The following is a 56,707-nucleotide window of genomic DNA, read 5'->3' as shown; positions in this document are numbered from 1 at the left end:
GAGCAGCAGGACAGCATGGAGCTCTGGCTGGGGGTGCACAATAAGCCAGCTGAAAGCATGTGGGTGAGGATCAGCCAGGTGACTTACACGGGCGACACTGCTGAGGCGTCTGCTACAGACTGTGTGATCAGGAAGAAGGACAACTGGAAGAAGCCTCAGGGTTGTAGGCCCTGGTCCTCATGGAGGACTTAAACCGCTGATACGTGCTGGAGGGACAACGCTAAAAGGCACAAGCAGTCCAGGAGGCCTCCGGAGTGCTGATAACTTCCTGACACAGATATGGAAGAGCTGATGAGGGGGGACTGGAGCATCCATCACACAAGGAGAAGCTGAGAGAGATGGGGCTGTTCAGCCTTGAGAAGAGAAGGCTCAGGGGGATCTTATCAGTACAGGTTGTGGAGTCTCCATCCTTGGAGATACTCAAAACGTGACACCACCCCCCCAAGCAACCTGCTCTAGTCGCCCCTGCTTTGAGCAGTGGAGTTGGACTAGATGATCTCCAGACGTCCTTGCCAACATCTGCAATTCTGTGAATTTTAAAAGAATTTTGAAAACACAGAAATGGCTATGTCCTTTTTCATGTCCTCACAGATGAACCTACCACTCTACCAGCACAGTACCAAACAACAAACATACCTGAGCATTGAGAGATGAAGTAATAATAAACAACACACGAGTATAACGCAAAACATTTGTGAAGATTTTAATTGGGATATTTACTGGAAAACTCAGATGAGGACAATGTGGAGCATTAACTCCTCAGTAATTAATTCCACATTTTGCAAAGACAAAAGCTTCAGGAAAGATAAGGAAAACATTAGGAAAACCATATAAAAGTCACAACCAGAACCCGTAACACAACTAACCTAACACAAATCACAGGAGTCGACGTGAAGCATGTATAGTCTTTACAGTTAACCTGCGCAAGGATAGACACTCTGAAGACAGACTTTTAAATTGAATTGATTTTGGCACCAGTGAAAAAGGATGGCTTTTTTTCCCCTCTCAAGCAGATCTACTGTAATGTCAAACAAATATGTAAGATTTTAAAACTCTAGGTTTTTTCCATAGGGCCTCCTGAACTGTGTGTTTAAATTTGCCAGACTAGCAGGTAGACACTGAAGAGTGTCTTCTCCCCCTTTTACTTCCACACTTGGAAGAGACTACCTTTTACTTTTCTCACCAGAAGAAATGAAAGGAATTCTTAGAAGATACTAAGACAACAAAAAAAGATGTACATGTAATCCAAGCCTTCAGATCTGCTGAAAAGATCTATTCACGGTACAGCTTTCCTACCACCCAAATTGGATGCAAATCTCAAAACTCCACACCCATCTGGAAAGCCCTGCTCCTGTACAGCTGTACTTTAAGGACAGTTACCTTCTATTACCATATTGAAGACAGGAATTTATTTTTGTTGACTTGCTGTAGCAGAGTTTTATTATAAGCCTAGGGTGTCCTCAATATGCACCCAGTCGTTATAAATGTAGATAATTTGGACAGGGGTATTCAGCTCTTCCTAATACCACTCCATTTTGACACATGGCAAGATCCAATTATTATTGGGTCTATATTAAGTTGGCTACATAATAAGGAAATGCATACAAATGTGCGTTTTTCTGAAGCCCAACATTGCATTCTCTTCTCCAGGAGACAAACCAAACAGCTTCTGCCCTCAGCAGTTAACAAAAAATTAGTCAGTTCTGTGAAATAAATTAACAATCAAGACTGGTTTTACATCTCTAGATTTGTAACTCTGAATTATGTAAACATCTGAAGCCACTACTTAATACAGCTTAAGAATCCAAAGCATTTCTTATAAAACTATATAAAATGAAAAATAAATATCTGTTGCTTGGAGTTCATTTAAAATACTGAACTTAAATATCATTCATTCCTCTTCCAGAGTTCAAAGCACAAACATAGATTTACTGTAAAATAACATATGTGCTTTACCTAGGGGCAGGTATCTTCAAGGAAAAAAAAAGTATTTCACTTATGCATACAAGATAGATTTATGATTTCAGGCATGATTTTAATGTTAAAATTCTTGTATGCGTAACTATCACAGAACAACTTTAAGACATCCCTTGATACGTATTAACATAAATATCACCACCTAGTCCAGTAAAATTGTACCAAACTGGCCTTAGTTTTAAATCTGTTCACTGCTAACAGTCAAGAGCTGGGACTCGATGGTCAACTGACCTTCAGAACATACAGATCAACAAAAAAATACGTTTATTATTGGTTTTATTATTCTCAGGCAGCAAATTCTCCAAAGTCCTTCAATAAACAAACCCATGTGTTATGTTGCTGGTTCTATCTTGTCAATCTCTTCCTTCTTTGGACCCTCCTCTCGGTTTTTGCCCTGTTGCATGGTGTACACCGATGGGCCCATCCTTAAGATCTTCCCACTGCCCAAGCACTCGTCACCCTTGTAGAACACGGCAAACTAGGAGATAAACACAGGGAGAGTCTTTTCAGCAGCTGCAAACAGCACGGCGAGAAACTGCAGCCTTTGCTCAAGACCTACTGGACGATGAGTGTATTCATTTATATTTGTTCTAACCAAATCTCAAAAAACCCCCAAAACAAAAACAAAAAGGAAAAAAACCTCTTAGGATCTGTTGGCTCACATGAGTGTAAATATAAGCATGTTAGGGGAAATTCCACTGTGAACTTCATCTTCTCAGCTCAGATTACTTCTCTTAAGTGCATCTCTTTGTTACAAACAGCTCAGACAATTTGCCTTCTCATGTGTCCCATGGGCCCCCAAGTTTTGGAGAGGGAGAGGAAGGGTAGAATGTATGCTGGGAGAGGGCATATAGAAAATGTACAAGAACCACTGGTTTTCAATGTGATTGAGTACTTTTGCATTAGCAGTGTTAAAAGGCATCCTTACACAGTCCCCTTTTCTCAGTACTGTTCCAGGACAATGAAATTCACTGGACACAGATCCTCACTGAACAAATTTGAACATTAAAACCATATCAAGCAGCCCATTACCAAACTAATGCCTTGTTAAATCTACTTCTTGAAGACAACAACAGATTCCATTTCTGCATATGCAACTGATTACCAGAGATATTTTCATGTATTTCTAAAACTTGTAAGCCAGTTTCTCAGGCTATATGGATAAGAATAGACCATTTAGAACTAGAAACAATCTCCTTCAAAATAGTTGATGAATAGTTAAAATAGAGCTAACTGCTCTCACATGCAAATAAATTAATTATTTTGCTCCAGCTAATAAGAACACTACCTTGTTTTACTAGCCAGATAAGCCAAAACACAAAAAAAAAGGAAAGAAAAGCACTTCTAGTAACTTACCTGCCCAGGTGTGATAGCTCTTGCTGGCTTCACTAGCGTCACCCACACACTCCCATCTTGGTTTAGAGTCAGCACACAAGGGACTAGAGCAGAAAATGACCAAACACCTGCTAGTTAATCCTTAAGTTCACATTAAAAAAGAAAAACCTTCATAATTAGGTTAAACACATGTAAGTCAAGATACTACTACACAGAATTGTTTTATAAAGACACTACAGAAACAGAAAGGCAAGCCAAAACATTTCAACTATTTCTGCAAAACTACACTGAACACACCACCACAGTTTCACAAACTGAGTAAAACAAAAAAAAAACCACAAGGTTTGATTACCCAATGCCATCTGGTGCCGAAACCTGAAATGACATTCCATCATTTTATCTCTAATGAGCTCTACAGGAGGCTCCTCTGCTATCCAGTGCACTCGGTTTGTCCGCAATAGATCTCTGTACAGAGCAGGGTGATCCGTTGATGGTGCCTTAAAATACAACGTTTATTTAATGCTAATGTTTTTGCCAGAGAGCATATAACTTGTGAAGTAAAGCATGAAATAGAAGAAGCATCAAGCCATATGAAAATGAAGGCAAAATGCCTAAGAAAACAAGCATTCTTTAGCACTTAATCAGCTTCCAGGTGAAAGCCTTTAATGAAAAAAATAGGCTAAAGCAAGCCTGAATTATTTGTCAGTGTTCTAAATCTCAATTACATCACTTCTTGTATTCTTTTTTTCTCCAATCATATTTCTGCCTTCTTCAGGGTGAGTTCAGATATCTACTGCCCTTCTTATCCTACTACAAGGTGCTACCTCCCTCTTCACCAATGTCTCAACACCTCCCCAACAAACGCGTTGCACACACACAACCTTACTGTAGGGCATTAAAAAAATAATTCTTAGTTGTCCTGCCTGTTTCCTCTCAACTGTCTTTTGATTATGATTTCCCCCCCCCCCCCAGGCACATCAACAAGTAGCAGAACACCGCACTATATTCACATCAGTATCAAATAAGAATAACAACTGCATGAACAGCCAGAAACATTAACAATGCTAGCAAGCTGCAGAGCTCCCAGTCATCTCACTTGACTAGTCATTAAGACACCAATGATTTCACAGTATTACATATATTCTGCCTCAGTTTTCAAAATGATAAAACTGTATTACTGGCTACTACTCCGTTTACTAGAAAAAGGAAGTAGCAACACAGTAAAACAAAGTAACACACATTTTGTATACTGTGCCATAATAACTACAGTAAAAACCTCATGTTTTAGAGTAGAAAATGAGAGCTCAGTAGATTGGCTGACTCTTTTCAGTATTTGCCCATTGTTTGGAAAAGTTCTATGCCAAAATCTAAAACAATTTTTTACTCAAGAAAAGCCAGTTTGGACAAGATGTTTCAAATCTGCTGATGCTGCACTAGTTGGTTCTTGTTTCCCTCAAGAGGAAAGCCAAAAATTCTGCCTAGGTTAGAAACACATTCCGTACAGCGGGAGTCACAAAATGCCTGTGTTAGTCATTTGCAATACCAGTGTTAATTAACTCACCACAAAGACATCTCCGGTGCTGACATCTTTGTCTACAACGAACCAAGCATCCTTCAGGCCTGCTAGTCTAGCCCTCTGGCCTATTGTGTAGAGGAACCAACCTAAAGAAACATGAAAATGTAATGCTGCTAGCAACCTTTAATCTTTTACTTTCAGAAAAATACATTAAAATCACTTCCCTAAAACTCTACCACTAAACAAAGAATAACAAATCAACTAAACAAAGAATAACAAATCAACTAAACAAAGAATAACAATCCAAGTTGCCTTAGAGAAGCCTGCCAATTACAAACTAAATTAACATCTACTTGAAAGTTTTCACCTGTACCTGAAGCACATGTTTAAAACTAATCCATTTCAATTGTGGTATTCTTAGGGTTTATAAAAGACAAACATTTCTTTATTTTAGCTTCGATTTGTGGTTTTGCTACCACTCAGTCTTACCAGCTTCCCTTACTTTTATGTAGCAGTAGAACATCCTACTTCCATACATTATTTGCAAGAGGAACTAAGTTCTGGCAGCTAGAACTGAAGAAAGAGCAAAGGAAGGACACACAGAAGGAAAGGAAAAGGTAAGCTGCCCATGTTTGGTAATGTCCTACTGTGCATCACTGAGGTGCATGGTGTATTTTTTCTGCAAAGTTTAGATACTAAAGAATCTGGAACTGAAGCACAATAATTGTGAAAAAACTACACAAACAATCGTCTCAGTATTAAATTAACAATCACTTAGTACCAATAATAATTATCATTTCCTTTCTTGCAATATGGAACAAATAAGCAAGAATCAGTTGTAGTTCAAGGCTCTACTATCGTATAAAGCAAGTTTTCCATGATTATTAGAGTCATCAAACTGGGAAAAACCTGTAGACGAGTTTGGAATTCCACAAAATTTGTCCCTCCAAATATAAGCAGTATTGTTCCATTTATCTAAAAGCAGTTAAGGTGGGTTAGCCAATTACCTTTGTGTGTTCCCATCACCTTCTTATCTTCAACGGAGACAAAGTTACCTGGTTGAGGTTCTAAATACTACCAAATAGGAAGAGATTGTTTAAGTCAGAAGATGGCCCAAAAAAACTCCCAGTATATTTCAGGTTCTGTCACTACATTCTCGTGAAGTTGGAAAATAGCTTTTCAACAGGCAAACTCTGCCCAAGCAGTTTACTGCCTCTTCCCTGATGCTGCTTTAGAGAGAAAAGTAGGAAGAGCAGTCCCTATTACCAGTAATTCTGGGCTTCACTCCCCCATCCTCACTTATGCCAGGGGACAGCAGGATTCAGCCAGTTGCCTCTCACATCCCAAGCACTTGTCAGAGCCTGGCAGGTATAGGAGTGTGAGTTCACACATTCCTTTTGCTACAGAACATGACTGCTTGCTGGTAGAGGGACAAGCTACTTCCTACAGGCGGTTGGCATTAGCTTCTGGGTAGGCTTGGGACTGCAAGGGGAAATGGGACAATTGCAACTTACAGAGATTTTTCCATAGAGTGTTACAAATTACTACTGAAAATCAAAACAGAACATAAAGATTGTCATAGATTTAATGTTGCTCACCTCAAGAAGGAAATTTTCGAAGTTTCTTTCACCAATGAAACAGACTCCCATACTCTGAAAAGAAAACATGGTACTGAATCCATAAAAGCAGAGAAACACATTTGAAATAATCACAGAGTCACAGAATGGTTTGGGTTGGAAGGGACCTTAAAGATCATCTAGTTCCAACCCCCCTGCCATGTGCAGGGACACCTTCCACTAGACCAGGTTGCTCAAAGCCCCATCCAGCCTGGCCTTGTCACTTCCAGGGATGGGGCATCTACAGCTTCTCTGGGCAACCTGTTCCAGCGCCTCACCACCCTCACAGTGAAGAACTTCTTCCTAACATCTAACCTAAATCCACCCTCTTTCAGTTTAAAGCCATTACCCTTTCTCCTATCACTACATGCCCTTGTAAAAAGTCCCTCTCCAGCTTTCTTGTAAGCCCTCTTTAGGTACTGGAAGGCTGCTATAAGTTCTTCCCGGAGCCTTCTCTTCTCCAGGCTGAACAACCCCAACTCTCTCAGCCTGTCCTCATAGGAGAGGTGCTCCAGCCCTCTGATCATCTTCGTGGCCCTCCTCTGGACTCGTTCCAAGAGGTCCATGTCCTTCTTACATTGGGAGTCCCAGAGCTGAATGCAGTACTCTACGTCTATTAATAATCTATTAATAATCTGTCCAGGATGGATTTTTCTTCCCTATGTATCCCAAACTATGCTAGGCGTCTCATAAAATAAGCAAAATCACAACACCTGCTCCAACATATGTAAGCTAATTCTATACAGCATCAGCGAAAGCCATAAGTACAAAAGAGAAATAATAGGAAATAGAACACACATTCAATAAACACATTAATCTTGGTGACTACATTGTACGTATATTAAAAACAGAAGTCTCTTTCAGATTAAAGTACAAAACTAACACAAATTATACACTAATGGTATGTCTCTTGAAAACAAACCCTCCATAAACAAATAGGATTTCCTTTTCCTTTCAGTTACTGCCTACATTCTTCAAACAATCATTTAAACAACCATTTATGGTGGATGAATATAAACATTAAAAGTGATCAAGATAGCATCAGCAATACAATTGCTGCCTGCATCTTTTTTTTTAGGATCAACCCATGAAGTGTTATTTCTCAGCCAGGAAAACAGAACTTTTTATTTTAAAAAGTAACTGTGGAAAAACAGTATGATCCAATTTCTATAAAGACATATTGAAAAACAATTATAGTGAGGAAGCCTTTATAACCTACGGAAAATAAAGCCCAAAGGCTTCTCACCTGCTGTAGTAAAGAATGCTTTCCTTAAGGCTCACAGTATCCTACCACACTGACCTTCACCTTAGTTCTTCTGAGATACAACGGTAGACAAATTATCTGCAAGCTAAAATACACAACTAACCACAAGCTCATAAAGTACTTTTAAGCAAGTAGACAACTATAAAACTGCTTCCCAACCTATTCTATTACAGTGCTCGGAAACAGCTGAGCTGTCAGAGATTAAAGTTCAAAAAGTTCAGGAAAGTCCATTTTAGAGAGAAATACAAATCCGAAGAGCTTAAGTGTTACCATGCCTCTTTTTTCTTTAGCACATGATGAAGGCCATGTTCCGCTGCTATCTTCTTTACAAAGTTTTTTGTTAAATCCCCTAATGGGAAAATGGTTTTCCTCAAAGCATCCTGCGAGATCTGACTGAGAAAGAAGGTCTGGTCCTTAAAGAGGTCAGCCCCTTGAAGGAGTTTCACAGCTGCAAAGTGCAGAAGACATAAAGCATTTCAGCATAACCCCCTCTAATAGTTCAACTTCCTTTAGTATTTTGTATGAAAAGCAACATTTAGTTTTATTATATCCAAACACATGTTAAACCCAGCATTTTTCAGGTTTTTCCAAATCTAATTGAAAATGTTTGGGTATCTTCTCACCACTAAAAAGATCTAAAAGGATTCTGATTTTCTACAACACAGAATCTTACAAAGTCTTACATTGCCTCATCTATTACAATACTGCAAGTCGCCGGCAAGAACATCAACAACATGAAATATAAAAACAGCTTTCACATTTCACGTGAAAGAGAGAATGAACAGTCAAATATCTTAGAGTATACTTTTCTTAAAAAAAAACATTCGGTTTTACCATGAAATGACACTACTATAAATCAATGATTTGATCAATCAGTAGAGTTATTCCCAATACTCAGGAGAGAAGAGTTTGAATTTATTCTTTAAAATAGATTAAGTCTCCCGATTGCCCAGATGAAATAAAAATGGTATAGTTTTTCAGTCATGTTCTGTCCACTCTCTTTAAGAGCTAATAGCTCTGATGTGGTACAAACTCTGCTGATCTGTTTCTTGACTAAAAGGAACACTAACTACAGGCCAGTAGTTCAGTCAAAACTAATAATACAAAATCCCAATAATGGGGCAGGAAGCCTGCTTAAAACATCATAAAATACTACAACTTTCTAGAAATTATATTAAAATAAAGTAACAAATAAACCCCTTTGAGTCCAGAACAAACAAATGAAAACCAGGAAGCTGTAACACAAAAACATCACCTTGGAAGCTTTGCATAGTGGTAGTTTGCAAGTCCCCTTTCCCTACGGATATACTGCATTTCTCATTATATGTCAGAGCTTCATCTGAGTTACTTTACTGCATTACAGCCCACTACAGAGCTACTTGGGAAATTTCTATACTGCCATCCAAGCTGTGATAGTGCCATGCAGAGACATACCCAAAACAGTGTTACTGATTTGTTATTGATTTGTTATTAGTTAGAATTAATCATATTCAATTTTAATAGGAATGTAGAATTATAAGAAATATTTTAGCAAAAACTATACATATCTATTGCATTTACACATTTAACTAACAGTTTGATTAAGAAGTAGAAAATTGTGAAGCATAGGTATGGGAGTGTTAAGTCTGAAGTATAGTAATAGGAACTTGGGAACTTTAGAAGGTGTGCTGTGTGTAGCCATAGGAATTCAAGTATTGTCTAAAATCATTTAACCACAGAAACTTTGACAAAGATTTGTTGATTTGTAGTGTTTTGTTTTAAGAAACTAAGGAAACCGTTATGGACACCAGTTTGCTGCTTGGAAACCCCTTACCCTTCCCACCTCGAGGATTCCAATCAGTAGAGTTAAGTGAGATTAACCAATGATTGTTCTAACATAAGAATATTAATAAGATGGTGTGACTGAAGGACCAATTATTAGAAAGGTTATATTTAAGAATAGACATAGTATGCATTTTTATGTAAACTAAAGATGATGGTGAGAACCGTACTGCACAGAATCACCTGGGAGGTCAAGAAGCGGACAAGTGAGGAAGACTATGAAAGACCACCAGAGGACTCTAGAGGACCACCAGAGACCTTCAATGCGCTTGCGTAAAGGATATTTACATATGCTAATAACTTCCTAGAAATCTAATGAATATGCATAACCTTTCTCAGAAATCTAATTAATATGGATGAATAACTTTAATATAAGGTGTATGATTTTGGTGTTCAGGTGTGCATGGTTCGTGAGAGGACTCACCCACGCACCCGGCCGTCAATAAAGAAGTGTCTGCTTATCTACACTAAATTGGTGTTGATAAGTTCTTTATTCCGAGTTTTTCGGCAACAACAGCATTAATCAAGCTGGCTCTGGTACTGATAACAAGAGAACCATTCTGGTGCAGAGATCAACCGCTGGCACACTAAGTGAAGAGCAAAACCAGCACTACTGCTACTCATACCTTTGCTGACCTGAGAATTGCAGCCTTAAAAAACTTTTCAATGGCAGTGTACACACAACCTTGACCTGCCTGGGAAAACCAGGCTTCTATAGGAGAACAGAGAAATAAGGCAGAATAGTTGAATTACTGAATGAAAACCTGATTTTTTTCAGTAAAATAATATACAGTCCACCTACTGTATTAAAGTTACTAATTTTAACATTTCAAAGCCTTAATTCTAAAATTCCACTTAAGCATATCCCCATGATGAGGTCTACCAATACAATAGCCAAAGAATACATTCCGTAAAATAGAAGAAACATATAAAGAAATTTTGACGTAAATCATGGAAATACTAGATAAAGATTTCTTGAAATACTTCTGCAGGGTTGTCGTGGTTTCAGCCCGGCCGGTAACAAAGGACCACGCAGCCGCTCGCTCACTCCTCCGCCCCCCTCCGGTGGGATGGGGAGGAGACGGAGGAGAGAAAAAGAAAAAAAAGAAACTGGAACCTCGAGGGTTGAGATAAAGGCAGTTTACTGGGACAAACACAAAGAGATTACAACAACAACAACGGCACTAATGAAAAAAAAGTATACAAAAAGAGTGATGCACAGTGCAACTGCTCACCACCCGGGACCCGACGCTCCGCCACTTCCCCCACCGAAAAAAAAAGAGGCCACCCCCCGGCCCGCTCCCCATTTATATACTGGGCAGGATGGCACATGGTATGGAATAGCTCCTTGGCTAGTTCAGGTCAGCTGCCCCGGCTATGCCCCCACCTCCCAGGTTCCTGTAAAAATTAACTCTATCCCAGCTGAACCCAGGACAAGGGTATAGAAGATAGCCCTGTCTCTTTAATCCACTTTATGGCTCCTCCAGAATATTGATTACTCCTGAAATGCTTATTCTTACCACTGGACCTGGATTAGAACTTTTAAAATAGAAAATGCAATACCTGACTAGTCAGGGTAATTTTCAGTAATGTAAATCCCCTGTTTTGCCCAATCAATCTTCTACATGGGCTGGAGTTTAAATGGTAGTCATTGCATGTAAGACGACAAACTTCTCTGATTCTGCAACACCAAATATAATTTAAATTTCTCTTTCACATCCAGGGTGAAATATGCAGTGAAGAAACCACTTACTATTTCTAACTTCAAAACGGTTTCTGAAAAGCCTTTGTGGTCTTTTGATATGCTTCTGTTGAAACACTTCCTCATCCTCTAGTGAGGTCCTAGCATAATGCCCAGTAGCAATTGCATCTGCTCCTATCAAGAAAAAAAAAACAACAAAACACAAAGGCACATACATGAAATTCAGTTTAAAACAGCAATATAAACATCTAGGAAAAAATCAGGAAGCGATGAAGGAAGAAAACCTATGGAAGTCTTATACTGATGATAGTCATACTGCTGCTACATAAATAATGTATACTTTTCATTGGCATGCCAGAACTTGTGCTTTTGTCCTTTAAGGACGACATACAAATGCAAAACCTAATACTCAGGTCAATATATGTCCCTGAATTAAATGTGCTCCTACATAGCAGCAACCTAATCTAGTGGAAGATAACCCTGCCCATAGCAGGGGGGTTAGAACAAGATGACCTTTAAAGGTCCCTTCCAAACCAAACCATTCTATGATTCTATACGTAAAAGCAAACTTAAAAATAAATACTTTGCAAATACTGCAATACTGCCACAGAGATATGTGCATTAGGCATGCATACAAATTCATGTTTTTCCCCACCTTTTCAAGAGTTTGTATCCTTTAAGTACTTCCACAGCACACATGCTGCACTGACACACTTGAAAATGCCTTACCAAGGTTATCCATAGCATAATGAAGAAAGTAGTTGAATTTGATGTGTTTGTTACACACAATATCAGGATTAGGAGTCCTTCCCAATTCATACTCTTTTAAGAGGTCACTGTAAAATAAAGATTCAAATGTATATATAGACAATATTAACACTACATAATACTATCCAAGACTGGTCGATCTGTTTAAACATGAGAACTTGAGACTCAGTCATACTAGGCATTTTATGTAAGAAATAAAATACCCATTAGATTTTAACCTGTAAAAAACAAAGCTTGGAAGATTTTCTCCAAAGTGCACTGAGGACATGGTCAAATGATCACTCACAACCTTGTAACCTTATTTTATTAAATTAATATTCCCTCAGGGGAGACATGACTACCCACTGAGTACCCCCTACTCATCTCTTATGAAATACTTACTTTCAGAACTAAAGAACACTGGTTCATTTTTCAAAGTGACAGTGCAGTGGAGCACACACCAGGAGTTAACTGTGTCTCAGCTGAAAGGACAATAACTTAATCTACAATAACACCACCACAAGCAGTCATGGGGCTTAATTTTATAGAGACGTTTTCCTGTCTTTTTCTTTCTCCTTCAAGAAATCCAAGCAGTTTCTCAAAGTCATGCTGTACTTTTACACTGTTGCATAATTAAAGCATTTAGCATTTAAAACACTGAAATAATAACTAATGAAATTAAACTAGCATACAGTGATGCACTGATATATCAAAAGGCCTGATCCCTGCCTTACTTTGCTTATCCTCAATAGTCACTCAAGTCAAGAGGAACTGAGGACATGGACTGGAAAAGGATCCTGAACTGTACTTAAAAGAACACCAGCAACCCCAGTACCAGGTTTTACTCTTCACCATCTGAAACAGAATCAATTGCTTCTTCCTTACCATGTTATACTTTACCTTCATAAATAGAAAATAAAGCAACACGTCTTTTATTTTGTCCAACTACTTTTTAACAGTTCTGAATTTAACAATTTATACTAATAATTAAATCACCTGGGTCCACCCAGAGCTGCTTCCCTCTCACTGGCTCAGCACTATACTCTGATGATAACACACTACTCCTTTGAAAATACTGCAAAAGCACACTGGAAGTTTTATAAAAAAATCAGTGTAACGCCAGGCTTACATCAGTTCGCTAAAGCACAGAACTGCAGAAAAGGCAATGAAGGATGCCTACTGAATCTCTCTGATATAAAAATGCAAAACGGACTTTGCACAGAAGATTATGGGTAAGACAAGACCTGGGATAGTCCTCTTGATAAAAGGTGGGTTTTGATGAATGACCCTTTAAAGAGAGACTCCAGAGGAAGAGTAAATTCAAGCTCAGTGATGACAGTAAAGAAAAAAAGATTCTGAAACAAGCAAATATACTTGCAACAGATTGTCTGGGAACACTGTACTAATAAACGAGGAGAAGCAGAAGAAAATCTGATCTTCTACAATCTTTGATTCACTGTCATCTACAGACTCCTTCCACCTCCAAGAGTTTTGGTAACATTTATTCATTCTCTCACACTTTCCCAGAACAGGGCTGTTTTCTCCACTGACTGTACAAAAGTTTTCTGCTCAACCTGATGTCATTTCAATGTGATGTAGAAGTACCACAACTAGGTTATTCCTCAGTTTCTTCTAAGACAAGGTAACAACAGCACTACTTAGAGGGAGAAGATGGAGATCAGGGAACGACTTTTACGTACTTATGCTGAGTAAGCAACAGAGAAATTATGTTGTTATACCAATACTACCCCTCTCCTCCTGCCTCCCAAGAAAAGCTCTCAGCTTTTCTGTGCAGAACTTTCTTCCCTTTAAGTGGAACAAAGTCACAGAAAATCTGGACACCCTCTTTAGAGAACAGTTTCAAATTTGTTAGAAGATTAAAGAAGCAAGGCTAGTTCATGATCACTTTGTGGTAAACTGGATTCAGTACATATTAATTTAATGTAAAATGCACTGCCTAAATTACACAAACTGACAGTAATAGCACCCCACTAAGTATTTTTTCTCACGCTGCAATAAGGTTGGGACAGTATGTGGGAAGCAGAAGAAACAACCTGCAACAAAGCAACTGCTACACACTTAGAATCTAGGGAGAAAGCACCTATTAATTTCAAAAATAACAAACATATTAAAACCAACACATGCATTCTGATCTTAACTATCAATGAGAGAAAAAAATAATTCTTCCCATATTTAAGAGGCTTCAGCACTTTCTCTTTGTACTGACAATACTGCAGTAAATCACCATTGCCCATTATCTGTCCGTCCTCGCTTTTCACAGCAACGTAGTACTATACTAATATACTGAAAGGCCATCTATTTTAAACATGTTTCTACCTGAATACTTCATTCCAGTATTCTTTCACGTAGGAAACCTGGTGAAAAGGAATATCGAGCTTCTGACAAACCCGGTAAGCATCTTCGCAATCTCTGTCAATGGAGCAAGCTCCTTGTTCATCCAGAGGGTCCCAGTTCTTCATAAAGACACCCGTCACTTGGTAGCCTACAAATGAAGGTAAGAATGACTTATAAAGTCAAACTCCTACAGCCTCGACCCAAAACCGGTGTTTTTCAAGACCTGTGTGTGTAACCGCTTCTTTCAGAAGACGTGAGCAGTCCTGTGCTAAGCAAGCATCCTGTGAACAGGATATATACATATAGTACAGTTCTCGCATGACTTTTTTTTTTTTTTTTTTTGCTTCAGCCAACATAAACCCAACCTCTTCCAGCAACCTAACACAACGGTATTTCATAACCCCCGAGTTCCTCCCACCCCGTCCCCGCCTGCCGCCCGCCGAGGTGCCCGGCTCTCCGCAGGGCCGGCCCGGGCTCTGCCCGAGGCCGGGGCGGCTCCACCGGCCGCAGGAGGCGGCAGAGCGCGGGGAGGCGCCGGCCGAACTGGGCCGAGCCGGGCCGGGCGAGAGGGCCGGCATGAGGGGAGGCGTGAGGGGAGAGAAGGACAGCCCCCGGCCCCGCCGCCCTCACCCCCCACCTCGGCGGCGCAGCAGCAGGGCGGCCACGGCGCTGTCCACCCCGCCGGAGACGGCGCAGGCCACCCGGCGCCCCACCGCCAGCATGGCCCCCGCCCCGCCGCTTCCGCCTGCCCGCCCCCCTCTTTTCCGGCGGCCGCGGCCCGGCGCCCAACGGCGCTCGGGGGAAACGCGGCTGCCCTCGGGGGTTCCGGCGCCCAGCCGGAGCCGGGTGGGGGACAGCCCCCTTCGGTTAAGTCGGCGGGAGCGCCTGCGTTTGCCGCCTGCTCGCTCTTAACGGCACGTACCAGCGAGCGCTGCCGGTGTTTGCCACCCTCCGCTGCCTGACTCGGTGCCGTGGGGCCGGCCTGCACCTCTCCCCGCAGGGAAGCGGGGCTCAGGCCCCGGGCCGCAGGCAGCGGGGGTACACTGTTAATGGCGTTGTTAAACCGGCCGGAAGGGTGGAGAAAACGAGAAGAGCTTTCTGGCCCGCAAGCCTCCTGCCGTCAGGCCAACCAGAACCCTCAACCACGTACCCTAAGCAAGAGCCCTCCGACTGCCCAAATCGGAGCAACAGGACTCGGCCCCCCAAATCGGACAAAAGAAGCCCCAGAAGAAAACGTTACAGTCTCCATTTAATCACTTCACGTTCATTATCACTTAATGAACCAAAGGTTACTCCACCTGGCTCCAGCTGCTACTACAGAGCAGTGCAGCCTCCCCGAGTGCTGTGCCCCAGGCAGCCATCCTGCACTAACCCCACTCCAAGCACCTCAGGATATTTGAGCAACTGACTTGTTACCTTGAAGGCTGGAATTCGGCTCTTAGTTGAAGACACATCGAGCTGTCAACTGGCATTTGAACTTCAATGACTAGTTAGGCTAGTCAATACAGGTGGTGAATCCCAGAAGCTGGCCATGTGCCTGCTTTAGGACCACACAGTTGGGTGTTTCAACTGACAGATGACTCCCACATGTTTGTAAGTTGTCATGGTTATGCTCAAAACCAAGATTTAGATCTGCTGCCTGCAAAGGCATACATTCACAAAATGTAGTTCTCAAGGGGCACAGAACGCTTGGCTCTCCTGCAAGTCCTTGAACTATAGGGCATAAACCTATTTACCTCTTTTTTAAAAAAAGAAATCACAAATACATCACTTAAGAAAAAAGCTCATAATTTTTTTTTAAATCTCCCTCTGTTTCAACTTAGAAGTACGCAACCAAACTCATTTCTTCCCCTGTTCAAAGTCTAGTTCAGGACCTGCTTTTAAATGCACAGCACCGGCTCAAAGTTTCAGTAAATGCTTTTGCTTTTCACAGAAGGAAAGCAGGGACAAGCAAAGAAAGTATACAAATTCCACATTCTTATGGTTCATATTTGGCAGGAGCAGGTAGCATGGTTGTTGCCTCTCCTCCGACTCAGAAGAGTCTTCAGAAGCTGGCCAAAGGCCTTCATTCAGAACAGAGTCTGACACTGCAGTAACCACAGAAAAGGCAGCTGTGCCGAGAAGTAGGGAAGCGCCTTCAGAAAAAGGCAAGGCAACAGCCTTGTTCAGCAGCAAAGTGTTTGACAAACATCTGAACACTTCCTCCTACTTAAACACTTAGTGTCTCCAACTTCCCCCACTTTTTGAATTAATACAAACAGCTGAAAATCCATTTCCCTCTCTTGATAGACTTTCATAAATACATTAAGCTAGTACATACGTGGCAGAAGTCTCTAGTCTCGAAGAAAGGCTTGTTGCTTCAGCATTTATGGGCTACTCCTGTGTGCATTTTCATTTCTATTCACCTCCCTGTATTTAAAATCTCCATGTATCATCGAAGTGTGGCAAATTCAGGTGAGAAATCATTTTTCTGTTCTTTGAGAGCAAGAAAGTTTAAGTCTAATCTTCAAATGTCAAGACTAAACCAACTGGCAGTAACAAGCTGTTGGTTTCACCTTTGAATCACACAAGTTCAGCTGTTGCTGTATTCCACTAGCATTCAACAGTACGTTTATTTCCAAACTTGCTACGCTTTTATATGAAAAACCACCCTGAAGCCCACTAGCTTTACCTACATCTTAACATTTGTTAGTGAAACACTAAATAGTCTAACCAAAGCCTGTAATAAAAGGTTACTATTTTGTACAACAGTTTGGTAAACAACTCATTTATTTTAAATTAAATCTTTGTTGCACATAGGGGATAAGGAATCAAAGAACAATTGGAAGAAATAAAAAGAGACAAGCTTCCAATACAGAGAATATCCCCTTTTGCCTTAGAGCAACACAGTTTAAATACACACATTGCAGCACCACCAGGAACAGAACCATTAATCAGACTTGGTTTGACTATATCAATACTGTTAGAATTGTATTGTGTTAATGCAGTTCATCAGATAATCTATAGCCATCTTCAGAAAAAAAACAACTGTACAAGAGTAACATCTAAACACTCTAAAGATCACAGATGCCAAGAATTCTTCATTTCAACTCAAGTTCAGAATTTGAGTAGAGGGGAATCCAGGTTTTCTTTGTTTACATCAGGACTCAGAGTGATAAGAGGCGAACTCAAATCAATTAGCTGAAAGAAAAACAATAAAATTTAGCTATTGTAGTCAGCTGTTGTATGTGACTACTAGCAGCAATAATCTCTATTAACATAGTCTTCTCAAGTACTTTTTTTTTAAGATTCCTATTAGTATCCAGAAGACATACAAAAGCACCACACAAGCTTTTACATTCAGGTTTTTAAACATCTAGGTCATTCTTAGACAAGCACAGGCTTCTTACAAGGTGGTTATTGCCCATACTCATCTTAAAAGCCTAAAATGCTTTTGTTTCACTACTATGCATATTCAAGTGACAGTCATCCACACAGAGCACTTCTGAACTCCTCTGAACATGCCCCAGAAGTCAAAATTCTGTGATCCTCTTTTGAGATACTTTGAAGGACCTGATATTAAATTGATCCCAACTACACCTAACATCAAAGGCTACATCCTCATAGCTACCACCATTCATCTGACAATATCTTAAAGGCATCTTTGAGCCACTATGCTTGTCAAATCTAGAATAGATTCCAACACACATCTTTCAACTAAGGAGGGGATTAGGAGAGGAGTTACAGGAGGAGACAGCCTTGCTTTTTTTCTGAAAATGAGCTGCTGCTGCCAAGAACAGAAAATTTGCAAAAGAAAAACAAGAGTCAGCATGCCTACTCGACTTAAGACATCATTTGCTTTGTGCTTCAGAACAGTTCATTCTTTAACTGCTTCAAGTTCTTTCTCCATACTCTTCCTTTTCATATTTGCAGATTGCTCACTGAGCTCTAGTCTAGAGGAATTGGTTGACTTTGAACATCATGTTCTCTTTACTTAAGAGCACCTTAGTATGTAGTATCATATTGAACATATTGAGCCAATATTAAATTCTTACAGTATTATGGACCTCCTCTACTGGCATGTATATGCAGCCAGTTGACATTTTTCTGGTAGCATTACTTGCACCAGAAGATTTGAATATAACTTACCTTTACCTGCCCTGAGAACGTAGGCTTTAGAGGAGTAACCTTATTCACTTCTGGAGTATTGGAAAGGTCAATCAGAGGTCTACTTTCACATTCCAAAAAGTGTGAGAGACATTTGTCTACACCAATATCTACCAGTAAGGCCTTAAAAAAAAAAAAGATAGTTCAGGTTTTCCCCTGTTCTCCATGCTTCCTTCATAAACATTTAGGCAGTCAAATTAGCTTATACAGCTGTAATAATCACAGGACAGGCTTAATTTACAGCTTGGGTATTTTTCATATGGGATTGTTTGCACAGTCTAAAAACCCCAGCTCTTGCTCTGCCAATGGCTAGCATCACAAATAGTGAAAATGCAGTGAGACAAAGCAAAAGAGCTCCTTGGGGCATAAAACAATTTTTCACTTAAAAGCAGAGTTAAGTCAAATTTAAAACAGATCTCTTAATATTTAAATGACTTAACTACAATTATTATGCAATGTTATTTAGCCATAGAAACTATTCTGTAGAACTTCAAACTTCAGTTATGCTTTTGTCCAGTTTAACTAATCTATACAAGTGCTAAGCAATTCTCTAAAAGATACTTTAAGCTAACAAGAAAAATACTTATGCAATAACATCAAGCAATTAATCTACAGATTATTCTACACCTGAATATTTGTAAATCAATAGCCACTTTGACAGGTTAATATTTCAGAACTGCCAGCTCAGTCCTTTCTGTTTAATGCCAGTGGAGTGTCAGCTTTCAACATGAAGCCAGTAGATTCTTGGGAGAGGGGAATAGTGTACACTGGACTAAGTACATAACACTAAGTTTACTGCTACATGGGCTTTGGGGTTTAACCCTTACTCACTGTGTGCAGATTTGCACCACTGTTAGGTGACTGAATTTAGCTACAGCAGTGCTTTTTTTTTTCTTCCAAAAGGGCTTTATGGCTGCAATAGGAACTGCCCTGTGACACTGCTCTTCTAATCAAATACACAAGGATTTCCCACCACTTATCCAGAAGTGGAAATTTAGTATGAAATCTGCAAGTATTTGACAGTTCAGCTTTGATGGGAACAAAGTTAGTGGAAACACTAATGTTCAGTGCTAACAACAGACACTAGAGGGTGCACATGCTTAGAGTAAATCCTTTTTATCTTCCTGGGTACTGAAGTGGTTTTCCTACTTATCCCTCATCTCAAAACAATTTATTTTCAAGCAGTTTACTTAGTCATTCTGTAGAAAAATGTATTGTGATTTCTTACCTCAGTTTGTTTCTCTTCACCTAGCTGATTTTGTACTTCAGCCTCTTCTACTTCATTTTCTATCTCTTCTGGAGCAGTTTTTTCAGGTGAGAAGTTAAGTGCAAGAGGTAGCACAGGTGGAGGAGATGTATCATCTTCTGAAGAAGATATCTTTGTCCTACTCTCTTCTGTCTGTTTAGAACTACAGAAAAGAGCATTGGCAGTAATTGAGTTCTTTAATCAGCATGAACTACTAAAGACAGACAAGCCAATCTCCTAACCTCATTTTTTCCTTTTTTTTTACCCCAAGTTTTAATGACCAAGAGACTTCCCATATTTTCATCCAAAAGTATGCTAGTTACCTGCAAAATACAAGATATTTCATGCTGCAATAAATTTATAGCCTACCCATGCAAAAAAAAAAAAAAAGAGCTAATGACTTCAGGATGAAGAATTTAATCTTAAATTGACATATACAAGCAGCCTAAACTTCACAAGTGGTATTTTGGTTTTTAGACTTTGAAGAAACAACTAGCTAACAAGTACTGATATTGCATATCACTAGGCAACCCACTTAAGTCCCTGCTGAGAGGAAGTACTCACACCAACTGGAGGACCAGGGATCATAATCTGATTAGTATGATAAAGTCATTCTAGGGAGAGTAATTGTTTCCTTGAGAGAAAAGGCTATTTTGGACATTTACCCTAAGTAACATGACATATAGGAAGAGTTTTCTAGCCATGAATCATTCCTGCTTTGATATTGTTCGTCTCCACCAACCATGAAGCAAGCCTACATACATACATTAATATATATATATGGCACTTGTTAGAAGATGTTGGGCTGATAATACAAAGGCAACATTATTTTCACAGAAAACAAACAGAATTAACAAGTGTAGGATTCACCCATTCTGCAACCAATTATTTCAAATTAAAAATAGGTAAACCTGCTCAGAAACTGAAGTTCAGTCAACTAAATCCTTAGCTTTTTGACTGATATTTTAACAAAGTGTAATTTTACAGAAGCATTGGCAACAGTATGAAACAAAGTTAAGACTAGTATGTATTTTAACCAGCTACTTCCCTTCATCAGAAGGCAACAGCAAAATAACACCAACACCAAATCTGTTTTCAGTCAGAACATCAGGTAGAAGTCTTGAGTTGTCTGCTAGCTCAAGACATACAAATAACTTCCTACTAGAGATTATAATTCTCTAATGTTAGATATTGACTCATCTCAGTAAGGCTTATAGTATTTTACTAGTCACAAGATATAAATCTTTTTTAGGCCTATACAGGACCTATGCTCAAATGCTTTATTCTAACATTTAGCAGAGGTCCTTGAAACCTGAAAGTCATCATTAAAATTCATTTAGAGGCAGTTTGCCTACAACACTTATTTCATATATGGAGGTTTCTGTCTTACCCAGCTGTAAGAGTCTTTTTGGTAGAAAAGCTGGAACTTTGGCGAATAGATGCAGCATGTGGAGAAAATGCCATTCTTGGTGCAGTTTTAGGAGTCACTACTGGAAATCCTGAGATACGACGAATAGGTGTAGGTAAGCCAGACCGTTTCAGACTGGCAGGAGTCATGGAGACAGACCTCTCAGGAAAACAAGAATTCTGAAAGATCCCATCTTCTGAGGCTTTCACAGGAGTGCTGACTGCCATGGCACTAAAAAAGGAACAGGCATTAGCCAAAAGCTTCTAGAAACAGTTTTATTCAAACTGTTCTACCAAACAATACAAGTCAGTTTCCTTTTGGTCAGTAAGGGAACAGTAATCATGATAAAGTCAGTAATCACAGCATAGTAAGGGCTTTACCTCATAAGGATGCTGTTATGAATTACTCCAGTCTATTTTGCATTGCAAAGAAAATTCACTTCTGAAGGGAGTGTCCAGGGTGTTGTTTGGTTTAGTTTTGGGGTTTGGGTTTTAAATCAGTTCCAATAGGCATTAACACAGCCAACCTGGAGGGTCTCAAGGAACTACACAATGAAGTTAGAACTTCTAACGATTGTTCCAACACCCAGCCATGTTGCATTCTAAGTACACCCCAGTACATTCAATTTTCAGTTAAGCCCTACCTTCCAAGTGTGCCACAAAATGTTAATCCAAGAGATGGTGTTGCTTTTGGTGCTGATTTGTTTGATGGCCTATCTAAAGAGAAAAGTTTTGTTAATTGCTATCCAGATTATTTTTTTTTAATATAACAGATACCTTTCAGTTAAAATACTAATTAATTCCAAGAGGTGGAGAGAAGTTTAATGAAACAAATAACAGGCATTCAAGGTAACATTTGCTTTTAACAGTCAAGCTAGAAGACAGGTCATGCAAAGTATGTGCTTACCTCCCACCTTCACTGGAACCTTAGTTTGACTTGTAGGAACAGACAAAACTCTAGCCTTGGTCTTTGGACACAGGCTTCCTTTTGTTGCACTTCCATCTTTTTTCTGCTGACATAGCTTCTGCAGACTGGGAACAGAACTCAGCCTCTGAATTCCACTGCCTACAGCCTCAGATGATGTTGTAGAAGCTGAAGAATGAGCCAAGCTTACAGCACTAGATATTTTGGAAGTACTAGCTGATCTTGCTTGCTTCCTGGATTTTTCTGTATTGGCAGCCTGCAGAGATGACATTCTGGTAGGTCTGACAAGGGTCAGCCTATTTGTACTAACTGAAAGGTTAGAGCCACTCACACTAGCTTTTGAAGACATGCTTGATTTTCCTGCAATAGAAAGTTGTTATACTTCTGAATCATTGCTTACTGCTAAGTTTTTGACAAAGAATAATTACACTCACACAGGAAAGAAAAAAAGCAGTTTACAGCATTTAAATTTATGTTCAAACTACTCAAGTTTAAGAACACGTACAACTACTGAAAACTTACTCCCTGAATCCTCCAGCAATTTTGTCTGTTTTAGAAAGCGTCCTCACAGAATTCCTGAATTACTGCAATCAAGTCAAAGAATATTCTTCAAGGAATGCCAAAACAGCTTGCAGATTCAAGTTGCATTTTCAGCATTTTCTCCCAGCATAGTTGGCTCTGTTCCCTTAAGCAAGTATTCAAGAAGGTAGTAGTTCAAGTTACACTGATTAACAGCACAGGCTGAACTACCCCACAAGTGCTTTTCTCAGTTTTCTGTATGGTTCTTACTTTTAGTCTGTAGGTTACTTTCATTAATAGGATGAATCTTGACTAGACACTTCTATCATATAAAATAATTCTTATTAAGCTTTAACTTTTACTGATATATCATTATCCATCCAGAAGCAAAGTACAAAATAAAAATTTGCGGTAACTCGGTATCTCAATAGATCTACAAGAACTGTGGTGCTTACATCTGACAGTATTTTTAGGAGACTATTTTCCTGATCCTTTGAAGCTTACTGTGTCATGGGTCTGAAAGGGTGAAATTGATGTCCTCATAGTATAAGCCTCTTCATTGTATTCAGTTACCTCCCTAGAGTATGTTTCCAATATGCTTGAGTAAAGCTCATCCTTTTATTAGGCTTACAGAAACTCAGAACTAGGCCTTCCACCTTCCTTCCATATTTCAGTTGTTTTGGTGGGTTTTTTGTGTTGTTTTGTTCCTTTTTTTTAATTCAAGTTAGACAAGCTTACAGCATTCAGAAGCTCACGTACTTGGCTGTAATAGAGAAGATCATGTACAAAGAACAGGTTTCCTGAGGGATTGCTTACTTTCTGGCTGTGTCAGACCCTCACATGTAGGCATCAGGCTTACATGAATTTAGTTTTTACAAATTATAGAAGCCTAGGATTTATCTTTAGTCCACAGGGATTTATTGGGCTAGCCTACAAAATTTTATTCTCCATTCAAAATGTTTCTTACTGCTTGTACGTACTGGACACTATTAAAACATACCCAAGCCCACAGTCCAAGGCATGCTTAGCTACTTCAAAATTGATTTGTGGCACAAATCTGTAGTAAGAGTGATTACCATTTTTTCCTATAGGAGAAATGGATAAACTTGAATTCAGACTTGAGTTCAAGCTAGACACTGATGACAAGGAAGTAGTCTTTCTTGTGAGACCACTGGCAACACCAGGAAGTTTCAGATGTGTCATCTTCTTTAAGCTAGGCTGAATCAGAGAACATAGTTTATTCAAAAGCAAAAAACTATTAAAACATTATTTTGCCATGCTTTTTCTTGGTATTACAGCTTTTCATTTGTGAATTTTAGAGAACCTCCTTCCTCAGATTAGTTTAAAAAGTGAACTTTCTTAGAAACAGTTTGATTATATCTGGGTTGTTATAGAGAACTGGAACATCAGATCTAGGAGGTGGACTGTTACTTTTATTCCTGCCACAAACTTGAATATGGACTTAAAGGGATTAAAGAATAAAAAGAATAACCCCTGGCACCAGTATATGCTGGGCACCAACCAGCTGGAAAACAGCTTTGCAGAAAAGGCCCTTGGGAGTGCTGGTAGACAAGTTGAACATGCCAAGCACTGGCACAGGTTTCCCAGGGAGGTTGTTGAGTCTCCATCCATGAAGATAATCAAAAGCTGTCTGGACATGGTCCCGGGCAACTGACTCTAGGTGGCCCTGTCTGAGCAGGGGTTTGGACCAGATGACATCCAGAGGTCCCTTCCAACATTAACCATTCTGTGATTCAGTAAATTTGCATGCAGCATGGAAGTAGGTGTCTAAAGCTTCAAAACTCCTGACAGCTATAGGTATTCTACCTTCATACAAGTTATGGCAACCTTTTCATATGGTACAGTTAACTACACACATCAAAAGCTTTCTTACAGAAAATTGCTGATGCTTACCTGCAGCTAGTGCTTTAAAAACAAAGGTAATGCTTGTTAATCCAACACATTTATAGTTGCTCTTAAGTATGTTCATTGTGTTATAGACGTAGAACACACATTCAAGAATGGCAATTACAGAACAGAGACTACTTCTCCTTAAAACCATTATACACAACAACATAGCTCTAAATTAGAAAGTAAGCTGTATCAGTTTTTTCTTTTTATCAGAACATCACAAGTTATTTTCATATTAAGAATGCTTGCCATTACCTTACTTGGTGCAGGAAAGGCTTTTTTGTCTTGCGCTGAGGAACTATCACTGAATGAAGACTCAAAAACATCTGAAGCAGCAAATTTATCAGAAATTAGATCTTCAGATGATCCCATGCTGTTCAAGTCTCTTTTTGTAGAAATACTAGTATGTTTTCCTGGTTTGGGCTGCAAATTTCAATGCAACATTTTAAAAGCTACTAGTGTTTCTAGAAACCACTAAAAAGCTTTTTACACAAATGGATTTTGTTAAGAAACCAAGACAACAGTCAATGAAGAAGCCTTTGAACCCAGTCAAGTCCTTAGTCTTTGGACTAATATAGTTTAAAGTTAGTCTTGTGAGTGTACTTGCCAAGTATTAGAACGTTCTTGAACCCAGATATTGGACATCAACCTGAGACCAGTTCTGCACAAATTCATCAGCACAAATTTCATATAATCATGCTCACCGACATACGGTAACAGTTGTTCCTTACAAGATCTCCATTTAATTCATATTCTTCTGTGTTACTCTAGTTTTCCAAAAGATGAGACATTACAATAATAGACTGCATCATCCAAACTGTCTATTTAGACAGTAGGGTACAATTTGGCTAGTTAAAGCATTAAGACTGTGCCTTTTCTTATAGCACCCAAAATCAAAAAGAGACTTTTACCACAAAGGAATCAAAGGGTCCCCTATCTTCTATAGGTGATGGCTCCCAAGGAGCCAATATCACATTTTCAGTAAAATCTAGTACATACTGGAACCCAAGCCATAAGGTGTAGAGCAATAAAATCCAGAAGATATTCTATCTAGAGACTGGGATTTGTGTACACCAGGTTTTCTAACACAACTGTTTCCTTGCTATCCTAGAATACATTTTCAGTTGGTCACATAGCTACGTCTTAAATGTAATACCATTAATCAGTGCTTTTGATGGTTGAGACAAGTTGTGGACAGAACTAGAACGAAAAGATATTCCTGCCCTATCAAGATAATTGTGGGGTTTTCCCCCCTCACCTCCATTGACAAGAGTTAACAGTAAGCAAAGCCATTTTTGCACATTAAGTCACTAAGAACAGTGCAGCAATTTTACCAGCAACAAAACAGTGTTTAAACAGAAGCCAGGAATGATGGTATTCACAAAACCAGAATACAATGGAAAATAAATTTGCCTGCAGATGCTCTACATTGTCATAATAGATAAAACTAGTTGGCTACTATACCACAGTATCTGCCCTGACTTTTCTTTTTTATGTATAATGTTTCCTGCCTAAGGATCTTATGAGGTAGAAAAACACCATAAGATTAAAGTTCACTTTTAAAAATAAAAGCTTGTGGACAGTTTAAACATTCCTAAAAGACACAGAGGCCATGTCTAAAGAAAACACTGTTGCCCAGAAGCTGTCTTTACCTTTTCAATAGTCAACAAATTGCTTCTTCCAAGAGCAGATGAAGCTTTTGCCATTGGCAGTTTGCCAGTTGCCTTCATATTTCTTCCCTTAGTTTCCTGTTCTTGTGTCAGAGGTGAACTGGCAATTTCTGTAGGAGATACACAAATTTTAACAGGGCTTCTATTTGGAGGAGTATGAAGAGCATGTGTTTTGTCATCTGACAAAAGTTTATCCAATTCCTTTGGAAAACAAGGTGGCAGCTGACATGCTGGGCTATCTCGCACACAGTATGTCTCTCGTTTAACAGCCCTGGGACTTTTCTCTATATTTTGGTTTCTCAGTATTTTCAATTTTGACTTTGAGTCCTCCACAAATTTTTCTATAATCTTGTCTTCCCGTTCTTCTGATTGGCTTATTTTAGTCTGTTCATTCTTGCTTCCAGTCTCTATCTGCAGTGCTAACAAATGAGCTTCTTTGAAAATTTCCACAAATTTCTCTTCTGTAAGTGGGCTCCACGCAAGTTCATCATCACAAGCAGGTGCACTCTTTTTTTCAGCACTTGTTTTTGCTTCAACATTGGCAGCAATACATTTTTCTTTGTGTCCCAAAGGTCCAACAAAAACTTCATCTTCATTTCCACTACAAAGGAAAGTTAAGTCAGCCCAGCACCATATGTGTGTTCATTTTAAAGGTATATTTACCTGTAGACCCTTCACTTACCTTGCTGGAGAGAGTGAAAGGTCAAAGTCAAACTTTTCATCAGTCAGAAGAGGAAAGTCTGAAACTATAACAACAAGAATTTTGTCACAGTGGGGATTTGCAATAAAAATGATTGCATTATGCTTTGACAATTTGGTGAAGCTGATGTCAGATGGCAAAGAAAGTTTTAGCTACCAATTTTAAGTAATTAAAATAACAAAAACATGTTTTAGGTCAAAGAAATTGAAGGTACAGCTGTGAATATGATCGTAATTGTGATAGATGCCCAAATATTATGAAAGATGTCAACACTAACTTCTAAGCACTCATAATAGGAATGTGGGAATCTGGCTGTGGGAAAGGGTATCAGCAGCCTCGAATCAAGAAAAGTGAGATTATATAATCTACAGCTATATGACAACGCAGTTGTCCTATCAGTCAGTTCTTTCCCAGTTCAGACCACCACAGGACAGTAACAAGAGCCAGTGAGAAAGATTAGTTTTCCTGTTAGCTAATATATACACTAAATATTCATTTAATCCACAGCAGTCAGATAAGGAAAAGGGAGATGTCAGATTAGATATATAGAAGAGAGGTTGATGACATCATGTCACTACTACACATGCTCTAGCACCAGTGCTCCACAACCTCTTGAGGAGGGTTATAAGTCTGAGACTGGCAACAGCAGCCCATCCAAGTAAATGAGTACACAGAACAAGATATAAAACAGATACAGGAGTTCTACTGATCTGAACTGTCTTAACTTTAAATAAGGCATACACCAGGTAGAGAATGTCCCAACATGTTCTCCACCTACCATTGCTCATGCAAATACTCAGTTTTTCTTCAACCACATGACTTGAGCAGTGTGCCGCCATTTCTTTTCCTTCTTCCACACTGTCTGGAAAATACAGAATTACCAATGCAGTACATTTAAAAAAACAACAAAAAGGTCACAGAATTTTACAATACTACCAAATTAGCAAGGAGGCAAACATTCCCTTTGAAGGCTCTTATATGTTATGTTTAGGGACAACCACACAAACATGGTTTATGTGATGTCACACCTCTCGCCATCCTCTTGAAACACGCTATTGAATTATCTGAGACTATGTATATGTAAAGTGTTGCGACCTCTGTAAAAAGCCTTCAAATACAACAGTGACGCCTAGGATTTCTGAGATTCCTTAACGCAAACGCTGTGTTCGGCAACTAAACTCCTTATATGAATACAGCTGCAATGGGCAGCACGGCTAGACAGCTGCAGCGAGAACACTGCCACCCCAGAGGCTAAAAAAAACCCCAACATTTTACAGCACTAATTCGAGACTGGCATAACCGAGACTCAGCACAACTCTGCTCCGCAGAGGAAGCCCGCGCTGCGCTTGAGACGGCAACTTGCGCCTGTGGAGAGAAACCCATCAAATACGACTTTCCTGTGAGCAGAGGTTGACTCACCCCTACCTTGACACAACCCGCTCAGGCTTCGCCGAGGTTACCAGGAGACCCCAGGAGGAGTACCTCAGGCGGTGCGGCCAGACCGAGGGGATTAACGCCGAGCACGGACCCACCAGGGCTGCTCCCTCGCGGGGCAGCTCAGCAGAGCCCACCGGAGCCGAGGGGACACCCCCAGGGGAGGAGAAGCTGCCCGGCGTGCGCGGAGCCGCTCACAGGCCGCGGAGCCGCCCGCCGGCTTCCCACCGCCCCCCCCTCCACTGCAACGGCCCCTCTACAGCCGGGCCTCGGGGGAAGGCCTCCGGACAGCACACCGCGGGGCCGGTGAAGCGGCCGAGGGCCGGTAGCCGCCGCCCCGCTCCGCTCCACTCCACTCCACTCACCTCCGCGGGGCCACCGAGCACGTAAGCGGCGCAGCGGTGCCGCCCGGACGTTTGAAATGGCACCCCCGTCACGTGACGCGCCCCGCGCGCTCTCATTGGCAGGTTCGAACGATAACGACACTCCCCCCCCTTCCCTGGGCAATCTGGGGCTGGTAGTTGGCCGGCGGTGTTGCTGAGGGGCTGCTGCCCGCTGCTGGGTCTCACCCGCTTGCCGTGGCCGGTGCCGAACGGATTACACGGTCGTCGTCTGGTAGAACTAGAGACGGGCCTCTGGAGCATCGCAGCACCCAGGACCATCGCAGGCTGCCAGAAGGCTGCCGCAGGGCGGGCGGATGGCTGGATGGCTGGATGGCTGGCTGCCGATGGCCACCTCTGGTGCCGTGGCGCCTCCTGCTCCGCTCGGCCTCGCAGGCCAGGCCGCGCCTGTGGCGCTTTCCGCTCCTCAAGTGCAGGTTCCAGCCTTGCTGTCTCATCCCCGCCGCTTGTTGCTGCGGAGCTGGGCTTGCCTGGCTGACCTCAGCAGCCGCGGTGGTGGTAGCACCAGACGGGAAAAGCTCCGGGAGCGTCTGGGCTTACGAGGGACTCGGCTTCAGGGCCCTGCAGGGCCGCGGGGTGACTCTTGGCACGGCTGTGGCGCAGGGTGCGCACAGACTCCTTTTGTTTCCTCCACACCGTTGCTCCATACGATTGTCCTAGTAACTTAACCGCGCCAAAAGGGATGTATACCTGTTCCTGAAATGACGTAAGGAAGAGCGAGATTCCTGGATGTCAGTCCCAGCTGCTGCCAGTTAATACGTGCTGACTGATAGGATAGTTTTAAAAGTAGACCCATGTCAGTAGGAAACACCAGGAACACAATCCTCTTCCATGTTGCTTCTGAAGTTTACTGCTGTGCAGTGCTTCGGGTTTTCTCCCAATACACGCATGGCCTCAGAAACTGCAGTCAAGTGATATATTCTGTTCCGAGTATTTCAGGATGGCTAACTAAATCACTGGACTGGAATTTAGCAGCTGAATAAGAATGGTTAAGCATGACCTGCAGATTTTCATACAGACAAAACATTTTGTAAGCCTTTCTCTACTTGACCACTTACATTTTAGGATCTTTGATGGAGCCTTGTAAGCAGTATACGCAATTTGAGTATATAGCAAGTACCCTATGTATTGGCTAATATGCACAGTATATGGTGGGACAAACAGGCTACTAGGCTGACTATTAACACACTCACCTCCTACCTTTTCTCCCTCCCCATCACCCCAGGGGTCCCTCCTGGCTGGCAGTGGTCAGTTGGGTGGGGAAGTGTCAGGCTTTGCTGCTCGTAAAACAGGCCAATCCTCACAATTACAGAGTTTCTGTCTTCCAGCTTTTTGTCTCAGGATTTTATACCTGTTCTCTTCAGTGTTTTTCTCATGGCTCTTTGAATTACTATTACTGATGTAATAATTGCAATTCTACATTTTTACTGTTCTTCTCTTGCATTGCTTTAGCTTATAGGATGTCTCACTAATAGCTCAACAGCAATTTTTTTTCAGTAAGTTGAGCAAGGGTCCATGGTTGTATTGACAAAACTGGGCCATGCACATTATGAGGATAATTTTCCACAAAGAAAATTATGATAGAAGAATAAAAGTTGGGAGATCTCAAGAGTGTATTATATGGCCAAAATGCAACAATCTCACACCTCTGAGATGAGGCTGGCACGTACCTCCTTTTGCTTAGTTCAGTCAAAAAGTGAAAGCATCAGTAAGAAACAGAAAATCAAGATGGAACAAAAGGGAAAGGGGGCAAATAGGCTGTAAGTGCTACAGATCTTGGGATTGAAGTAGAAAAAAATGTATAAAGAAAACTAAAAACATACAGGAAAAAAATCCATTTACAGCTTTTATTGCAGCACCTACCACTCTGTATATGTTATTTAAGAAAATAATCCCAAAGTTGTAACTGCCCATATTCTCAGGACCAGGTCTGAAAAAGCTGGAAGTGATTCAAGTCAGTAATTCTTTACTGATGTCTGAATTTCTTCCTCCAAGTCATTGTAATATTTCTATTTTTCTGTATTTAATATATTACTACTAGTAAAGAATTATGTCCTTGGTAGCTCCACTGGTTCCAGTGACACAGTTTTACTCACATAGCCATTAGAAGTAAACAGCACATGCATTTCTATTGAAATACTGACATACTAGCACACTGACCTACTAGTCTTGTAATAAGTTTACTTCAAGGAAATTGAGACTCGATCAATGTCCATTAAATGGTCACAGTGTCGATGAAATTAAAATAGCGCTTTTTATAAATGTTATTTACAGAAAAGAGTTTTAAGACTGTTGAGACTATGAGTAAATGAGCTCAGTTTTAATTTTCTGGAGTATAAGCGAATCCCAAGACATATTTGGAAATTGCTAATTGTTTTACTAAAACGGAAGCAACCAGTTTTATTTATATAGAAACATAAATACTATGCAAAGGAAACACAAAAGCCTTTAGAAATGCACCAGAACTACAAGTTCAGATTTGTTTTAACAGCAATTATATGTGACAATAAGCTTAAAGTAGCAGTTAAATGAGAAATATGGTTATTTTAATTTTTTTGACAGTTTAAAGATGATGCAAGAAGGTTTTCACATACTGTTTTGGGAAAGAAGTGCTTTGGCCTGTTTTTCTGAACTAAAAATTTAAATGTGTTTATTCACAAGCCCTACAAATAGTTACTGGACCATTGGATTTATTATACTAAAACTACCATTAACCCAGCTAATCATGCAATGCCCAACTATTGGGAGAACTTCTGCATTGGCACAGCCAATGGCTCCAGGTGGTCAGGGAAGAATAGGATGTATGTGACTTGGTTACTAACCCTAAATGTCCAAGTGTTTTCTTTTGTGCTGATTTGCTGCTTATTGGCTGCTTATTGACTGCTTATTGAATATGATTGTGTTCTAAAAGTCAACAGAGTATTAAAGACAGCACCTACTTTTTCATAAAAATGTTTGAATATTAGACCACATCTAAGTGATGGTGGCTTGAAATTTCACTCCAGGCAAGTTAAACCAGATTACAGTTGTAAAAAGGAACTAAGTTTTACCCCAAAATAGCCTGTGATCTAATAGAAAGTAGTTCTGAGTTACAGCTCATCCTGCATTTTTCATCACCAGCACTCTCCATCTGTGCATTACTTGTGTTGTTATGAATTTGGCAACACTTCAGCAGCAAGCTACTGTTTATAAGGGATCCCAGCAGCTGAAAGAAGGCAGTCGTTGGGATTACTCATTACTTGCCTTGTGAGCTGCTCCAGGGAATTTCTTGAAGAACTATGTCAAAATCAGCTTTAGAAAACCAGTAATCTGAGAACTTTGATTGACACATATCAAGCGCTCCCAGATTAGCATTGGTCAAGTTGGTAGGCTTGGAAGAAAGATTCTTTTTGTTGGTACTGAGTGAAGATTTTCCTCTTTTGTGCAAGGAGACAAGAAGATAAAAAAGGCCTTTTTCCTCTCTGCAAGAAGAAATCTGACACATTGGGAACTCAATCACCAAGGCACTATGAATGCTTCCAGGAGGTAAGCTGCATATAGTGCATTCCACTCAAGTAGGAATAGGAAAGCAAACTACTGACAGAATATTCTGTTTGTGGTCTTCACGTGATGCTGCCAGATGATCATGAACTGTGTTATTTCATTTGCAGTTAGACAAGACAGAAGGTAGTCCTTGTCCTGATATAAATGTTAAATGTGTATTTCTAATTCTACAACTCCTTTCTGTAAAATCTCAGCTGCAAAACTTGTTTTATTGATGAATTCCCTTTTGCAGATTGCACTTCCTAGTCTTCCATTTTTAACAAATCAGTTTTGACAGCTCTCTTCCAAGTGTGCATAAGTATATAAATATAATTTGTGTTTAAAAGCTCTTTACTCATAAACTGTATCTGCAGCAACATTTTTGGTAACTCCTCTTCTGTGATAATAACAGCAGGAACATGTATGAACCAGAGCTGTAATACATCTAATTCTTCTCAGACCTCTTCCTAAGCTACACGAAAATCACAAGCTGTTCAATGTCCTTTTGGCATTCCAGTTCAGACAGAATTGTGGACATTCAACATTTTTCTCTCTTAAAAAGAAGCAGGCCCACTGGGGCTTAGCAGGCAATTTTCAGTGGCAATAATAGTAACTGGAGGTCAGTTACCATAGGCTAACACTTCTACTTTCAAACCATTTGGGAAAGGTGGCAAAGCAATGTAAAATGTTACTCCAGAGAGACCTGCAGATACCTTTTGTGTAGTTACTCCTGATTGGTATCTTTGGGTAATGAATATCTTGACAGACTGCCAAGGGAAGTTCCCTCTGAAAAGCAGATATAAAATCACATTATCAGAGCAGAATAGAAAACTTACACAGCACATGCTGTGCTTATTCCCATGGATTAAAGCTTTGGAAACTGGTAATTTTTTTTTAAACCCTGCCACTTTCATAATATTGCAAAGTGAAAGTGTTTTTTCTCATACAACTGATCTGTATCAATAGTGAAGAGTAAGAGCACTGTGCATCCTCTAACAAGCCCATACCCAGTCTCTCTGCCTGTCAGTGGGAGAGAAATACCAAATGGCTGGTAAATGTTTTGCATTTCCAATTATGGAAATTACTTTATTAGCCCCATACAGTTTGAAGAGCTCTTTCCCAAATCTAGTCAATGATACAATGTACACTCTGGACTTCATTATAAACACTACTGAACTGTTAATAAAAAATAATAATTTTTAATCTTAACCTTGCTTTTTGTTATGGCAGGATACATTCTCTCCGTGCTCACAGACAGAAAACCAATGGAAACAAAAGTGAGAACTGGCATAGCAGCTCTGGGTTCAAGCACCAGCATGGGGATGATCTTGCTACAGTCCATACCCTTTACACAGTTATTGTCATAATCCTTCTAATGGCAATCTGGGGAGCCTGGTCAAGGAAGGATTCATCCTTATAGCAGCAATATGCTTTCTTTTTTAAATATTTAAAGGAATATTTGTGTCGATTATCCATACCTGGGAGGTACAAAAAAATGGTCTCAACATATTACAGTTTTCTTGAAACTGCTTAAACTGTTGCTACTTGTGGAATTGAACCTGTGAAGCAATTTAATAGGCAATGTACAGAACATGACTTTGTGAATAACATATACCTGCTTGCACTGTACATGTTTGTATTACCCTTCACATGTATATGAAAATTACTTCAAGCACAATATGCTACCAAAAAGAAGAGTTCAACTTATGTTTTTATTGGTTGATGTTTTGTATATCCACCCCAGTTTTCCATTTTTGAACTTACATTGTCCAGTCTCTACCTCTGCTAAAATTACCTGTCCCAATCTATGGTAAAACATACACTACAAGCAGGCAAATAATGTGCCATGTCGCAACAACACAGGGCGGGGAAAAATCAACAAAACCAGCTATCCTGCAGGCAAAGGAAGACCTCTGAACAAGTCAAATTCTCATCTCTGTTGCTGAAGAGAATTTATATGGGATTAGCATCTGCATATTTTTAACTTATGGTAATGCCTTTGTAAACTCAGGAATAAAACCATGAAATAAAATGTATTTGTAAGCATCCTTTGTTGCAGAACCAACTGGCTCAGTCTTCAATCTTGTACCAATATATTTAATTTATCTGCAACCACTGCTTGCTTTTCCATAATTCATTAATACCTCATAGTAGTACCAACCTCTACATACACCAGCCCATCCTTGATTGGGGGCATTCCATACTCCCACTTTTTCAGTGAAGTAACTCCACTCAGAAAACCTGCAAGCTTTCTGCAAATACAGCCAGCTGGCAGTCTCTGTTAAACTCTGTTAATTGTATGGATGCCTACTCCTGACGAGCTCAGGTTAGTCGACTGGCAGCTCTGAGGGGCAGTGGCTGTTGGGAACAATAGTCCACGCCTTTGGAGCTTAAACTCAGCTTAAACCCCAAATTTCAGCATTGCCCAAACTAACAAACAGTATCCTAATAAACAAAGAGCTGCAAGACATTTTGAATACTTAGGAACAGGTAGATGCATGTTTGTAATTATGTAGTACCTGTAGAGAACACAATTCTTACAAGTATCACGTAGTCCATTTTGGTATCCATCCATCATCAGGAGGGGTGCACAAACTGAAATGTTTCTGAGAAGACCTACATGGCATTAAACCTCAAGGAGTGTTTACAAAGCACAGTGTAGCACCAGAGACACCTGTGTCAGCTCTCAACAGGCGGGTGTGGGTGGTGGAATCAGTGTTCCTCTATCTATGCAGCACTCCACCAGCGTTACCCTACTTGGGCAAACACCCTTGTTAAGGTGCCACCTCATCATACTTTAACATGGGAACAAAGCTTTGATGATGCTCTCCAAAGAACAGCCCACAAAGGAATGATAATAAAAAAAACAGATTAGCACATTAAATACATTGTCACATAGGACATAGGGACCCCAGTGATAAACCATATAGCATGTACTATTTATTACAAGTGAAAGCAAAAGGATGGTCCTTCCCTTGTAAATGTACCATTGAAGTACACAAGAAGAGAGAGATTTAGACATTCTGACAGCAGTACGAAAAACCCCAGGTGATTGGGGTTGCGTGACAGGCGATGGCTTCAGCGCACTGGAAGCTTAATGTCATCAAGGCTTTTGCAGGAGAGAGGGAGTTTTGACAATGGGTCAAAGAGTGGTACTGAATAATCATTTATTTTGAAAATGATGGAGATTCCCCTAGCTGAAGTAAGCACAGAAGGAGCGCCTGAAGCTGCTGCTTTGAAAACACAGGGCAAGAGGGTGAGCTTAGGCTATAGGAGACCAATGTGAACTGTGAAGGGCTTTGGGGGTAAAATCAGACAAAGGCATCTCAGGGTGACAGAAGAGGGGAAGCCAGTGAACAGAGCTGGGGAGGGGGCCACACTTAACGGTGAGGGGAGTTCACTACTGGTCACCGACAGCTGAAATGGATTTTTCCTTTGCTTAAGACTTTATAAATCAGATTGGCTATTTGTTCTAACATACGTAGCTTTTAGAAACATGCATTTTACTAATATCAACACACAGTTCAGAGATGTGCAAGCTGCAACTCATAAATTCAGCTGCCAGACCAGTGAATCTGCATCACTTGTGCTGCCATGTTCATCATGGTGGCCTGCAGACGTGGCCACAGAGCACTCAGGAGGAGTCCTCCTGGTGCGAGGCAGCCTACCTTCTGCTTCTCTCTTTCCCTGCGGAACCTCCAACTGTCCCTCTCATCATTGCGAGATTTGCCAGGTGGCAAAATATACACTCCCCCAACCATGGACGGGCACGCATCTGATCCCGCACACAAGCACCAGCCTGCAGGTTAAGGCTGCTGGCAAATCCCAGTGTCCTCTCGGAGGACAACTACCTCTGTCACGACAGCGTGGGCAAGTTTTCCCTGAGTGTATGTTTGCATTCCTGCTGCATGCCCAGAGGTATACCTGTTATGGACAGGCCAGCAGTTTGGACATGTATCAGATCTACCTGGGCTGAAAGCTTGGGAACCATCTTTAACTCTCACAGCAATAACCTGCTGGCTTTACCACATACTACAAAGTCATTGTAAAAGATGGCTTTGTACAGTCTGTTTCTTGCTTGTCCTGTCTCCTGTCATTGTCTGTCCCTCCCCCCCTGCCCCACAAGAAACTCATGTATTGCAAAGCATTCAAACAGGAAAGTGAGTTCTGTGGCAGATGAGGTTTTAGTCATCGCCTTTAGAAGCACAGGCTGCTGGTTTCACTCAATTTTTGTCACAGACACAAAGTTAAAAAGATAGCACAGGCAAAAAAACCCCAAACAAAAAACAACCACCACCCCACCTAAAAGAAAAGCTAGAACAACTGACCACACGTCATACTTTTGGATTTAGTTGTTAAATTTGTAAATCCTGCAGGTATAATCCTGCCTCTGAAGCACTGGAGATCCAAATAAGGTATTCCTCTCTTTCACCTTGCGATAGAGGAGATGAGGTATGAAAGTTCAGAGGAGACAGCAGCAGAACACTAATGTTTTGAAAAACCTGTCTTTTTCCCTTAAAAATTTTGCTTTGCTGGAAAACAGTGGTGGTTGATTTAACAGTAACATTATAGAACCAAATTTACTGATTTCTAATGTGTTCAGAAAGACAGGCATAACTTTGCAGGGTCAACAAAATCTACATTTATTACCAGTTTCTGTAAATAATTTAACTTGGATAATGGAACTAGGACTAGGGGAAAACTGTGGTCTTGCAGGGCAATGGCATAGTCTTCACTGCCAACAGACCCAAATCATCTGCCTAAGTGACACTATGGAGGCTTCATCTCCCCAAATCATTTCCAGTAAATCCACCTACGAAAAGTTCATTCAGGTCTCACCATAAATCACAATTTCATAATTTAACTCATGTGAACAGTAACAAACTATTTACTGTTTCTACACCAATGAAACAGACCGACAAGAATTCAAAAGTGGGAACCCAAGTTTGGAACTTGTATATCAATTGTTACGCAGTGATCTTTTTATTAATATTCCTCCTATATTAAACAGACCAGATTGATGTTTTACACACTTTCTAAAAAGGCTGTGGTTTAAACATACCTGCCTGCTGTTATTTTAAGCTACCAAAACCAACGTCAGCAGTTCAGCCACCAAATCTGACGATATACTCCGTGTACCAACTGGACTGTCAGAAAAAGAAAACAAGTCTTTTCCATGGTCATTCTCACAAGCTGATGTTACACACATTTTATTTCAAAAGACTCAAGCCCTTCTAAGCTTCATTTTTCACTAGTGCCTCCCATTTCCCTTTAATAGAGGGTGATCGATTCTGTAAAACCATCTTTAAATCAAGGTATCAGCACAACCATTTGTCCTGAATCATTTCTTTTGATAAATGTCGTAATTCCCTTGGTACTTGGTAAGTATTTTACCATTGATTTGGTTGGTAAGAAAAGGATGGTATTTGTACTGCTGTGTTTTAATTGAGGGAAGAATTAACCAAAATCAAAATGCAAAACAGAAGCTAGGGATTTCTGTATTAAATACAGAAACACAAACAATGCTAGGTCTATCTATCAGTTTACTAGTCTGTTTAATGTAGTGGGTAACACTTCAACTCTAACTCAGAATTGCCTCTTCCCCAAAATACATTTTGTTTTCCCAAACACTAACTGTAAGAATCTGGGGCATACTCTCCCAAGTATCTTATAAGTACACGAATTGTAATACCTCAGAGAATATTAGGGAAAAAAAACCCCAAAATGCAGACAGCTATACGGTTTTATACATGGCCCAGAAAAACAATACAGCATAACAATAACAAACAGTATGGATTTCTACCTAATTAGGACAGTAATTTTTCTTAAACAGGATGCCTGCATAAGATTAAATGATACTCATGCAGGGCTGTTGGACTTGGTGACTATTGGAAATCAATATTCTTTTTAGTTCCCTTTGATGTCTTTAGTTCCCTTTGATGTCCTTTCCTAACACTGGTTCAACAAAACAAGTTCAATGATCCTTTCAGTATGCTATGTAAGTTGTACTTACAAGTGAATAAATCTATGGTGCAAATTTGTCTGAATTCTGCACCTGGAACTACGCCCTAGAAAGTCAGCATCACCATGCATAATTCAGCGTTATAAAGTAAAAGCACCTCTCATTATCCTTTAATGCCAACACAGAAGCACCACAGCAACACACTGGTACCTCAGCAGTACGCTGCATCTGATGACATCGGATTGTCAGTTGCTACCACTACCGTAGCCATACCAACCTTATTCATTGTTCTCCATCTCCATCTCTGATGCCCCTGCTCCATGCTGCTGCCACCACTGGCTGCCATGGTGCCCCTCCCATCCCTTTGTGCTCCCAAAGGCTAGGCAGCGACTCTTATTCCATCAGCAGAAAAAGGGAGACGCTGCTGATAGTTCATGGCAATTTTCCTTTTTCTAGTCCACCAGCAATACTTTGTGCCACAGAGACACCTTTTCCAGCAGCAGTATCGTTAAAAAGATATCATCCATCAGCGGTGCCAAAACAGAACAAATCAGGGGACGGTTAATAAAAATGGTTTACAATGTTTGAATCCTATCTGGGACTAGTAAAACAGTTGATGAAACAGAAAAGTAAGTACAGATTTCCAAGCCTGCTCTTTATGATCAGAACTTAAGGTACCGGCAAAAGTGATTTTTTCTTGTTAAGAAATGGACAGAAATGCCAACAGCAAATTCTGCTTTGCACAGCAACTGCTCTCTGTGCTTAGAACACAGCTCAGATTACCCCCCTGTCCAAGCTTAATCATTTATGGTTAAAGCTCAGGTGTTATCAAACTACTCAGTACTACAGCACTTTCTCCGAAATGCAGAATGAATTGCAATGCACTGTTTTTACAACTTAAAAAGCCCTCTTTTTCCTTAAAAAAAAATTTATTTCCACATTTTCATAAAACATCTTTTGTTGACATTCTGCAAACAATACTATCCAATAAGGTGCCGATTTTTTCTTCCTGTGGAGTAACTTTGTACATCTGCAGAAAAAAAGAACAAGAAAAACAAAAAAGCTGTGTAAGGAAGAGAAAAAATGATCACATATCTGAAAGAACCAAGAAAGTATTTCCCCCTCTCCCATACTTTTTACATTGGAAATTCCTATCTCGTTTTGACTGCAAAACAAAATTGGGACTGAGGAACCAAGCAAGTTCTGAAACTGCAAGACATAAAGAAAGCTAAGAAACTGAATGAGAGCAGCCCTTTTAGCTCTATGTTATACGCTATGATTTGTCCACAATTTTATTTATGTCTCCCATCATTACTTTGATGGACACGATCAAGATGATTCAAGTTGCTTGAATTTTATCCAGTGAAAAACATATGCTTCAAGATACCTATCTAGCATATGGTAATCTGTTAAGAGCACACATGCCCTAACACAGCTCCTAGCAGCTAATCAACACATTTTTATTTTACCACCCATGCTGGGACTATTTATGTGCTTAAGATTATGAAACTGTTCAGAACTGAAAATTTATTTTTAATTAAATGGGTATTTGCCTGAGAAAACAGGAAGCAAAAGTGCCTGAATAGTAGGCAGCAATCTGGAATTTATTTTTATGTTCCAACTTCCTGACAATGTTAAGAATTTTGGACTTAAAATGTGTGATGTCAGGGTGTGACAACTAGAACTTTTTTCAAGTAAAAAAATTCTAAGAAAGAAATCATCATGGTTCACTTAAAACAAGGTTCCAGTTGCGCTAAAGAAATACAGACCCTAAGTTAATTACGTCCATTGATATTTAATCAGATAACTAAATAAACTATCCCTTTTCTCTATGCCAGTCATCTCTTTTGGCTACATACCTTCTTAACTTTGGCAGTGTCTGTTAGTTGGGGGAGTTCATCTAGAGAAACCTGTTGGCCTTCTACCTGAGATGCTATATCTTCCAGATTTACATTTTTTTCTCTGTCCACAACCAGAACAATGAGTACTGCTGTGTCACTGTCTGAAATGCCAAACTTTTTAAATGCATCTGAAATCTGAAAAAAGATGAGAAGTATCAAAACATTATGAGTCAATTTCTCACTACACGTAAGCAACCTTTTCAGTTACTGGGTCAAATAAACCATGAGTATAAACTGACACACGTTTTACATTAATGGAATTCTGACAAGCTACAGAAGATAACAGCATATTAGTGTTATTAAAAATAACAGTAACTTCTACTAGTAGCCAGATAAACAGTTAAGAGAATACATATATTTAGTTTGGCTGCACGGACCTTGGCAAGCTTCTCTGGCAAAAAATACACTTTTTCAGTAAATCTTACATTGTTGTTTGGTGAAAGGCTGAAAATAATTTCTGCATAGAGAGTTCTGGTCTTCATTTTACCTATCTTGTGTAGATGAACTGCTTTGTTGGCCGCCACAAGAATTTGAAAAGGATCTACAATCTGTAAAACATAACAGGAGAAGTTAAACAGAAATTTAACGTACTGTTTTGAACTCTGAAAAAAATCCTGACCACTTATTTTTGATAGCCAAAGTCTGCAATTGTAGAAGTGAGCAAAACAGTATTCTGCTAGTTATTTTAGCAGTACTTGCTCTTCCAAAGTCAATGTGATTATTTCCTGTGTGGGGTAATACCTGACATAAAGATTACACTCTCTCAGTCAGATTACTGAAATCTTTTGAAAAAAAGAATCACATTAATAAATTTTCTGTCAGTAAATTGTCAGATTAGATTCCCCCCCCCCCCCCCCCCCCGCCCTTCTGTAACTACTGCTTTGCCAATTCTAAGAAAAAAACTACTAGATTCGGAAACTAGTTATGGGTTTAAATGAGAACAAAAGCTCCAAATAGTAGATCTTTGACAGCATTAAGCAGTTAGTGCTACATTTATACAGATGGAAGTGGATTTAAATAGCTCCACCACGCAGGACGTGAAGTGAATCAAGGCGACGCTTGTCTTGGCCAATCCTGGCTCCTTCTTTTACACAGATGAGCCCTTACGCTGTACGACACTGTAATGAAAACCAAGGAGGGAGAGTGCGAGGTACGTGTAACTCGTGTGACAGCGATTACAAGCACAGGTCGCTCTTCAGAGTTCCCAAAGAGAAGGATTCCCACACTGCCTTCAAAGCTGTCAGCGCAGTACCCGCAGGCCGGCAGAAGCGTTCACTCACCATTGCAGGGTTTATTAACGCTCCTTCAAGGGATCCTTCCATGGCTTTTTTCCTCAGAGCAGCGGCGTTTTTCACGTGGTTGAAGAGGAGGAGAGTCACGCTGCAGCCGGGGAACAGCTCCAGCTGATGCGTTAAATCCATCTCTCACCGATGGCGCAGACCGGCCCCGGGAGCACCGGCCCTACAGAGCAACGATCGCACAGAGACGCGCCCGCTCTCGCCTCGTGTCTCGCGCCATCTTAGTCACACGCAGCCACTCATGGACGGCCTTCAGCCCTCCCCCGAGGGGAAACCACTCGGCCGGAGGCAGGCCGCACCTCCCGCCCGCCCGGCCCGCCGCTCTCCTCACCCCTTCCCGCCGACGGCAGCCGCCGCCTCCGCCGCCCCCGCCCGGCTCCTCCCGCCCTCCCGGCCCGGCGCGGCCCGGCCCGGCCGCCGCCGTACCCCCGCGCCCTCCCCGCCGCCCGGGAGGCGCCCGCGCCGCCAGGCCCCTCCTCCCCGCGCCCGGCCCTTCCCGGAAGGGCGGCCCCTTCCCGGCCAGCGCGGCGGCGGCATGGAGCGGTCCGAGGCTTACGGCTTCTCCGCCGCCATGAGCGGCGCCTTCCTGCTGTCGTGCCTGCTCTTCGCGGCCATCAACCGCCGCCAGCGCGGGCCCTACATGGACGAGGCCTTCCACGTCCCCCAGGCGCAGGCCTACTGCCACGGCCGCTTCCTCCAGGTGCTGCGCGGGAGCCGTCCCGGCTCGCGTCGCCCAGTCAGATGATAGGCGATTGCTGTGGTGATGATCGTAGGTGACTTCTGTGAACAGACCGTGGGCGCTTTGAAATCTGTGGTCGGTGTTGTCCCAAACGCGGGTGCCTGCTCGCGTTGCACGGGGGTGCAGCAGCGCACCGGCCAGGGTACCGAGCGCTCAGAAATTTCCGTAATAACGCCCGAAACTCCCTAAACGTCCAGGCCAGCGAAACGGGGTGTGGGCGGGAACGGCCGGTGGTGACATGTTGCCTGTGTCTGGTCCGTAACCCTCTGTCCCTCTCCACTTTCCAGTGGGACCCCATGATCACCACGCTGCCGGGCTTGTACCTGGCTTCGGTGGGAGTAGTGAAGCCCGCGGCACGGCTCTTCGGGTGGACGGGAAGCGTGGTGTGCTCTGTGGGAATGCTCAGGTTTATTAACCTCCTTTTCAGCGCTGGGAACTTCTATTTACTGTATTTACTTCTGCTCAAGATCCATCTGAAGAATAAGGTACGGTCAAAGTAGGATAATTTTATGCACTCATGCAAGCAAGTTCAATGGCTCTGTATGTTGGCTTCACTACGTAGGTGAGCTGTCCTCAGTTCTATATAACTGCAAGTGCCACTACCAGTTTGGCCAAGGAGGCACATTCCTTTTCTCTAAAAAAAAAAAAAAAAAAAAAAAAATCAAAAAATCTTTTTTCTCTCTCAGTGCACAATCCTCTAAAAATTTACTCGTGTGCATAACTGTAAGCGGTCCCGTTGAAATAAAGTTAGTACATGTATAGAGGTCTGAATGGGTCAGAGGTCTGAATGGGTCAAAGGTCTGAATGCTCATCTAGCTAGAATTGCTTAAGACTCTCCACAGAACTTCAACCAGTGAATCCTGCGTGAAGCCCTGTGAGCTGCATTTAAACTAAATATCTTTAGAAAGATACCAGGTTTGATGTCAATATTTAGAACCAGAAAATAATTCAAGTTGGAAGGAATTGGAGAATGATTCAGGTTGGAAGGGACCTTAGGAGGTCCACCTTCCAGCTCAAAGGAAGCCAGCCCTGAGGTCAGACCACATTGCTCAGGGTTGGGGCCTAGAAGGCTCTCCAAGGATGGAGAGTGACTGCACAACCTCTCTGGACAACCTGCTTCATGCCTGACTGGCCTTACAGTGAAGAAGGTTTTTCTTCCATCCAGTCTGAACCTCTCATTTCAGTTTATGGCTGTTGTTTCTTGTCCTCCCACCGTGTACCACTTAGGACTGTTGTCTCTTTTTCTCCCACCGCGTACCACTGTGAGGAGCCTTGCTCCCTTTACCTGTTGACATCCCCACATGTATTGGTAGGCTGCTGATTGGTCCTCCCAAGCCATCAATTTTCCAGGCTGAACAAGGCCAGCTCCCTCAGCCTCTACTCTGGAGGCAGGTGCTTCAGCCCTCAACTGTCTTGGTGGCCCTCTGCCATTGGTCCTGCTTATTAGTGCCTTTTTTTGTATCACAGGGCACAAAACTGGACGTGGTATTCTAGGCACAGCCTAACAAGTAGAGTAAAAAGGGGTCATCATTTCTCTTGATCTGCTGCTATGTTCTTGCTAATGCAGCCTGGGAGTTTGTTGCTGTTCCGTAGTGCCAGGGCATGCTGCTGGCTCATGTTCACCTCGCTGTCTGCCAAGACCCCCAGGTCCCTTTCCGCAGAGCACCAGCTCTTCAGCTACTCTGTTCTGAGCCTGTATCATTGTGGGGATTTCTTCCTTTCCAGGTGCAGGCATTTGCATTTGTCCTTACTGAATTTCATAGTATTTCTGTTGCGCCATTCCTCCATCCTGTCTAGGTCACTCTGGATGGCTACTCTGCTCTGTAGCATATTGCCTGGTCCCCCCCATTTAGTGTCATCTACAGACTTGATGAGAGTGTACTCTTGCTGCCTTCAAGTCATTGATAATGATGTTAAACAGGACCAGTCCCAGTATAGATCCCTGTGATATTCTGGTTGTTACACTCACCTTTGGATGGAGTGTGACCAGTTAACCATCCAGTCAGTTTTTACCTGTCTAGCTGTCCACCCGTCCAGACCTTAACAGTTTGACTTGGATACAAGAATATTCTATGTTTGAAGCGGTTCACCTTAGTGAAGTTCTTTTAGTTTCCCTTTTAACCATAAGAACATTTTTTCCTGTTCCCAGGTAACTGAAGGATTCCTTTACTATAAAGAAAATTTCTTCTGATGTGTTTTCTCACAGGAGACTTTTATGTTTAAGCATATGATAAGACTATACAGAACTGGGTCAAATTCAATAAGTTGTTTCCACTTTTAGAACACTTTTAGTTTTATGCTTGCCAGTGGAAATATAAATGTAAGAAGACAAAAGGTTTCATGACAGTATTCTAAGCATTAGAAAATACAGTTGTATTGTGGGCACTTCTTTCGACTCAGCATTTTCACTATTCCCCTTTTCTGTAAGGTGGTGACTGGCTGTTTCACTCCATGCTACATCATTTAGAAACATCATTCATGCAACATTTTTTCATGTTGTGAATTGCATTGCATCATGTAGTGAGTGGGATAATTGGGAGGAGTTTTTAACTGCATGGTCTTTAATGTTTCTTTTCTAACTCATGACTTATAATGAAGATAAACAATAAAAGCTGCACCAAAGATCAGAAACTTGGAACTGGCAGCTTTGTGGATTGGCTTTGAAAGAGGTAATAGTAAAAGCGTAGAATGATGTGTTCTGCTGTTCACAAATAAACAGAATTTGATGATGAGATTGCAGGGGCATAAAACATCAGATTTTTTTTTTTCTTTTCTTTTGTCCATTAGTGCAGCTCTTTTATCCTAGGTATGGGAGCAGTTATACTCCCACAATTATTTTAATGCCACAAATGTGTGAACACCTGACATATGAAAGAAGTTGGTGTATTTTTGTTGCTGTATTTTTAACTCATCTGCAATAATGTTCCGTGCTTTCTTATAACATTGTATAGTCTGACACTGAGCAGGAGGTTAACAAAAATACAGCATGTGTGCTTGTGCAGTAATGGAACCAAAGAGCATAAGAGATGTTATATTGTGTTAATGGAATTCTCAAGAATGATACTCTTTATTTGTTTTTTTTTATTATTATTATTATATTTTTATTGGATATTGCTAACCACATTTTTCTGCTTCTTCTCTAGGCTGTGTCTGCTTTCCAGAGAATCTTGTCTACATTAACTCTTGCAGTGTTTCCCACCCTTTATTTTTTTACATTCCTTTATTATACGGACCCAGGATCAGTATTTTTTACTCTTTTTGCCTATTTAATGTGCCTTTATGGTAACCATAAAACTTCAGCTCTTCTTGGATTTTGTGGCTTCATGTTTCGTCAGACGAATATTGTGTGGACAGTTTTTTGTGCTGGAAATGTTGTTGCAGGGAAGCTAAATGAAGCCTGGAAGACAGAGTTACAGAAAAAGAAAGATGAAAAGATTTCTTCCAAGAAAGGATCATTTTCAGATTTGAGCAGAATATTGCAGTTTCTTATTAAATACTTAATATCGCCTAAAAACTTAGTTACACTTACTGCTTTAACTTGGCCATACATTATATTAGTGACTGTGTTCTTTGTTTTTGTCTTCATCAATGGTGGAATAGTTGTTGGTGACAGAAGTAGCCACGAAGCCTGTTTCCACTTTCCTCAGCTGTTCTATTTTCTGTCCTTTACTGTCTTTTTCTCATTCCCTCATTTATTGACCCCTGCTAAAATCAGGAAGTTCCTTCTGTCATTACGAAAGCACCCTGTGCAGTACAGCTTAATCGCTGTCGTCTCTTTATTCCTGATCTGGAAATATACCTATGTTCATAAGTATTTACTAGCAGATAACAGACATTACACATTCTATGTCTGGAGAAAAGTCTTCCAAAGACACGAGCTTGTAAAATATGTCTTAGTTCCAGTCTATATATTTGCTGGCTGGAGTTTTGTTGATACACTAAAATCAAAATCGATATTCTGGATCTTAATGTATTTTGTATGTTTATTAGCAGTCACGGTTCCTCAAAAATTGCTGGAATTTCGTTACTTTATTTTGCCATTCTTAATTTATAGGCTCAATATTCCATTTCCATCTCTATATAGACAACTTCTGGAGCTGGCTTTTTATATTGTTGTGAATGCAGTAACTTTTTATTTTTTTCTAAACAGAACATTCCAATGGCCAAATAGTGACGAAATCCAGAGATTTATGTGGTGACTTTCTCCTTCCCCCCCCCCCCCCCCCCCCCCCCCCCGATACTTTCATACCCTTAGGAAAACCCAGTTCTGTTTCAGGACTGTGGGCTCTGGAATGAAGCAATATGTTTTGCATTATGTGAGGACTTTTCTCCCCAGTTGGAATTGGGGAAGTAAGCTGTTTGCTTATTTCTTCAAACTGAATGTGAGATCTGATTTGTTGTAATGTGAAGATACTCCGTATATCGAATTTATGAACTCCTGGAATTAACAAATTCAATATGAAGGGAAATTTGAGAACGCCTTTCTGTAATTAATGTGAAATAAGGGAGATGTTTACAGTCATTTTTTCATTATAATAAAATATGATATAATATGCCCTTGAAGGTATGACAGTTTGTGTTTCAGAGGTTTATATGTAAAGTATTTAAGTGTTTAACCTTTTTGTTACCTCTGGGTGTATATTTACTCCTTGGATCAGGTCACTGCCATCTAGGTTTGCTAGCGGTCAAGGTATGAACCACTGCTAAAGTATAATGTTTTCAAAACCTCCTACATCCCACTGACTTTTGTGATTTTTTGGTCAATAAATGCTTACTTTAGTTTTGCAAACAGAATGTAGGCTCTTAAATCATTATCGCATTTTGAAAATCTTATTTCAAACTGATATTTAGAAAATATAGTGGAGGCTGTGTGCATGTACCTTCTTTGGGAGAATAAATGTTTTTGTACAACAAAAGACAAATTGCTGTTGATAATGTGACCTATTAGAAAGGGAGCAATTTATGTACGTCAGACTGAAACGTGTTACACAGTGGAATGCAGTCTAATGAATACCCTTTTAAATAACCAGGCTTTTATGTCCTGAGGTTCTGTGTTCACAGGTTTGTATTGAAGTAGGATATGAGTGCACTCCCAAGTTGAACCAAGTTATTTCTAAGATCTTTGACCTGTAATCTTAAAGAAATACTAATGGCATTACTGAATTGTTCTTTTAAATGTTTTTCATATATATACAAATCTAATGGAACTAGGGAGTATGTATTTTGTTTTACAAAGGTAGAATACAATGTATGTGTGTATATATATATATATATATATATTTAAAAGCATCTAGCACATTATCATCAGAATAAAAGAAGGCTGTAATGGTTCCTGTCAGTAAATTACTTTAATTAGACTCAAAAATATTTGATCACTTAAAGTTAACTAGTAAGCAGTTTTATAAATATAACTAAATTACGTGGCAGCAGGGGGATCCAAAACTTCACATACTGTGTAGCAGCTTTAAGTTCTTTCTTCTTCTGTAATGAAAATACTGCAGTGAAATCTGTGCAAACATATCATATTATTGCCACTCCAGTCACTCTGAAATGGAATTGTTTCTCAAAAGGTCAGTACTGTGGAGTTATTACTCACATAGGTACCGTTACTGGGGTTTTTCTTCTGTTACAGTATGCAGATCAATGTCCTGGCTCTGATCCCTTCCCTGTACTAACACTAGGAAGAGTGTGGTTAACTCAGATTCTCCTGTCCAATGTTTTTGCAACCCTGTTTCTTCTAAGGAAACCTTAAAGCCATTCTTCAATGAGCAGGTTTATTATATCGCTCCCTGTTTGTTTATATATACGTTGAAGGGGCAAGAGAAACCCCAAATGGGTTGCTTTTCAAGAGTCCGACGTGGTTCTTGCAGAGTCCAGGATGTTGCCTTGTGTTGTGATTTTAGTATGACAGATTTGAGGGAGAAAGTCTGGCATGCCTTCCACTTCCAATTCTGTTTTTGTATACCATACCAGTAAAAACATAAACAAGGTAAAGAGCATATGTGTGTTTTAGTACAACTTCATATGTGTCCTCAAATTTTAGTACTGAGTGAGTGGAAGTGGTAACATGGAAAGGGATGGGGCTCTGGCTGGAATTCTGAGTTGTCTTCTAGGTCAGGGTTTTTTTCTGGCTTTATGTAGGGGAGTAGGTGTTCATTCACTTGACAAGATGCAAAAATTTCTGTGCTTCCATAGTCCACAGGTGTTTTGTTTTGTCCAGCATCTCTGTTGATACTGGTATCTGAATGCCTTCAATTATCAACGCTGTTAAGAAACAGTGGTTTTGCTTCCTACCTGAGACAGCAGCCAGATTTCAGGTGAAAAGAAATGAGTTTAAATATATATAATTTTAATGCATTTCTTTTGTAAAGAAAAGTGAATGCAAAAAATCCCCCAAAATTTAGAGCACCATACCTTCTAATGAGCTCCTCATCACAAGACAGTAGAAAAATTACATGTAGAGAGATATGTGTGAACTGTTCAGGGTTTTTAACCAATATTATAAGATGGCATAGTATTTTATGGGGATTTATCAGTGTACTTATGTATTTTAATTTGAGTACAATTATTCTCAATGTATTTTGCTAATTTAAATGCAGTCTGAGTTGATGTAAGTTTAAAGAGGGAAGTCCATGAATTACTAAAACATGAAAGAATTTATTTTTAGAATAAAGCTACGTTTTCACTTTTGCTAATGAATCACAGGGAGTTTGCAGGTAATATTCAATGCTAGCCTGATTCAGTCTCAGAAATCAAGATGGTTGTAATTATATCATTAATGACTAATTAGTCATAAAGAAAGGTCCCCAAATTCCATCAACATCTCTTAGAAATTTGACAGATGTCAGCAGCAGTAGAACTGTTTAGATAAAAGAATTAGTTAAACATACTTTATAATCCTGGAGCAAGTATCTTTTGGAAAATCAATTTTAGTATTTTACTCCTGGAATATTTCCATTGTAATTGTTCATAATTTATTAGCTATTCACCTTAAAGACATGCAGAAAGGACTGTGTTTATCTTGGTTTATGTTGCCAAGGTCTTTTAGTTTCAGTAGAACCATAATGGCTTACTTTAGGTTAATTCCTCAGCAGGTGTCATTTGGCAATGAAATTACTTAGAACAGCATTAAAATGATAATTTATTGTAAATCTTATTAATTAGCTATCCATTCAGAAAAAAAATCACACTAATTTGTTGAAATGTCCAAGATGAAAACAAAGTAGCGCAGTTAACATTTTTTATAATCACTGTTTAAAAATAAAGGCTCAGCTTCAGTTTTTCTCAGAAAGAGATGATGATTTTTCAGTAACTGTCAGAATAATAAAAATAGAGAGCTGAACAGCCACAGCATGGCTGAATTGTTTTGAGGTGGAAAAAAGAAAAGACAAATAATCAAACACATTGGTTTTTTTCTTTTAGTTAAAAAACAAGTGGTCATTTGGGAAGATAGGAAGTTTGTTTGATAATCCTCTATGCTGTGAACTGTATTTTCTGTTATTCATGAGCATTCTATATTTCATTCCTTTTAAGTTCTTTGACAACACATGCTCATGTTCAAAATTAGCAAGAATTTTACGCTGTAAGCAATATGTGCGTGCTGAAATATTTTTTAATCTGTTGCTTTTCTTGTGAGTAGATAAATCAGATGCATTGCTTCTGTTAAAAAAACTGTAGGAAAAAGTATTCTATAGTCTCTGGGGACAGAGTTGGGTTTTGTCCTGTTAATGCGGGTCTGCTTTTTTTTTTTTTTTTTTTTTCTTTTCTTCTTCACAAGGTGGCAGTCTTGTTCCATCTTGTTGAGGTGACCAACTGCTTAATGCAATGCTCCTTGAAGTCATAGCATCAGGGTTTTTAGCAAGACTGTTTCTGAGAATTAGAAAAATTCAAGTTCTGTCATGGCTGATTGCTTGTTTTAGTAACAGATTTAGCTAGAATATCCTTGTATGTAATTTTAAATACATATTGTATGTTAAGTTCTAGAAGAAGAGCAAGTTTTGCTCGTCTTTTAAAATGTCTTATTTTGCTATTTTTGGTATTTGTGGAATTTTCATGTCTGGTCTGAGAGAACAAAATGAAACTTGAAAGCTTACTGTTGAGGTGATGTCATTGTTTTTTTGCTTAGAAAGTTAGCAAATCTTCTGCTGTTTTATTATTAAATTTCACAGAATTCTTATTTTTTTCACTTATTCATTCTATTCATTGCTGTCTAAAGAGAAAAAAATGGAGGACAAATTGAAGAAAGCAAAGTAATTATACTTTTGAGACTGTGAGACATGGTGATTTTCTGAAATTCTCACTATTTTTAATTGGATGATGCACATATGAAATATAAATGCTCAAGTGTCTTAGCCCTATAGTAGTTGACATACTGCATTTCAAATGCATCACCTAGTTTTTGTGTAGTGAAAAAGTGTAAAGCCATAGTCCGTGAAAATGACTGCTTCCAATTATCTCTAGTTCCTTGTCTATGTTCACCATCCTGCTTTTTTTTTCCATGAAAAGCTTTGGTTTCCTTGCTTATCTCTTGTTAGATAGGATATGCTTTTTATTTTCAATTCAGTGACATTTGTATGTCAGCTGAGGCATCTTCATGTCTTTTTGTTAAGAAAAACATACTTCTTAAAAGTAGGCTTTAGATGAATGCAGATAATTGGGTTTACTAACAAACATCATTTTGCAAACAAAAATAATCTCTCCACGAGACAGAAATGCTAACCTAGCTAGCAATGTGTAGCTAATATGCCCTTAATTTGTGAGATTTTTGTGCTTAATCTTGGAATATGCTCAGGGCCTCATGCTGTTCCTTCAGCTGCAGGGATATTTGGGATATGAGGAGCAGGAAGCAAGAGGAAAAAGATTTGTACAGATAATTGCCATTGCAGTGCTGCCATAGCTAGGAGTGTGCAACGTTACCAGGAGCGGAAATGAATGGGGTGCTTTGGGGGGTTTTGGGGCACTGCTGTATTTAGCAGTGCGCCGTGGCTTGCTGAAGTCTGTGGTGGTACGGGAGAGCTGTTTGCCATGTGTGAGCAGAAATGTCTGCTCCACTGGGGGGAGAAGCTGCTTGTTGCTAGAGCTGGCCTGATCACTGTGAGAATGTTCGTGCTGAAACTTGGGAGCTAATTGGTTTGTAGAAAGATGTTTTGGTACTTGGCTGTGGATCTGTAAATAAAAACTGTTCAAGAAATGTTGCGAGTGTACTTGAATTGCAACTTTGTGTCAGTGATAGGGAAGGGGTTGCTTTCAATTTCAGATTGTTAGTTGCCCAGATAGTCTAGTGTTTTCATAAAGCAAAAATTGTTCCATCTTAAAAAAGAAACGCTTTTAAAACAATGTCTTCCCATATGATTTATTATCCTGGTTTTAAGTAGATGTAAATTAATATCCCATGCCCTTGATTCAAATTGGTATGAACTCAAATTAATAGTTGCAGTGTACGCCTTTTCAAAGACGTAATTGCAAAAGTTCGTGTCCATAGCTACCTTCAGATCTTCTCTAACAAGGTTAGAGTTCCACATTTTAGTATCAACCCTCCTAAAAGTATTGACATAGAAGTAATCTTGTGAATATACAGTGCAAAAGGAATGCATATGGTGATTATCGCTGACAAGCGTCTCTAATTTTAGGGCACCACTTCAGACCTGCAAGTTTAACACACGCAAATCATGCTGCATTTTCCTGCGTTCCCATCAAATTGCAGACAAAGCATTGCCTGGCTGAATTGAAATTTAAATGACAAGCTTCAAAAGAACAAAGGAGACACAGTCAGGAATATCGCCGATTTCAGAGACAGCGCTTCACCCTCTGGGTCAGTGCTGAGCAAATGCCACAACATTGTCAGTGGGTGGGAGTAAGTACATCATAACTATAGTCCTGGCGAAAAGCAGCGTGGGTGTTTTATACCTAATGTTTGTTGCATATAGGATTCGTTACTCGCTGCTCTGTGTGCTCCTGTGCCGCTATAGCACTATATACTTTTCATTACCGAGAGAATTATTTTATGTTAGTAGTCCCTTGAGATAGTTATGAAGGTGGGAATTCATGTGCCAGACATGTTGTCAACACTGCCTCCTAGTGTGATCTACTTTCTAGAGCACAGCCTGTTTGGGCAGGGCACTCGTGAGCTGGGGAAGCCTCACAGCCGAGATTTAGGCCAGAATGACCCATGTTTGAGTTGATTTTCCTGGCAGCCACCCTGCTAGCTATATTTGAAAAGTTGCAGGCCAATACAATGTATTAACTTGCTCAAGAAACCTTGTGGAATAACCTTCCCCGTCCTGGTCCAGTCCCCCAGGAAAAGAACCAGGAACATGTCAAAGGAAAAGGAATGTATTTGCTGGTTTTAGTAGAGTTGTATGTATCCTTGCTAAAAATGTCCCAGTGCACATTTGCTTCAATAACAGTGAGTTTTGTTCGATTAATTATTACTAAGATGGGATTTTCTGCTTTCTTTTCTGAAACAGGGAAGAATGATAGCTTAAAACCCCAAAGAAATTAAGTGCTTGCACTTTTCTTAAGAATTAAGAAGAAAATATATTTGGGATTTTGGAGCCATCTGTTGTCTGAGAGGAGCTCTAAGGCTGCCTTCAGGATAAATACTAGTAATTTCCCTCCACCCTTCTTTACTGCTTATAAAATATACACTGCTTAAATTTTGGAGGAGGTGGAGGAGGGGGTACCATTACAATGGCCTGATCCAGCTGTTTGCCTGGCAGAAGGCCACAAAACTTTATCTGGGAACTTCCACTGAGGAGGGAATTAGTTTCCACATTATGTAAGTGAATCCTGTAGAGTTTAATATTTTGTAGCTGAAATGGAGCACATCTGAAAATACACTCTATGTAAAGTCATCAAGTAGTGATGAATTTGCCATATCCTTTGACAAGCTGTTTCAGAGATTAATTACTTTTACTCTTAGGAAACTATTTTCTCTAGTTATGAGCCTTATGCTGCATCTGTGCAAAGACAATTCTCCCCATTTTCCTCTTCTGTGTGTGCGGATACACACTACTTAGACTGGTGTGTGCAGATGACAATCCAGCAGCCTCTTAACCAACTGACCTACAGAGACATGAGGACTGTTGCACTCCAGGTTGGGTTTTTTTCAGCATGTAAAGAAGTATGATCACCCAAATTTAAGACTGCACAACACTTTTGAGCTCTTCTTTTTTTACAGGGAAGAAGTATCGTCTACCTAGACCTGTGTACCTTGCTCTGTTTAGCCAAAACAAGCTCTGTGGCACCTTGTATGGATACCCTTGGTTTGAAGAGCATGATGACTACCTTGTAGGTGAAGCATCACTTTTTGACTTCTAAAGTTATGCTAATGGAAAAATCGGTCCAAAATAAATATATTAACAGTTCCCATAAAACTGCTTTCATCTTTGTCAGTGAGAAGTGGCTAGAGATATCCACATCAGTTGACAGGTATAATCAAGGAGAAGCAAGCAGAGTTAGGGCATGTGAGGTTTCAGTTTGGCTGAGCAGTTTATGATTTGGATGTTGCCCCTAGAACTCCTTGAAGTTAAATGCTTATGGAGGTAAATTTAGTTGATTGACTACTGTCTTGGCCTGTAAAGCCAGGGCTAACTTAAGTAGCTTGCTGTTGTATTGAGAGATTGGCTACGTTTGCCTTGAGACAGGAATTCTTTGTGGAGTTTGAGCACAAGAATTTTCCTTTTCTGTCCGGTTTGAAATAGAGATATTCAGATTATGAGAATGGGGTGGCTCTGGAAGGAGGCCCTCTTTCCTTTTCCTCAGGTTGACTAAACCAAACTGCAGTTGCTTTGATGGGGCTCTAAGTACTCTCTAATCCATGGAGTCAGTCTGCTTGAGGGCTAGATGGCTTCAGGCTTTGTTTTAATAAGCTATCAGATTAGCTAATTTTGCAGGAAACCTTTGATTTCTAAAAACAAATTAATTCCACCGCCACCAAAATCGGTAGGCACGTTCCTCTTGCACTTTCAAATCCTAGCTTTATAATTAAAACTTCTTTATGAATAAAGAGTCTTTCTGGAAAATAAATGTCAATCCTACTAGCAATTAAGGCTTCTATAAACCTTAGCATACAATTACAGCAAAGATCAGTTAATGTATGTTGTTTGTGACTGAATCTGAGTCAAAGATGTTAAACACCTGCAAAAATTCTTCCTTGCTATTTAAGTCACACGTAATAGTACACAATGCTTTTGAATTTTCTTGCCCATCATTTTGTCAGAGAATAAGCAAACAAACAAGAAAAGCCTTTAAAGTCAGCTTTAACCATCTTGATAGTCAGCAGTTACTTGGCAAAAAACCAGCATGTCAAAATCAGCTTGTAGTCAACACCTTTCTTTTAGTAAAGGGCTTTAAAATATTTCTGGTAGTTTTTGCTGTGATGGATCTCATGATAAATGTTCTTCAGTCCTTTTTGTGTTTCCTTTCACAATGTAAGATCCTCTTTCCTGGACTTGGCTTTATTGGCTTGTAAATGAAAAATTGATTTGGGGGTCTTCTTTTATTAAGTTCAAGTGTATACATTTACATGAGTAGTGAGTAGTACTTGGAACAAATGGACTTGTACCGTTTCTGCATTTTGGCTGCAGAGTACATGTTGACAGAGTACATTCAATACTTTATTTTCTCTTTAAACCTAGCATAAAGTAAGCAAGATAATTAGGTATCAGATTTAACCTTTCCTGTTCTTCTGCAAGTGTATAGCTACTGACAGTTTCTTTGGTGCTTTGAACATATACTTCCAAGGCAGAGTTGAAAAAGGTAATTACAATCTAACTCTCTTTTCCATTACCCACACACGAAGTTAATTGAAATTGTAGTAAGTACAACTTCATGAGATGGATCTACTTTCATTTCAATACTGCATTCTCCAAGGACACTATCTAGAGGATCTAAGTCAACAGGAACTACACAGTAAAGAAACAATAGTGCCCTCTTGAAACACTTCAGCTGCATGCTCTCAATCTTATAACCTGAACGAACAGGCATAAAGACCTTAAAGATTTTTGAATTTGGTATATATAGTAGAATGCATTATGATAAAAAATGAAATAAAATTCACAGCAGTGACTACTTTTTTGCAAACCCACCATTTGATATTTACAACAATGAAACAATACAGGGAAACACTAAGCTGAAAAGATGTTTTGTAACAGGTTTTCTGTTGCAAGCTTGTGTAAGATAGAAAGCAGCTGTGCACCAAATCTGAAAAGGTAGGACCTAGTCATGCAGGTGCCCATCTGCATTTTTATGGTCCTAAATACCTTTATAAATCTGATCTTTTTCTTTGAACCTTTGTTAGGACTTCTGTATTTTGATACCAAGTAAGAAAACAAAGTGAGGGGTATGCCTGATGGGTCCTATGGAGAAGAAGAAAGTAATGCTTTGTGTGTTTGCAGGGAGCTTGGGCTGGGAATAAATTTGGTGGTAATGGCAACCCTACTTCACCCTGGCCTCTCAGCCTCCAGTTTCATCCCTCTCTAAGGTGGCTGAACCCATCCCTCCCACCACAGACTGTTCCTTTTCTTCCTTGGCTGTTCTTCCTTTGGTGCCACCCTCTCTTCTTCACATAGGCACATGCCACAGACTATCTGCAGTTGTAGCTGCCTTTATCCTGACTACCTGGCAAGCTGAGACTGTTCCTTTGCCTTATTCTTGCTGCTGGAAAACAAAACGCAGTGCTCAGCCAGGCAAGGATTTCAAGAAATCTAAATGTAGGCTGTACTTATCATCAGCTTGGTGGGATGGCATCAAAAAGACTCACCTGGGAAAAGAAAGCATGTGTGATAATCCTACTCTGGCTGTCAGAAACAAAATTTGCAGAGGGGAAGTTTTGCTTGTCTTGATTTTCGTAGTTTTCTTATAAACTATTTGACTTTTATTGGAGCTAATATAAATTGTGTCACTAAATCACCTACAGATGATATTTTCAAAAGCAAAATGCAGACCTGCCAATTACTAGCACTTAAGTATTATGATTCAGGCTTCAGAAGTCCCGAGTTTTAAAATCAGAAGAGGGACTATTTCTGTCATGCTTTCTTAATTTCTCACACTCAGAGGTACACTAAATGTAGTTTTGTTAGAAGTGAAATGGGTATGGAAAACTGAAGTATCCCAGTTGACCATGTAATGCTCTTGCTCTGTTCTGTTCTTTTTGTCATGTAGTTTCCCATTGGAAGGCAGTGGAGATGGGATTAGATAATGCACAAAAGTATATTTCTTTACTAGGCATGGCTACAGAATAAAATTCCCTTTTCACTGCTCTCTGTGTACATGTGTCCCTGTAAAAGATCAAAAAAGCTTACACTGGTTTCCTCTGGTGAGACAGGTTCTCTGGTGGCCCATTATGGCTTGATGTCCTTTAAAATGCATGAGTGCAGTTGGTGTTAGTGGTCAAGTGGCACTTGTGAATGACTTTTTTTTTTTTTTTTTTCATTTCCAGTTGCTTTCTTCTTTTTGTATTTAATCTTTTTTATGTGTCCAACTAGTCTCATTGTTTTTCCTCTTACTAGATAAAGATATTTTTCCAAATTTGTGTGTTACCTATGTTTTTTCCGTGCATCTTATGAGGAACACTGATGAGAGGAGAAAGACA

The 56,707-nt window shown here is 40.1% G+C and overlaps 4 protein-coding genes across 10 annotated transcripts; 1 reads left to right on the top strand and 3 right to left on the bottom strand.

The window, feature by feature from the left end:
* Window positions 1-679: 679 nt before the first annotated feature.
* Window positions 680-15,062, bottom strand: TRMU (tRNA mitochondrial 2-thiouridylase). Of its 2 annotated transcripts, none has more exons than XM_049813957.1 (11): window positions 14,971-15,062; window positions 14,316-14,481; window positions 11,961-12,067; window positions 11,283-11,405; window positions 7,984-8,156; window positions 6,427-6,480; window positions 5,836-5,902; window positions 4,874-4,974; window positions 3,665-3,809; window positions 3,334-3,416; window positions 680-2,455 (listed from the first exon to the last, which is right to left on the bottom strand). In XM_049813957.1, the coding sequence occupies exons 1-11, from the start codon at window positions 15,053-15,055 to the stop codon at window positions 2,309-2,311; spliced, it is 1,251 nt and encodes a 416-aa protein (XP_049669914.1). In that variant the 5' UTR covers window positions 15,056-15,062; the 3' UTR covers window positions 680-2,308. The 2 variants fall into 2 exon arrangements, with proteins under 2 accessions (XP_049669914.1, XP_049669915.1); XM_049813958.1 differs by having other exon boundaries at window positions 14,964-15,056.
* A 1,924-nt stretch (window positions 15,063-16,986) lies between these two features.
* GTSE1 (G2 and S-phase expressed 1) lies at window positions 16,987-28,689 on the bottom strand. 3 transcript variants are annotated; one of them, XM_049813934.1, is made up of 12 exons: window positions 28,657-28,689; window positions 27,636-27,719; window positions 26,840-26,903; window positions 26,140-26,758; window positions 24,743-24,910; window positions 23,653-23,794; window positions 22,040-22,417; window positions 21,777-21,849; window positions 21,116-21,364; window positions 19,708-19,888; window positions 18,462-18,602; window positions 16,987-17,513 (listed from the first exon to the last, which is right to left on the bottom strand). In XM_049813934.1, exons 2-12 carry the CDS (start codon window positions 27,694-27,696, stop codon window positions 17,430-17,432), a joined length of 2,160 nt encoding a protein of 719 aa, XP_049669891.1. In that variant the 5' UTR covers window positions 27,697-27,719; window positions 28,657-28,689; the 3' UTR covers window positions 16,987-17,429. The 3 variants fall into 3 exon arrangements, with proteins under 3 accessions (XP_049669891.1, XP_049669893.1, XP_049669890.1); XM_049813933.1 differs by lacking the exon at window positions 28,657-28,689 and adding an exon at window positions 28,283-28,605 and having other exon boundaries at window positions 16,988-17,513; XM_049813936.1 differs by lacking the exons at window positions 24,743-24,910; window positions 28,657-28,689 and adding an exon at window positions 28,283-28,605.
* An 8,790-nt stretch (window positions 28,690-37,479) lies between these two features.
* TPRKB (TP53RK binding protein) lies at window positions 37,480-41,708 on the bottom strand. Its single transcript, XM_049813959.1, has 4 exons — window positions 41,358-41,708; window positions 40,503-40,625; window positions 40,036-40,212; window positions 37,480-39,206 (listed from the first exon to the last, which is right to left on the bottom strand). The coding sequence occupies exons 1-4, from the start codon at window positions 41,496-41,498 to the stop codon at window positions 39,120-39,122; spliced, it is 528 nt and encodes a 175-aa protein (XP_049669916.1). The 5' UTR covers window positions 41,499-41,708; the 3' UTR covers window positions 37,480-39,119.
* Window positions 41,709-41,810: 102 nt separating this feature from the next.
* Window positions 41,811-51,298, top strand: ALG10 (ALG10 alpha-1,2-glucosyltransferase). Of its 4 annotated transcripts, none has more exons than XM_049813956.1 (3): window positions 41,811-42,075; window positions 42,402-42,599; window positions 47,747-51,298. In XM_049813956.1, the coding sequence occupies exons 1-3, from the start codon at window positions 41,911-41,913 to the stop codon at window positions 47,864-47,866; spliced, it is 483 nt and encodes a 160-aa protein (XP_049669913.1). In that variant the 5' UTR covers window positions 41,811-41,910; the 3' UTR covers window positions 47,867-51,298. The 4 variants fall into 4 exon arrangements, with proteins under 4 accessions (XP_049669913.1, XP_049669909.1, XP_049669912.1 ...); XM_049813952.1 differs by lacking the exon at window positions 47,747-51,298 and adding an exon at window positions 45,258-47,445; XM_049813953.1 differs by lacking the exon at window positions 47,747-51,298 and adding an exon at window positions 45,258-47,445 and having other exon boundaries at window positions 41,961-42,144.
* The last annotated feature ends 5,409 nt before the right edge of the window (window positions 51,299-56,707 follow it).

This window comes from Accipiter gentilis, chromosome 11, assembly GCF_929443795.1.
Source record: "Accipiter gentilis chromosome 11, bAccGen1.1, whole genome shotgun sequence".
In the NCBI taxonomy this organism is placed as follows: domain Eukaryota; kingdom Metazoa; phylum Chordata; class Aves; order Accipitriformes; family Accipitridae; genus Astur; species Astur gentilis.
The sequence above is the reverse complement of the archived record's forward strand: the minus strand, read 5'-3'. Positions and strand labels throughout refer to the sequence as shown.

Excerpts from the sequence above, each read along its gene's own strand:
- TRMU (XM_049813957.1), bottom strand. The coding sequence starts at position 15,055 with ATGCTGGCGGTGGGGCGCCGGGTGGCCTGCGCCGTCTCCGGCGGGGTG. Across the intron at positions 5,903-6,426 it reads TCGAAAATTTCCTTCTTGAG|TATTTAGAACCTCAACCAGG; the intron begins GTGAGCAACATT and ends CCTATTTGGTAG. Across the intron at positions 4,975-5,835 it reads GGTGATGGGAACACACAAAG|GTTGGTTCCTCTACACAATA; the intron begins GTAATTGGCTAA and ends ATGTTTCTTTAG.
- GTSE1 (XM_049813934.1), bottom strand. The coding sequence starts at position 27,696 with ATGGCGGCACACTGCTCAAGTCATGTGGTTGAAGAAAAACTGAGTATT. Across the intron at positions 26,759-26,839 it reads CTTTCACTCTCTCCAGCAAG|TGGAAATGAAGATGAAGTTT; the intron begins GTAAGTGAAGGG and ends TTTCCTTTGTAG. Across the intron at positions 17,514-18,461 it reads CGTTCTCAGGGCAGGTAAAG|CTAATTGATTTGAGTTCGCC; the intron begins GTAAGTTATATT and ends TTTTTCTTTCAG.
- TPRKB (XM_049813959.1), bottom strand. The coding sequence starts at position 41,498 with ATGGATTTAACGCATCAGCTGGAGCTGTTCCCCGGCTGCAGCGTGACT. Across the intron at positions 40,626-41,357 it reads CGTTAATAAACCCTGCAATG|ATTGTAGATCCTTTTCAAAT; the intron begins GTGAGTGAACGC and ends TATGTTTTACAG. Across the intron at positions 39,207-40,035 it reads ACACTGCCAAAGTTAAGAAG|ATGTACAAAGTTACTCCACA; the intron begins GTATGTAGCCAA and ends TTTTTTCTGCAG.
- ALG10 (XM_049813952.1), top strand. The coding sequence starts at position 41,911 with ATGGAGCGGTCCGAGGCTTACGGCTTCTCCGCCGCCATGAGCGGCGCC. Across the intron at positions 42,076-42,401 it reads GCCACGGCCGCTTCCTCCAG|TGGGACCCCATGATCACCAC; the intron begins GTGCTGCGCGGG and ends TCCACTTTCCAG. Across the intron at positions 42,600-45,257 it reads AGATCCATCTGAAGAATAAG|GCTGTGTCTGCTTTCCAGAG; the intron begins GTACGGTCAAAG and ends CTTCTTCTCTAG.